Source organism: Cibotium barometz, chromosome 22 (genome assembly GCF_041138505.1).
Source record: "Cibotium barometz isolate CiBa-2024 chromosome 22, ASM4113850v1, whole genome shotgun sequence".
NCBI lineage: Eukaryota > Viridiplantae > Streptophyta > Polypodiopsida > Cyatheales > Cibotiaceae > Cibotium > Cibotium barometz.
Genome location: NC_141067.1, coordinates 20,848,952 through 20,921,040, shown reverse-complemented (window position 1 = coordinate 20,921,040; position 72,089 = coordinate 20,848,952). Strand labels below are relative to the sequence as shown.

The 72,089-nt window shown below is 40.8% G+C and overlaps 1 pseudogene; it reads right to left on the bottom strand.

Moving 5' to 3' along the window:
- Window positions 1–41,567: 41,567 nt before the first annotated feature.
- On the bottom strand, window positions 41,568–54,935 carry LOC147626379 (germin-like protein 8-9 pseudogene; annotated as a pseudogene).
- Window positions 54,936–72,089: the final 17,154 nt, after the last annotated feature.

The following is a 72,089-nucleotide window of genomic DNA, read 5'->3' as shown; positions in this document are numbered from 1 at the left end:
GCCCAGATGGATGTACAATTGTGATGATATAGTAGACGAGAACTTTGATGTTGGATGCATGTTGTGCACCACCCTTGAGATAGAAGACAATTTAGACATTGACTTAGATGAGCTTAATTTAGCAGACGAGAGAGTAAACGGTGAAAGAATTTTGGAGCAAGATACTGACATAGAGGAAGAAGTCACTTCATTAATTTAATAAAAAGTACTTGTACAAATGATCATATTTGGAGAAATTATCAATACAAAAGTAGGATTTGTTTTTCTTAGCTCTCATCTTGAAATAAATTACGAATTGCACTAGGAGTTGCATCTAAAGGTCCTGGTGGTTTATATTTGCTAGCCATGCCGAACACTGTATAAATACCTTGATTTATTGGGACATTGCACAATGCACATGTGGAAGTATTTTGCATTTGCCTCACTAAACATATTAAGTGGTAGTAGTGTCCACATGGTAGTATATACTGGCCGCTCCACCCATCGAATACTTTGTAACATACAGGACATGGGGGGGTGGAGGAACTAGTAGCCTCAGCAGAAACTCCCACAAGATCAGGATGTATCAAAAAATGAGAGATGTGGTTTCCTTGGCGCACAGGAGCAATACGTGAAGAGATGCTCTGCACATCTTGGCTGATCTTTGTTAGCTGCTCTTGAATCCCTCTATTGGCCGGGGGAGGAGTTGACGCTTGAGTTAATCGGTCAGCTTCTTTCTCCTTCTCTGCTAGCTGTGCCCCTAAGCTTTCTTTGACCTTGTTTAACTCCAATCCAGCGCCCTCCACCATGAGAGCAAGTTCTTCTCTTGTGAATGTCACTGTCTCTTCACGTATGTCATGGGTGTTGACAGTGGCCTCTCTGGAGGCGAAGTCCACTGGAGTTTCTAGGATAAATTGAGCATATAGCATCTTAGCAAAATAGAGTGGAGCGTCGGCGTTATGGAGAGGACGACCGTACACCTCCAAGAAAATGCGCTCGGCATTAGTTTTGATATCATTGTGAGTGCAACGTGAAATCTTCCATCTTCCCTTCTTAATCTCGCCATCTGGACATGGCCATATTTCCTTTATCATCTCTGTGGTTACGCATTTGTTTATGTCTTTCCATTGGGCATAAGTTGGATTTGTCCATTTCGACAACCTGCATGCTGTTCTTGTAGCTTCGCGGGCTGTCAGGCCATGTGCAAGGGCCTTCATTCGCTCATATGCCTTCTTGGCTAACTCCTGATGCTTGTTCGCTTGCGCCTCTGCCATATCTGCATGAACGTAAATGACTTTAGGATTTTAATGAACTGTAAAGATCAACGTAAGATAAACTGACCATTACTCTCAAAATCTTAAAGTTAAACACCACGAGAGGAGATATGTATTGCAAAGACTCAATGAAAAATATCCACTTGACTCCAAAAATACTTCAAACAATGCGCGCACATCAAATTTTGAAGAGAAAACATAAACTTAAACACCACAAGAGGAGAGAGATATTTCTGACAACAACACGCAAGTGGAAGAGGCCAATTGAGAGGTAAGGGGAGTCAAATAGGGCATGGAAATTGGCAAAGGCAATATAAGGGGAGTCAAATAGGGCGTGGAAATTGGCAAAGGCAATATAATGATACACGTGGATGCTTTTAATGTGGTAAGCCTGGACATGTGTAGGCAGATTGTTACTGACATGTAAAATGGAAAATTGTAGCAAAACAACTATGCATCCTCGAGCAAAAATAATGAGGATAATGAAAGGTTGTTTGTTATGCAGCATGTTATTAATGCCATGTCTGAAAATGTTAAAGCAACACATAAAGATGATGTATGGTACGTTGATGCAGGTGCTTCGAACCACATGACAAGTCATGAGGAGTGGTTCAAGGAGATGAAAAACCTTGAAAGACTAGGTTTTGTGGAAACAACGGATGACACTGCTCATCCAATTGCCCATGTTGGAGATGTGCCATTGTCTATGCAGGATGGCAAAGTGAAGTACCTTGCAGATGTACTTCATGTTCGGAACATAACAAGAACCTGGTTTCCGTTGGTCAGATGATTGAGCAAGGTTTGCAGGTTTGATTTAATCCTGATTGTTGTTATGTTGAAGACTTTAAAGACAAGTGCAAGTTGGTTGTAAAAGGCAACAGAGTGGGCAGAATGTTTACATTGAATGTAAACATGCGTGAAGTGAGTGCTACGATGTTTGCAAATGGCTCAGGAATTGTTGTAGACATAGACGTTTGGCATAAAAGAATTGGACATGTGAATGTGTAGAGAATGAAGTCTATGCAGACTAAAGGAATATTGTGACAGGGCTGCCAAAGTTTAAAGTTAAAGGTATGTAGAAAATATGTGAAGCATGCCAATTTGGAAAGCAAACAAAGCATGTATTTCCATGTGACAAAAATGTGAGTAGAAATGCACTAGATGTTATGCATTCAGATATATGGGGTCGTACGAAGACCATGTCTATGGGAGGCTACAGGTATTATGTAACATTTATTGATAATCACACAAGGAAAGTGTGGGTATACTTCATGAAGGAGAGGTGTTCACTCATTTTCAGAATTTCAGAGTTATGGTTGAAAAACAAAGAGGGAAATATGTAAAGTGCCTAAGGTCAAATGGAGAGGGAGAGTACTTCTACAATGAGTTCTCTAAATTTTGGAAGAAGAATGGTATTCGGAGACATGTAGATACACTCCGTAGCAAAATGGAGTTGCTGAGCAAAAAAATAGGCACATTGCTGAGATTGCACGAGCATTGATGGGAGAGAAGAATATGCCGCATAGCTATTGGGCTGAGGTTGTTTCTACAACACTTTACAACATGAACATGACTCCAAATGCAGCCATATACTCATTTTTAGAGAACCATCTCACTGAGACATGCTTTATAGAGCATTAGAAGTCCTAAAATTTTGTAGTTTTGACTTTTTTCTGTGCTTCTCTTGCTTGCAGTTCAACCCTTAGCATGAACGAGGCTCTTATACCATGAAAAGATATAGGGGAGAAGAGAGCTTGAGCTCTTGCAAGCAAAACCCTAAAAGATATAGGGGAGAAGAGAGCTTGAGCTCTTGCAAGCAAAACCCTAAAAGAGAACACACAAGGTGAGAGGCTGAAAATCTTCGTCTTCTTCACACAACACCCAACACACCATATACAAAGATAAGAGTACACACAATATGAAAGGTACTCAGCCAAAAACATACTAGGGTTCTCTATAGTGTGAACCAAACTAAATGGGTTGGCGCTATAACTATGCCAGCAGTCTCTAGAATGGCTGTCACAGCCTGTCATCCCACTGGCCGCATATCACCCATGATCTCACCAACCATGCCAGTGGTGTAAGTGTGGGGCCTATTCCTCAGGCGGGTCATCAATGTCCACCGCCTCACTAGGATGAGCTCGATATCTCAACAAGTCTCAGTTGACTTGACTATAAACTGCTCCTAGCTCTTACATAGTACTTATTACCCTATTATGATCGTTTATCTGCGGTGTTCTTACATTTTCACTTATCAGTCTTTTGTATTCATGGCAGTTTGTCTAGAATGAAAACGTTCGGATGGGTGTTTACCTCGAAGTGTTCCTAGAGTGTATGGATCAATAATCAATATCGTTTCAATTCTCAATGGATGATCAATGAATAGGCAAAAATGAAGCATATTGATGATGATCTCTTGGTTGGTTACTAGCTCACGCCAATAACCGTAAGCAGAATGGCCATCTGCAAGGCGGATCATCCTACGTCCCATTTTCTAGGATTGATTCTTACTCTATAATAATCTTTGAATCATTGATGCCCGTTCAACAATTGATTCTTATTTGTAGTTGGTATGCAAGGATAGATTTGTTTCCTCCTCGAAGAACTGTACAAACTATGACGTAGGCTACTGCTCTGCCCTTCAGCATAATCCCAAGAGAGACTCATCTGCCCTTCGAGACTCAACTAACTATCGATGTCTACGTCATTGGAACTGCACTTTGGGGCTCAACCAACTATCGGTGTCTACGGCTAACAAATTCACTTCGTGCCCAAACGAGCACGCAAACACGGGGATTTATTCATACCCTTATCGAATAGGGTGTCATTCACAATGACAGGGAACGTTAGCTGGAAACGCGGTCAACTATCAGGTACAAGTGTGTGCAATATTTTCATGAAGGTGTGACTCTTGATTGGAGAAGGCCTTGGTCTCTTCTCCATAACCCGGACCGCCAACATCTAGGCGAGATCACATTGGTCCAGTCCCTGTTGGCCCTCCAGTGTGAGGTGCATCCACTCGGATAGCATGGGGAGGTCGTATGACTACGGCCACGTCAATCCGCTGGTAGCAATTGTCTAGATTTTGCTACTAAAACTGATACCCCCATCGGTTTTATTGAGCCGGGCCGTATTTTGACTTTACCGACTAGATAATAGATAACTGGGTTTACCTACTACTAGGTAATAGATAAGATGAATGATTTGGACTAGCCACTACCTACAAGCCACTAGAAGAGATCTTTACCTACTAGATAAGCAGCGTCAATTGCTAGATAAATAGTACGATCCGGATAGAGTACTGAAAGATTAGATAAGTCGCGCTAATAGCTAAAGACTAGAGCGGGTTACTACAAACCAAATGATCTGCACCGTTAAATATGGTTAACCCACCACCTGTAACACTAGATAAGTATACGAGAAGCCATTCGACGGTGCCGATAAGTATGTAGCCAGACCGATAAGTGTGTAGTCTCAGGAGGGACTGTCGCGAACCCCACCCCGATATGTAGTTGGTTATGATCTTGCTCCATCAAGAGAAAAGGCTATTCTCACTAATTGTTCCCAGTTAGTTTCCATTCTTAAGCATGGATTATCATATGAGAATCTTCGTTTGCTTTTTTACTGGTAAAGAAAAAAATGTTTCTGGCCGATACCAGATTTGCATTTGAAGGCAATGGCATATACGATTTGAAGGGATCCGGGATGTTGAGGTCTACTTTGTATTGTGGACTATTTTATGAAACTGGGACAAAGATATGTGTACATGGGTACATAGATACTGATTAGGCTGGTAGTATCTCAGATAGAAAATCTACTAGTGGCTTCATGTTTTCTTTGGGGAGTGCTGCTGTGACTTGGAGCAGCAAGAAGCAGCCTACGGTTGCTCTATCTAGTATACAGAGGCCGAGTACAGAGGTGCTGCTACTATGGCACCATGTGAGGTAGCTTGGTTGAGAAAGCTACTTGCAGATTTGGGTCTATCAGTGGATAGACAAGTTGTCATTTTTTGTGACAACATTAGCAGTATTATACAATTGGCCAGGAACCCAGTTTTTCATAATTGCACGAAGCATATAGAGGTCCACTACCATTTTGTCAGAGAAAAGATTTTGGCAGGAGATGTAGACCTTGTTTATGTCAGCACACATGATCAGGTCGCTAACATCTTCACCAAAGCATTGGGTACAGAGAAGCTTTGCAGATTTAGGGCTTCGCTTGGTGTACATGAGATGGAGTTGAGCTTGAGGGGGAGTGTTGAGATATCGAGCTCATCTAAAGAGGCGGGGGGGACACTGATGACCAGCCTGGGGGATAGGGCTAACACTTACACCACTGGCATGGCTGGTGAGATCATGGGTGATATGCGGCCAGTGGGATGAGAGGCTGTGTGACAACCATTCTAAAGACTGGCATAGTTATAACGCCAGCTCATTTAGTTGGGTTCACACTATAGAGAACCCTAGTATGTATTTGGTTGAGTACCTTTCATATTGTGTGCTCTTATCTTTGTATATGGTGTGTTGAGTGTTGTGTGAAGAAGAAAAAAATTTTCAACCTCTCACTTTGTGTGTTCTCTTTTAGGGTTTTGTGAGTGTGTGCTTAAGAATGGGAAGTAACTGGTGTCGATGTTGATTATAGAAGAGAAGAGCTTGGGTGAAGATCAACAGTCTTCACAAAATAAAAACAGTTCAGAGTAACAGGCCTTCTACACAAGTTCAGGAAGAGAACGAGGTAGAGAAGACCGTGGACGCGCCAAGGAGGTGGCCAAACAGGAAATTAGAATTATGACCCAGCAGGGCAGCAGCAACAATAATAGTCCCAGAATTCACAAACAACAACAACACGCAAGTGGAAGAGGCCAATTGAGAGGCAAGGGGAGTCAAATAGAGCGTGGAAATTGGCAAAGGCAATATAATGATACACGTGGATGCTTTTAATGTGGTAAGCCTGGACATGTGTAGGCAGATTGTTACTGACATGTAAAATGAAAAATTGCAGCAAAACAACTATGCATCCTCGAGTAAGAATAATGAGGATAATGAAAGGTTGTTTGTTATGCAGCATGTTATTAATGCCATGTCTGAAAATGTTGAAGCAACACATAAAGATGATGTATGGTACGTTGATGCAGGTGCTTCGAACCACATGACAAGTCATGAGGAGTGGTTCCAGGAGATGAAAAGCCTTGAAAGACTAGGTTTTGTGGAAACAACCGATGACACTGCTCATCCAATTGCCCTTGTTGGAGATGTGCCATTGTCTATGCAGGATGGCAAAGTGAAGTACCTTGCAGATGAACTTCATGTTCGGAACATAACAAAGAATCTGGTTTCCGTTGGTTAGATGATTGAGCAAGGTTTGCAGGTTCAATTTAACCTTGATGGTTGTTATGTTGAAGACTTTAAAGACAAGTGCAGGTTGGTTGTAAAAGGCAACAGAGTGGGCAGAATGTTTACATTGAATGTAAACATGCGTAAAGTGAGTGCTACGATGTTTGCAAATGGTTCAGGAATTGTTGTAGACACAGACGTTTGGCATAAAAGAATTGGACATGTGAATGTGTAGAGAATGAAGTCTATGCAGACTAAAGGAATATTATGACAGGGCTGCCAAAGTTTAAAGTTAAAGGTATGCATAAAATATGTGAAGCATGCCAATTTGGAAAGCAAACAAAGCATGTATTTCCATGTGACAAAAATGTGAGCAGAAATGCACTAGATGTTATGCATTCAGATATATGGGGTCGTACAAAGACCATGTCCATGGGAGGCTACAAGTATTATGTAACATTTATTGATAACCACACAAGGAAAGTGTGGGTATACTTCATGAAGGAGAGGTGTTCACTCATTTTCAGAATTTCAGAGTTATGGTTGAAAAGGAAAGAGGGAAATATGTAAAGTGCCGAAGGTCAGATGGAGAGGGAGAGTACTTCTACAATGAGTTCTCTAAATTTTGGAAGAAGAATGATATTTGGAGACATGTAGATACACTCTGTAGCAAAATGGAGTTGCTGAGTGGAAAAATAGGCACATTGCTGAGATTGCACGAGCATTGATGGGAGAGAAGAATATGCCACATAGCTATTGGACTGAGGTTGTTTCTACAACAGTTTACATCATGAACATGACCTCAACTGCAGCCATATACTCATTTTTAGAGAACCATCTCACTGAGACATGCTTTATAGAGCATTAGAAGTCCTAAAATTTTGTAGTTTTGACTTTCTGTGCTTCTCTTGCTTGCAGTTCAACCCTTAGCATGAACTAGGCTCTTATACCATGAAAAGATATAGGGGAGAAGAGAACTTGAGCTCTTGCAAGCAAAAACCTAAAAGAGAACACACAAGGTGAGAGGCTGAAAATCTTCGTCTTCTTCACACAACACTCAACACACCATATACAAAGATAAGAGTACACACAATATGAAAGGTACTCAACCAAATACATACTAGGGTTCTCTATAGTGTGAACCAAACTAAATGAGTTGGCGCTATAACTATGCCAGCAGTCTCTAGAATGGCTATCACACAGCCTGTCATCCGGCTGGCTGCATATCACCCATGATCTCACCAACCATGCAAGTGGTGTAAGTGTGGGGCCTTCTCCTGAGGCGGGTCATCAATGTCCACCGCCTCACTAGGATGAGCTTGATATCTCAACAAGTCTCAGTTGACCTGACTATAAACTGCTCCTAGCTCTTACATAGTACTTATTACCCTATTATGATCGTTTATCTGCGGTGTTCTTACATTTTCACTTATCGGTCTTTTGTATTCATGGCAGTTTGTCTAGAATGAAAACGTTCGGATGGGTGTTTACCTCGAAGTGTTCCTAGAGTGTATGGATCAATAATCAAAATCATTTCAATTCTCAATGGATGATCAATGAATAGGCAAAAATGAAGCATATTGATGATGATCTCTTGGTTGGTTACTAGCTTACGCCAATAACCGTAAGCAGAATGGCCATCTGCAAGGCGGATCATCCTGCGTCCCATTTTCTAGGATTGATTCTTACTCTACAATAATCTTTGAATCATTGATGCCCGTTCAACAATTGATTCTTATTTGTAGTTGGTATGCAAGGATAGATTTGTTTCCTCCTCGAAGAACTGTACAAACTATGATGTAGGCTATCGCTCTGCCCTTGAGGGTAATCCCGAGAGAGACTCATCTGCAGGGATTTCATTTGTTAACATATTAAAACTTGTGATCACATTGTATATTCACATGACCTGAGCAATGACCTGCCAGAACCCACTAGTCCCGTAACACCTCCGGGCTTTTATCTTTCCCGGCGGGCCCGCCGAGAAAGATAAAAGCCCGGCGGGCCCGCCGGGAAAAACAAAGAACACCGGCGGGGTACTATTCTGTATATAAACACTGCCCGACACCCATCGTACAACTTTTGGGGAGATAGTCCTTGTTTTGGGGGCGTGATATCTCTCCTCAAAGTACTTGTAGAGCTCTCGAGTTGCTAGAAGTGTCCTCTTGGGAAGAACGTCCTTATCTTAGGGGCTATCGTCTTTCCTTGTAGGCACTCCTAAGGCTATTGAGCCACTCGTCCTTAGTTCTTTGAACTGGGGGCAGGGTGTGGTTCGTAGCTAATACTTGCGGAGATTTAGGGACAAATTTGGAGTCATTCAGCTTTGCATTTGAGCCACGTATGTAATCTACCTCATTCTGCTTTATGAATGGTTTGATGGAGCCAAGAGTGCTGTTTAGGGGCTTGTATTGGTTCTTGATACTTGATATAGTTTAGAGTAGACAAGGGTCTATTGTCCTATACTAGAGTATTGGGCAAGCATAGATCTTTGATTTTCTTTGTGAATGTTAGAGAAGGTCTATTGTCCTATACTAGAGTATTGGGCAAGCATAGATCTTTGATTGTGTAAAGTATCCTTAATTGGGTACAAAAGGCATCCTTCATTGGGGGTGCAATGTGCATGATAGTTTCGAAGTAGTTTTGTAGTAAGACCTTGCAAGATAGTTTGAAGTAGTTTTGTGTTATGTGATGATCTTTTGTATTTGTCAAGATAGTTTCGAAGTACTTTGTCTGCTAATGTATGTTTTGTTATACGTGAGTGATTTGTTGTTTTTTCATTTGTGTATTCATTGTTATATGCTTGGTTGAATAGGTTATTTGTTGAGATGGAGGACAATGTTGGATCCAGTGATACCTCCAATAGAGTCCAAATTTCAAATAGCAGGAAAAAAAAGACACCTGGGATAGAGTGGCAATATGCAATTAACGTTGGTGATCGATTCATAGATTGGGAGTGTAAGCTATGCCATGCAGTAAAATCAGGTGGGGCGCCTCGACTAATAGAACACTTTTTAGGCGGACCGAAGAAAAAGTCATGTACCCACCCCTCTACACCTATAGTGGCCAAACGCATAAGAGAAGAAATTCAAAAGAAAGATTCAAGAAAACATGACACTCCTACCGTTAATGTATCAAGGCAGCAAGAACACTGTGGTTCTAATCATCAAACTCCCGCTACATCGCCTACTTGTACCCCGAATGGTAATGTGCAACTAGAAAGTAATCTACCCAGTGCATCTTCTTGCAAGCGAAACTTTGACGTAGGAAATATACCCATGCGTCAAACTTCATTGCAAGAAAGCCTACGTCAAGGTCGACTCGATGATGCACAACTCATCCTTGCTGAAGCGATTTACTTTTCTGGGAGTGCTATGATGATGGTGGACAGTGAGCATTGGAAGAGAGCATGGAAGAAAATTGGTGAGTTTGGACCAGGGTTTTCACCGCCTACGTACCATGCTATGCGAAATGATCTATTAGAGAAATGTTATGCGCAAGTAAAAGAACGTGTACAAAGAATAATTCTTAGCAATATAGAGCTTTTTGGATGTAGTATAGTAAGTGATGGATGGTCTAATGTGCAAAGAAAACCATTAATTAATATAATGGTTATTTCACCTAGAGGTGAGACTTTCATCCGTGCCGTGGATTCAGCTGGTTCAATCAAAACTGGGGCTTACATTGCTCAAGTCATTAGCTCTGTGATAGAGGAAGTGGGTGCCAAAAATGTAGTCCAAGTCGTCATGGACAATGCAAAAAATTGTAAAAATGCATCCAAAATCCTACAGCGACAATATCGACATATTTTTCCGGTAGGCTGTAACACTCATAGTTTGAATCTTGTATTAAAAGATTGGTATAAATCTGATGATACCAAATGGTTTGCCTCAATCGTCGACACTGCTCGCCAGCTTGTGAAATTCATGCTCAAGAGACAGAGAGTTTTAGATATGTTTCGACCTCGCATGTCAGTTATGTTAAAGCTTCCAGCGGAGACTAGGTTTTGCACTCACTTTTACACTTTTGAGTCTCTTCTTAGAAATAAAGATGCAGTTTGCGAAACATTTACATGCATGGCATTTCATGACTGGGAGAACACTCAACTTGAAAAAGTGAAAGAGAAAATCAAAGTCTTGAAGGGAGCGCTTACGAGAAGAAGTTGGTGGAACAGTGTGATGGATGCATACCATGTAATGATGCCTGTTATGTATGCTATACGAAGTCTTGATCAAAGAGCGCCTAATCTCGAAAAAGCATGGATGCAATGGTGGACTGTCCAGCAGAGTTTGGAGTGTCCTGAGAAATTAGAGCATTCAGTGGTGGAAAAGCAATGGCGTGTACCATTCTCCAGTAGACAAAGAAAAGTTCTGTTGAAGTGCTTTCATGCTAGATGGATTGGAGCGCATTCACCACTACAGAGTGCTGCTTACATGTTAGATCCTGAATATTGGAATATGGATTTGATGTCCAACGTTGAGGTGGTGCAAGATTTTTATAAAGTGGTAAACACTTTCTATAATAATGATGATGATCGTGTACAGTGCATAAAGGAGATGACCTCATTTCGATTGAAAGAGGGTTTATTTTCCAACTCCCTTGTTCAACAAATGGCTAAAGAGCAACCTGCATGGAAGTGGTGGATGATGAATGGTGGTGAGCATTATGCTTTATTGCGCAACCTTGCGATGAAGGTTCTAAGTCAGTGCTCTTCAAACTCAGGCTCAGAAAGAAACTGGAGCATGTACAAATATATTCACAGTACTATTCGCAATCGACTTCTTGCAGATCGAGCAGATAAACTTGTTTACATGTACTGCAATGAAAAGATCTTGCGAGACATTGAAAGCGAAGAGTATGAAGAAGATATGCCCAGATGGATGTACAATTGTGATGATGTAGTAGACGAGAACTTTGATGTTGGACGCACGTTGTGCACCACCCTTGAGATAGAAGACAATTTAGACATTGACTTAGATGAGCTTAATTTAGCAGACGAGAGAGTAAACGGTGAAAGAATTTTGGAGCAAGATACTGACATAGAGGAAGAAGTCACTTCATTAATTTAATAAAAGGTACTTGTACAAATGATCATATTTGGAGAAATTATCAATACAAAAGTAGGATTTATTTTTCTTAGCTCTCATCTTGAAATAAATTACGAATTGCACTAGGAGTTGCATCTAAAGGTCCTGGTGGTTTATATTTGCTAGCCATGCCGAACACTGTATAAATACCTTGATTTATTGGGACATTGCACAATGCACATGTGGAAGTATTTTGCATTTGCCTCACTAAACATATTAAGTGGTAGTAGTGTCCACATGGTAGTATATACTGGCCGCTCCACCCATCGAATACTTTGTAACATACAGGACATTGGGGGGTGGAGGGACTAGTAGCCTCAGCAGAAACTCCCACAAGATCAGGATGTATCAAAAAATGAGAGATGTGGTTTCCTCGGCGCACAGGAGCAATACGTGAAGAGATGCTCTGCACATCTTGGCTGATCTTTGTTAGCTGCTCTTGAATCCCTCTATTGGCCGGGGGAGGAGTTGACGCTTGAGTTAATCGGTCAGCTTCTTTCTCCTTCTCTGCTAGCTGTGCCCCTAAGCTTTCTTTGACCTTGTTTAACTCCAATCCAACGCCCTCCACCATGAGAGCAAGTTCTTCTCTTGTGAATGTCACTGTCTCTTCACGTATGTCGTGGGTGTTGACAGTGGCCTCTCTGGAGGCGAAGTCCACTGGAGTTTCTAGGATAAATTGAGCATATAGCATCTTAGCAAAATAGAGTGGAGCGTCGGCGTTATGGAGAGGACGACCGTACACCTCCAAGAAAATGCGCTCGGCATTAGTTTTGATATCATTGTGAGTGCAACGTGAAATCTTCCATCTTCCCTTCTTAATCTCGCCATCTGGACATGGCCATATTTCCTTTATCATCTCTGTGGTTACGCGTTTGTTTATGTCTTTCCATTGGGCATAAGTTGGATTTGTCCATTTCGACAACCTGCATGCTGTTCTTGTAGCTTCGCGGGCTGTCAGGCCATGTGCAAGGGCCTTCATTCGCTCATATGCCTTCTTGGCTAACTCCTGATGCTTGTTCGCCTGCGCCTCTGCCATATCTGCATGAACGTAAATGACTTTAGGATTTTAATGAACTGTAAAGATCAACGTAAGATAAATTGACCATTACTCTCAAAATCTTAAAGTTAAACACCACGAGAGGAGATATGTATTGCAAAGACTCGATGAAAAATATCCACTTGACTCCAAAAATACTTCAAACAATGCGCGCACATCAAATTTTGAAGAGAAAACATAAACTTAAACACCACAAGAGGAGAGAGATATTGCAAAGACTCAATGAGATAATATTTCAAACATTGGACACATCAAATTTTGAAGAGAGAAACAAAATGCCATTCCTGAAACTTAATCTCTTGATACTGTATCATTACAAAGTTGGGGTGAATGACACCGATAGCTCTACAAGAGGACGTTGTGCTCTCGTTGGGTCAGTATTGAGTGATCTAAAAAATTCAACTACTTGCAAAATTGATTTTCGCTCATCGTGATTAGGCAGAAACATCCAATTTTTGACTCTATGAATAATAGTATCCATGGTAACTTTGTCATGGGAACTATTATCCATCCACAACTCTTGCACTTTCTGCCAAAAGTCATATAAAGTTTGTAATAAATATCCCAAGGCAAAAACATCAGATGCAGGAGTGTATGCATCTGCCAAAAATTGATCATAAAGCTCTGGGGCTATCCACAGCCGTTTATTTCGCTCTCTGTCTGCGTAGGAGACTGCCTGTGCCACCTTCTCAGGGTTCTTGTCTGCTTCAAATACAAAATTGAGAGACACCCGTTTTTTGGGCGCTCTCAGCAGTAACCCCCAATCGATAATACCTATGCATGGATTTAGCTCTTTTGTAAAATCCAACACTACATTGAATGGATGTAGATCGGTATGTACAATTCCTGCCATATGTGCTGCCGCTAGGCCTTCCACCAGGGCATGCATAATATGTGGCATGCTTATTACTATTTGTTTTATTTTAGAAAATTCTAGATGACTTAAAGGAATATTATCAGGCGGGGGTTGTCTCCATCCTCGATCCAAACGGAAAATTGCTCTGGTGAACTCACTGAATCTGAAGGGAACCTTCAGAAGAGTATCACCAAGAGCGCCGCCATTATAGTATGGAAAAATAGTGATCCAAGGAGCCTCTTTTGTAAAGGCAATGCACCGGACAATCGATGGATGTAGCACTTGCATACCCTGCTCTACCTGGAAGCTCTCGAACTTGGTGCTGCCTTCTCCTTTGTAGTGCTTTCCGCAAAAAGTAATGTGCTCTGGTAAAAATGATATACCTTTAATTGTATACTCTTTTACTGTGCCAAAAACACCGGAGCCTATTGTTCGCGCTTCGAACAGAGCCTCGTGCGGGATGCCAATGAGATGGGTGCACATAGAACTGTAGATGGTACGATTAATGACACCTGTACCACTTGCATCTGCCTGGCTGGACATTGCAGCGACGTCCTGGGCAATGCGCACTCTTTTGGGGAGGGACTCTGCATCCAACGCCTTCATGCGCTTGCTCTTGGCTCTTTGCTCGCTCCATACAACGTCCCATAACTGTAGACGTTGCATATTGGCTTCAGGCGAGGCAGCATCTCTAAGATCACTGCATGCTACATGCACGCTCCCCAAAATGGTTCGTGTTATGTGTTGATGGTTGAAATCTGCTATCTTCTGTCTATCAAGCAACTCAGCGTTGCCTCCGCTTCGAAGCCGACGCTGTGCATTTTCCCATATTTGGTCTATTAGATCTCGCATGAGTATCTCAGACTCATTGATCTTTTTGACGACATCATCAGCACATTGTGACACTGTGATGACTGCTTCAATGCTAATTACTCGTAGAATGATTTTACGCTCTTCGGGGGAAAGCATGTTGATCGTCTTCGTAAATCTAGCAAATATCACTAAACACAAAAAAACAGAATATCAAACATTACTGAAATCAACATCAAGCAAACGTGAGAGAACAGCAACAAGTATATCATTACTTATCAATGTTCAAACAAAAACGGAATATCAAATAATTTTAATGAACTCAACATCATCCAATACATTATCAAACGTGAGAGAACAGCAACAAGTGTATCATTACTTATCAATGATCAAACAAAAACAGAATATATCAAACAATATTACTGAACTTAACATCATGCAATACATTATCGAACGTGAGACAACCGCAACAAGTGCATTATTACTTACGAAGTGTATACATTATCGAATGAGAGAGAGAGAGAGGGGGGGAGGAAGAGAGAGAGGTGTGACAGATAGAGAGAGGAAAAATTAAATGACATTTTTTATAGTTTTGTGAGTTCCTAAAGAGAGAAAAATAATGTTTTGTAATCCTAAAGCACTCCTCATCTACACACCTATCGTGATAGAGAGAGAGATGTGAAGTGTATCATGAGAGAGAGAGAGAGAGAGAGAGTTGTGAAGTGTATCATTGCGAGAGAGAGAGAGAGAGAATTGTGAAGTGTATCATGAGAGAGAGAGAGAGAGAGAGAGAGGAGAGGAAGAGAGAGTTGTGACAGATAAAGAGAAGAAACATTAGATGACATTTTTAATGTTTTTGTGAGTTCCTAAAGAGGAAAATAATGTACTGTTTTAATTTTTAAGTAAATAGAGGGAGAAAAAAGAAATTATTAGGAATTATGTATATTTTAAGAGAAATAAAAAAAATCATTATCTACACATCTATCGTGTTGTGAAGTGAATCATGAGAGAGATAGAGAAAGAGTTGTGAAGTGTATCATGAGAGAGAGAGAGGGGGGTAAGAAGAGAGAGATATTCATATTTTTCGAGTTACGAATCACGATATTATAAAATAAAACGTTTAGACAATATGATGTAAACTTTGATCCATGAAATACTCATGCCGCGTTAGCAACCAAGTATCGCATGGATCAAACACAATAAAAACAATACAAGTCAAATCAAACAAATTTACGACATTTATTCGACCGCGTTAACGATCATATGCCGTAATATGCAAGCAAATTTATGACACTTTTTTGACCGCGTTAACGATCAAATACCGCAATATGCAAAAAAACAATTTATGCACTAGCGGACGACACTAACTTGCCGCGTTAACGACAAAATGCCGCCCGATTCTATGGGAATACGAATAGGATACGAACATACACTGGCCGCATTACCGACCATATGTCCGCATTTGACAAAGGGAAGGGAAGGGAAGGTGACATCGCCATAACGATACTATGCTTGCCGCGTTACCGACTAGTACCGCTACGGCGTGCCATACTTACCATAGGACACAGACTAGTCGCGTTACCGACTAAGTGCCCCAGGGTAAGCACCAAGAATGGCCTTACACACACACCAGTCGTGTGGCAGGCCACCCACATCCTGCCGCGCATTGCGACAATGGGCGGCTGCCCGCACACGAACACACCCACACACACATCCCTCGTGTGGCGGACCACCCACATCCTGTCGCGCATTGCGACAGTGGGCGGCTGCCCACACGAAACACCCACATACACACACACACACACACAAGTTTCATTACCTGTGTATGCTGTCAGCAATGAACTCCCAAAGGGCCCCCCGGGGCCATATATATAGGAAATTGTACCCCGCCGGGCTAGATGACAACCCCGCCGGGACCCACCGGGTTTTGCTTTATCCCGGCAGGACCGCCGGGTATAGCAAAAGCCTGGCGGGATTTTATCCGGTTACCAGGTCGCTTGCCACCGGCTTTTTTGAGAACATGTTAACATGTGAACATGTTAACACATGTCATTAACAAAAAAAATTTTGTGATCACGTGAATATAAAATCAGAGGCCCTTCCTTCGAGACTCAACCAAATATCGATGTCTATGTCATTGGAACTGCACTTTGGGGCTCAACCAACTATCGGTGTCTACGGTTAACAAATTTACTTCGTGCCCAAACGAGCACGCAAACACGGGGATTTATTCATACCCTTATCGAATAGGGTGTCATTCACAATGACAGGGAACATTAGCTAGAAACACGGTCAACTATCGGGTACAAGTGTGTGTAATATTTTCATGAAGGTGTGACTCTTGGTTGGAGAAGGCCTTGGTCTCTTCTCCATAAGCCGAACCGCCAACATCTAGGCGAGATCACATTGGTCCAGTCCCTGTTGGCCCTCAGTGGAAGGGTGAGGTGCATCCACTCGGATAGCATGGGGAGGTCGGATGACTACGGCCATGTCAATCCGTTGGTAGCAATTGTCTAGATTTTGCTACCAAAACTAATACCCCCATCGGTTTTATTGAGCTGGGCCGTATTTTGACTTTACCTACTAGATAATAGATAACTGGTTTACCTACTAGGTAATAGATAAGATGAATGATTTGGACTAGCCACTACCTACAAGCCACTAGAAGATATCTTTACCTACTAGATAAGCAGCGTCAATCGCTAGATAAATAGTACGATCCGGATAGAGTACTGAAAGATTAGATAAGTCGCGCTAATAGCTAAAGACTAGAGCGGGTTACTACAAACTGCACCGTTAAAGATGGTTAACCCACCACCTGCAACACTAGATAAGTATGCGAGAAGCCATTCGATGGTGCCGATAAGTATGTAGCCAGACCGATAAGTGTGCAGTCCGGACTGTCACGAACCCCACCCCGATAAGTAGTTGGTTATGATCTTGCTCCGTCGTGAGAAAAGGCTATTCTCACTAATTGTTCCCAGTTACTTCCCATTCTTAAGCATGGATTATCATATGAGAATCTTTGTTTGCCTTTTTACTGGTAAAGAAAAAAATGTTTCTGGTCGATACCAGATTTGCATTTGAAGGCAATCGCATATACGATTTGAAGGGATCCGGGATATTGAGGTCTACTTTGTATTGTGGACTATTTTATGAAACTGGGACAAAGATATGTGTACATGGGTACATAGATACTGATTAGGCTGGTAGTATCTCAGATAGAAAATCTACTAGTGGCTTCATGTTTTCTTTAGGGAGTGCTGCTGTGACTTGGAGCGCAAGAAGCAGCCAACGGTTGCTCTATCTAGTATACAGAGGCTGAGTACAGAGGTGCTGCTACTATGGCAGCATGTGAGGTAGCTTGGTTGAGAAAGCTTCTTGCAGATTTGGGTCTATCAGTGGATAGACAAGTTGTCATTTTCTGTGATAACATTAGCAATATACAATTGGCCAGGAACCCAGTTTTTCATAATTGCACGAAGCATATAGAGGTCCACTACCATTTTGTGAGAGAAAAGGTTTTGGCAGGAGACATTGACCTTGTTTATGTAAGCACATAGGATCAGGTCGCTAACATCTTCACCAAAGCATTGGGTACAGAGAAGCTCTGTAGATTTAGGGCTTCGCTTAGTGTACATGAGATGGAGTTGAGTTTGAGGGGGAGTGTTGAGATATCAAGCTCATCTAAAGAGGCGGGGGGACACTGATAACCCGCCTGGGGGATAGGGCCCACACTTACATCACTGGCATGGCTGGTGAGATCATGGGTGATATGCGGCCAGTGGGATGAGAGGTTGTGTGACAGCCATTCTAAAGACTGGCATAGTTATAACGCCAGCTCATTTAGTTGGGTTCACAACCCTAGTATGTATTTAGTTGAGTACCTTTCATATTGTGTGTACTCTTATCTTTGTATATGGTGTGTTGAGTGTTGTGTGAAGAAGAAAAAAAATTTTAGCCTCCCACTTTGTGTGTTCTCTTTTAGGATTTTGTGAGTGTGTGTGTGCTTAAGAATGGGAAGTAACTAGTGTCGATGTTGATTATAGAAGAGAAGAGCTTGGGTGAAGATCAACAGTCTTCACAAAATAAAAACAGTTCAGAGTAACAGGCCTTCTACACAAGTTCAGGAAGAGAACGAGGTAGAGAAGACCGTTGATACGCCAAGGAGGTGGCCGAACAGAAAATTAGAATTATGACCAGCAGGGCAGTAGCAACAACAATAGTCCCAGAATTCACAAACAACAATAACACGCAAGTGAAAACTGCCATGAATACAAAAGACTGATAAGTGAAAATGTAAGAACACCGCAGATAAACGATCATAATAATAATAAGTACTATGCAAGAGCTAGGAGCAGTTTATAGTCAGGTCAACTGAGACTTGTTGAGATATCGAGCTCATCCTAGTGAGGCGGTGGACATTGATGACCCGCCTGAGGAATAGGCCCCACACTTACACCGCTGGCATGGTTGGTGAGATCATGGGTGATATGCCAGTGGGATGACACGCTGTTTGACAACCATTCTAGAGACTGCTAGCATAGTTATAGCGCCAACTCATTTAGTTTAGTTCACACTATAGAGAACCCTAGTATGTATTTGGTTGAGTACCTTTCATATTGTGTGTACTCTTATCTTTGTATATGGTGTGTTGAGTGTTGTGTGAAGAAGACGAAGATTTTCAGCCTCTCACCTTGTGTGTTCTCTTTTAGGGTTTTGCTTGCAAGAGCTCAAGCTCTCTTCTCCCCTATATCTTTTCATGGTATAAGAGCCTAGTTCATGCTAAGGGTCGAACTACAAGCAAGAGAAGCACAGAAAGTCAAAACTATAAAATTTTAGGACTTCTAATGCTCTATAAAGCATGTCTCAGTGAGATGGTTCTCTAAAAATGAGTATATGGCTACAGTTGGAGTCATGTTCATGATGTAAGCTGTTGTAGAAACAACCTCAGCCCAATAGCTATGTGGCATATCCTTCTCTCCCATCAATGCTCGTGCAATCTCAGCAATGTGCCTATTTTTCCACTCAGCACACCATTTTGCTACGGAGTGTATCTACATGTCTCGGAATACCATTCTTCTTCCAAAATTTAGAGAAATCATTGTAGAAGTACTCTCCCTCTCCAAGGCACTTTACATATTTCCCTCTTTGATTTTCAACCATAACTCTGAAATTCTGAAAATGAGTGAACACCTCTCCTTCATGAAGTATACCCACACTTTCCTTGTGTGGTTATCAATAAATGTTACATAATACCTGTAGCCTCTCATAGACATGGTCTTCGTACGACCCCATATATCTGAATGCACAACATCTAGTGCATTTCTGCTCACATTTTTGTCACATGGAAATACATGCTTTGTTTGCTTTCCAAATTGGCATGCTTCACATATTTTCTGCATACCTTTAACTTTAAACTTTGGCAGCCCTGTCACAATATTCCTTTAGTCTGCTGTACATTCACATGTCCAATTCTTTTATGCCAAACGTCTGTGCCTACAAAAATTCATGAACCATTTGCAAACATCGTAGCACTCACTTCACGCATGTTTACATTCAATGTAAACATTCTGCCCACTCTGTTGCCTTTTACAACAAACCCGCACTTATCTTTAAAGTCGTCAACATAACAACCATCAAGGTTAAATCGAACCTGCAAACCTTGCTCAATCATCTGACCAACGAAAACCAGATTCTTTGTTATATTCCGAACATGAAGTACATCTACAAGGTACTTCACTTTTCCATCCTGCATAGACAATGGCACATCTCCAACATGGGCAATTGGATGAGCAGTGTCATCCGCTGTTTCCACAAAACCTAGTCTTTCAAGGTTTTTCATCTCCTTGAACCACTCCTCATGACTTGTCATGTGGTTCGAAGCACCTGCATTAATGTACCATACATCATCTTGATGTGTTACTTCAACATTTACAGATGGCATTTATAACATGCTGCATAACAAACAACCTTTCATTATCCTCATTATTTTTGCTCGAGGATGCATAGTTGTTTTGCTGCAATTTTTCATTTTACATGTCAGTAACAATCTGCCTACACATGTCCAGGCTTACCACATTAAAAGCATCCACGTGTATCATTATATTGCCTTTGCCAATTCCCACGCCCTATTTGACTCCACTTGCCTCTCAATTGGCCTCTTCCACTTGCGTGTTGTTGTTGTTTGTGAATTATGGGACTATTGTTGTTGCTGCTGCCCTGCTGGTCATAATTCTAATTTCCTGCTCGGCCACCTCCTTGGTGCGTACGGTCTTCTCTACCTCGTTCTCTTCCTGAACTTGTGTAGAAGGCCTGTTACTCTGAACTGTTTTTATTTTGTGAAGACTGTTGATCTTCACCCAAGCTCTTCTCTTCTATAATCAACATCGACACCAAATCTATGAAATTGGGAATGTTTTTCCAAGTCTGAATAGACGTCTTGAACGCCTTGTATTGTGGCCCGAGACCACGAAGACAGACTTCCACCTTATCATCATCATCTATTGAAATGCCAATAGATGCAAGGGATTCCACAATAGACGGGACCCCTTGGGCACTATGCAAAAAAGAGCGGGTGGCAACACACTATCATGCCCATCCGACATTTGATGGTGGTGAAATTTTTCCAGTGGGGGGAGGGAGAAACCCCATGGACCCACTCATGAAGTTTCATCCCCATAGGCCTAAAACTCGCTCTTTTTCATATAGGGGACCCCTTGGGCTCTATGTAAAAAAGAGCAGTTTTGGCAACACACCGTCATGCCCATCCAGCATCCGATTGGGGGAGGGAACAACCCAATGGACCCACTCATAAAGTTTCATCCCCATAGGTGTGAAGCCCACTCTTTTCTATATAGGAGACCCCTTGGTGGGCACTATGCAAAAAAGAGCGGTTGGCAACACACCACCACGCCCATCTGGCATCTGATATTGGTGAAAGTTTGGAAGTGGGGGAGTAGCAGCCCTATGGACCCATTCTTGCAAACTTTTACCGCCCATCAAACACCAGATGGGTTTTATGTCCTACCCAAACCCACTTATCTCCACGCCTCCTAAATCTCTTCATACCCTTTATTCTCTCCCAGTAGATACTTCTCACCTTTTCACGAGTTCTCTCACATTTACAAATTCTCTTTTACAGCCTCTTACCAAGGGCTTGTTCCCGCACATACCCTATTCACTTGTATATTTCAACACCTCCCCTCAAGTGAATACTCCTAGTACACCTGGACCCTATACCAAGTTTCCCTTTTACTTGATAGTCTGCGATGACCAGTGCCTCAAGTCCCTAAACTCATAGTCCTTGACACTCTCTCTCTCAATGTGTCCAAGGCTACTACAAGTGCCCCTGACCTTGACTAAAGTGCTCACACATACATCTACCACATGGCCTACATCATCGGTGGCTCAGAGGTGGTTTTACTCTCTTGGGACAGGTTACATTGGGTTGTGGGGTTTCTCTCTCTCTCTCTCTCTCAAAAAAGATGATCCGACTCCACTTCCTTAGGAGCCTCCATGAAGTTTGCCGATGTTGTTCCTTCTCCACTGGGTTTGCTGTAGCAGTCTCTTACCATGTGTCATGGCTTTCCATAGTTGTGCCAAGTGAAGGTCCTTCCTCCTACTCTGCCTCTTCCTCATCCTTGTCCTCGAGAGAATCCTCCTCCACAGTGAAGAATACTTTTTCTTCTCCTGTTGCTGTTGAGTTGCGCCATTTCTTCTCTTTGCCTCTGGTCTCTTGCTCTAGTAGAGCTCCTTCTATCTTGTGTAGCTTCAATTCAGGTACATTCTTTAATGTTGCTACAATATTTTCATATTCACCTTTGTCCACACTCTTTGAAAGCACTGCTAGTGCCTCATCATCTTCTACCTTTTTGCCAATAGCTGCCAGTTATTTCTTAATGCTTTTAAATTTGTTCAAGTGTGTGATTAAAGGTTCACGTTCCTTCATATCCAATTTGTAGAATTGCATTAATAGATTTATCTTTGAATTTTTAGCTTGTGTGCCAATAATTTATTGAGTTCATCCCATGCATCTTTTGCCCATTGTATCCCTGTGATATGATGAATGATCTCATCATTTAAACTGAGTGCAATAAGTCCCAATGCTTTTTCATTCCTGATCTTCCACTCATTTTCTCCTCTCACCTCTGGGCATTCATCTCTTCCCTCCCAAAGATTTTTCCTCATGAGCAAATACATGGTTTTTGTCTGCCATGTGTAAAACTGCTCCCCACCATTAAATTTGGCTATCTCTTGTGCCGTACTCATGATAATGTGAAGGGGTCTTATCTCTTGATCCAATTTCAAGATTCAAGGGCAAATTAATCCTCTTTTTTGTGTGCAAAAAACAGAGTATACGGGGAGCCGAGATCTAAGAGTTCAAATGAGCTCAAATCCTTTCAAGGCCATCAATAGAAATTAATATAGTAGAGGATTAAGCCAAGAAACACAAGATTTGACTAAACATTGAATGCTTAATCTCTGTTTTACTAAAGTCACCTGTAGATTTGATGAAGAAGAGCTTAGATCTCATTGTAGACTTGATCAAATCAAATTCTGTCTTCACTAGCTTGTAGAGAACCCTTGAAAACCCCTGGGCCCAAGAGGAATTAGAGCAATTTGATCTGGAGCAATAGAGATATCAAATCTTCTTCAAAAAAAGACACTAGCGATTTAGCAAAAATTGGCAGCTACGCTTGGCGATTTGCAATTCTGTTTGGATGGGCTGGAGCACAAGGATGTTAGCTATGTTTGGCTAAAGTGGCTTGAGCAAATTTGATATATGATGGGAGATAGAGCTCCTCCACCAGCTGGGGGTACAGAGGGTTTGTTGAAAAAGAGGTAAAAATATTAATTATCTACTAATCCTAATTAGCCAAATGATTAGCAAGATAATGGACTCACAAATTGATAGATTCTAGGCTAGGCTCCGATACCATGTTAAAATTACAGCAATGTGATGAGCTATGGTGGATCAAATGCTAGAATCAACATCATTAACAAAGAGATTAGATGATAATTAACACGTGATTAGTAAGTAATTAGTTGATAGCTTAATGTAGGCATGGATAATCAAAAACTAGCAAATTCTCATTAGGCCAATGCCTCAATTTATAGAGTTTACATCCAAGCATCCAATCCCATTGATTTCTCCTTGATTCACTCCACCTCTTTTGCTTGATTCTCTCCACCTCTCCCAAAATATCTCCACAGCTCCTAAATCTCCTCATGCTACCCTTTATTCTCTCCCAGTAGATACTTCTCACCTTTTCTTAGGTTCTCTCACATTTACGGATTCTCTTTTACAGCCTCTTGCCAAGGGCTTTTTCCCGCACACACCCTATTTACTTGTATATTTCAACAGAAACTGCATGGATGCACTCATAAAGTGTCACCCCCATAGGTGTGAAACCCGCTCTTTTCTATATATGGGTCCCCTTGGGCACTATGCAAAAAAGAACAGCTGGCAACACACCGCCATGTCCATTTGGCATCCGATAGGGGTGAAAGTCTGTAAAGATAATAGGTTGAAACAGAATTACAAAAGTGATTTGATAATAGTGCTCACCTTTTTGGGAGAATAGGTTCTTATATCTGCTGCTGTGTAGCTTCTACACTTATGCTTATGTTTGCTGCGTAGCTTCTACACTTATGCTTCACATCTAAAGGGGTGAAAAGAGCATTGTGAGTTTGTCTTTGATGCACCCATAAGTCTCTATTTGGAGACGTGGGAATTGATTCTTGAATTTTTGGCTCAAATGTTATCGAGGCGGTAGATAAGACTGCTGGTTGGTTACCATTAGGGTTTCTTGAACACACAAGCTCTTGTATAGGTGCTGAATGCACGAGAGTGTTTGAGTGACTTGCTTGGTGTTGCTTGGATCTCCATTCTTGTCAAACTTTAGGTGAAGCTATTGAGGTTGAAGTCTATGATGAAGCTCAAATGTTATCGAGGCGGTAGATAAGACTGTTGGTTGGTTACCATTAGGGTTTCTTGAACACACAAGCTCTTGTATAGGTGCTGAATTAGGAAGTGAATGGGGTCTTCTTGGGCCCTTTAATTTGCCCAAGCCTAATCAAGGTGATTAAGGAATAGCCAAATGGGGGGTTGCCATGTGGACTGAAATGTTGGGTTTGTAAGAGGTGTAAGAGTGGTCAAAGGGTGCACTTTTCCCCCAAAAAAGGGGGGGAGGCAATTTTACAATTTCCGAACCTCCATAACTTCTACATACAAGCTCTGATTTGAGCGGAGATTATAGATCTGTGATCTACGCATCAAGAGCTTTCCATAGATATGTTACATGATATGGTTTTGTCCGCTAGATTTTAAATTCCATTTCCCCCCCAAAATTTAAATTCGAATAAAGTATCCGTTTTGAAGCTTCTAATTAGAAAACGTTTCTTCTTAAGAGAAAAGGTTTGACTCCTTAAACTGCCAAATAAAAGGGCCCAAGAAGCCTTCCATTGAGGTCCTAATGGCTTGGTGTTGCTTGGGTCTCCATTCTTGTCAAACTTTAGGTGAAGCTATTGAGGTTGAAGTCCGTGATGAAGCTTTCTTCACGTTGTTCGATTTTGGCAACCATATGATGGGATTACCATCGTAGTATCCTTGTTGTTGAAGCACATGCACAAGCACCCATCTTTGATGTACATTATAAACTGGTGGTTGATGCCTTTGGTGTTGAGGTTTGTTTCTTTGAATAGGTTAAGGGGACTTTTTGATGTGCTTGGGAATCTAAGATTTTGTATTATCTTGGTAGTATCCTTGTGCTTGCAGTAATCTTTTTGATACACCTACACTTGTTAACTTGGTGGAGTTTGTTGAGGAACTCGCATAGGCTTTTGTGGACGCTGCTGTGGAGTACTTTTATTTTTCCTTGGCTTTTGAGCGCTACATTGAGGAAGAGGCTTTGATGATTGAGGCACCCAAATTCGATTGGCACCTTCATAGTAGCCTTGAGCTACAAGTAGCTACTTCTCCACCCACATTTTGATACCATTAAGATATCTTGATTTTTGTTGTCTTGGTGGATTTTTCTTTTTGGTTGAAGTGGAAGTTGTGAGCCCTCCTTCACATTAGTTGGTGCTGAGGCTGTAGGTTTGAGACTCATGGGCGTTGTTGATGAGGTTCGAGTATCTTGCAGAGTGGCATTTGATGATGAGGCTTTTGAGCATATTGCCATCTCCTTTGGTGAGGTTTGTTATTAATAAAGAGGCATTGGCTCCGGGGATTTTCCTTTGAGTTCCTTGTTAAATATAGCGCATGGGAAACTTTTTGAAGAATAGCTGCTGGACTGAGAGGTTTTGGCATCGAACTTTGTTGGTGACGATGGGGTTGTAGGAGTAGATGCTTTATTTTAGAGCTGGTCGTACGACGACGCAGATGGTAGGTCATTGTGTAGAGGAGTTTTTGTGGAAGAGGCTTGTAACTTTTTGCATTCAACATCATAGAAATCCATTAAGGTTGGATCCTCTTCCTTGTAGTATGGTATAGTCAACTTTGTGCTATTGACCATCATGATGACCCTATTATTGGCAAAGCACAGTGATGCTTGGGTAGCAATAGTCCATTTATGTCCCAAGATCAGATCTTCTTCTAACACATACTCTCGGGGGGGTCACTCGTATAAATATGTAAGTATCACGTGGGTTCAACAGAAGGACATTTTAAATATTTAAAACTTACAGAAATATATTTACAGAGGGTATTTATTTATTGTATTTTTTAAAAAAAATACAGATTTGAATAGGAAAGGATACATTATATTCACTAAAAAATTCACAGATAAGGGACTTTTTAAATAGGCCTTGAACGCACGTGATATAGAGGATTTACATATAGTGACCCCCCCGAGCACATACTAAAAACTTGCAAGTAAGGGGATTTGTTTCAATATACATTTTATGTTCAAAGTATCCCAAACATGGCATGTTCAAGTCTTGTGTAAGAAATTCTTCCAGGATGAGCCATGAGTGTTGGTTGACCTAACAAATCCCATAAATCGAAGGTCATGAGATTGTGTTCTCATGTTTGATAAAGCTGTGCTTGAGCTGAGGTGATGTTATTGGGAAGTTCCAATCCAACCAGAATCCTAGGGATCTTTTCAATAAGATATGTTGGAAGTTACAACTCCTCCAAGGTCTCTTCCTCCCATAATAGCAATTCTACAATGCCTGCAGGAGTGTTCAAGGTGACTATTTGCAAGGAGTCATCAATTGAATACAACGAGTCATGTATCCAAGTTCCACCAAGGATGACATCATACTCAAGGGAATCTATGGTAACATGGAATGTAAATTCCATATCTCCACCGATTGTTTGAGTAGCATAGCTAAAGTAACCCGAAACCTCAATGCTTTGTCCATTGGCTCCTCTTGTAAGACCATTGTCTATAGGGATGAGTTTGCGTTGTCCCAATGACATCCAAGTGTCTTTTGTCATGATGTTATGACTAGCTCAAGGGCTAATTAATGTTATGACTAGCTCGAGGGCTAATTAATGTGTGTTTGCACTTAACATCACTACTTGTAAGAAAATCCAACCATATCATGATAGAATCTTCAAGAGGAACCATGGATGTTTCAGTTTGTGTTTTAGCTTCAGATCTCGTTTCTATTTCATATTCCGTGCAAGTGTTGATGTTATGTTGGCTTCACTATGAGAGAAGAGCATTCCTCCAAATGAGGTTTTGAGAGACGAAGGGAATTATCAAATTCCTCACATGCTTTCTCAACTGCATAATTCATGCAATCTATCTCTAATGACTCTTCTGTAGAGAGTATGTCTTCCTCTTGAAAGGGAAAGCGATACTCCTTTTGTTTTTGTATTTTGGTTACTTTTTTAAGATTGTCATTATGAGGTTCAATCACAACAGGTGATCCCGTAAGACACTCAACCATGCTAAGGATGCTCTCTTGAGCTTGCTTTTTGTATTCCACATATGTCATATGATCATGATTTTCAATTTGGGGTGGTTGGGTGGATTCTAGTTTCTTGATAGGTCTATTAACTGTACTGAGTGACAAATCAGAGCCTATTTCATCCTCACTAAGTGACGTACTAGAACTTGTTTCATCTTCTGACTTTCTTTGGATCGTCGGGTTTTCTTTATGTTTGCCCATGCAACGAGATCAAAGTTTCTTTTGGGCTTTGATATCCTGTGTTGCATATATGGGTCTTGTGGCTTGTGTGGTGGCTTTTGAGGTGGATGCTTCTGCGTCATGTGAGCTTTTGGCTCTTTTGGGTTTATGCCCTCCACATGCTCCTTTACCCTGTCCTTTAATTCAACCTTGGTTTAGATAGTTTGTTGTCCCTCGTTTTTCTTGGGTGTGTTAAGAAGGTTTTGTTTTCTCTTTTGGTTTCTACTTTAAGGCATGTTCTTCTACCCATTTTGAAGTGTTATTTTGCAGTCTTTTTTACTATTTCTCGTGCCTTGGCTTGTAAGTGTGTAAGCTGTTCTTCATGATTAGTTGAGATGATTGAGATCTAGATTGAGATTCAAATCAAGACTGAGTGAGATCAAGGTCAAGATTGAGGTTGAGACAAATATTGCTCTTGGTTATATTGTTTGGGAAATTTAATTTTAAGTCCCTACAGAGGCTAGAATGTGCAAAATTGTTATATTTGAGTCTATTCAAGATGAGAGTGAAAAGTGAGAGTGTGAGTGTGTTATATTAATTTTCTAAGATTAAAATTTGATAAGCCCAAAAGAATCTCTACAAAGATGTGAGTGCAATGCGAGTGATGGATCGCGGGTGGTCGGATGGATCAAGCTTCTTTTAGAGTAATACATGTCATTAATGAAGAAAACATAAGTTGTTGATAATGCACAAACTGTGAATGGGAGGTATAATTGGATATCTTACCCTTATAATGACATGCCTCGTTTGTGGGATACTCCCCAATGGGATAATCCAACCACCAAGGGCAATATTCCTTCTCCCAATCACTAAGCCCATGATCTTGCATCCAATATTCCTTCTCCCAATCACTAAGCCCATGATCTTGCATCCAAGAGGGAAAAATGCATCCCTTCCTAGAAGAATGCATCCAAGAGGGGAAAATGCATCCCTTCCTAGAAGAATCTATCCACTCCTCCACAAAATTTGGCATATCCTCAATAGAGTGCTCATCATGTAGCTTCACTAGCCATGAATCACAAGAGAGTATAAGAAATTATCATGCCATATAAATTACAAAGAGACATGAACAAGAGCTAGGGATAGAGAAGAACACGCATACCTATAGAAAACTCTTTTTTTGAAGACTCCATGAGCTCGAAAATTTTCTCATCCGACTCCTTTGTGTTGAGGGGACCCCATAACTCACAAAAAGAATTATCTATATGGTATATTCTTTGGTTAGAGAACCATTTGTCAAAGGGAAACTCCTCCACCACATTCAATCTTAATTTGTGACATTGTTTGAGAATATTCCCCCAATACCACTCCTTCCTTAGATGCATTCTAAATTTTTGAGTGCTGCTATACTGCTAAAAATAGGGTCATCCTAAAATGGTGTGAAACAAATCCTTCTTATGGTTGCATGTAAGAACAAGAAGCCTATGACCACTCAAGCTTTACCAACATAAACAAAAAGAAATATTTGATTTCAATACCACCTTTCAGGAGTAATCTTGGCCACAACCAATGACTGAATGTTGTTCTTGGTCAACCCCACCATGTCTTTGTCTTTAGCCCAACTATGATTAAATAGCAACGAGAAAAACCCTTGACCATTTGCCATATTTGTAATGGACAACATCTTTAAAAGAAAATAGCTCATCAACACCCACTTCATAATATCATCACAAGCCACATACCTTATATGGTTGTTCTTTGTACACCTTCTTGGCTCTGCTACTACAAGCCAAGCGCTCCCTGTCTTTTGCTGTGAGAGTAGGGTCCTTTATTTCCATAAGCTCTTTAGCTAGGGAGGCATCAAATTCACCCTACATATCAAAATGGTGAACCACAAAGACCATATAAAAAGTGAAAGCACATTTGCAAGAATCTTCCAATAATGTTTTAAATACACAATTCTCCTTACAATCCATACAAGTAGTGTGAGTAAAATAGTTGGAGCATTATACCAAGAGTCCTTGTTTGCTTTTCTCTCGTATGATAGCTCTAGCTCTTTCCATTGCATCCACTCTAGTTGAAACCCTTTCATTAAAGAGACCTTGTTTGCCATTCCAAGTTTTTCAAAAAGGAATATTTTCTGACCATAATTTGTGGTCACAGTTGTTCTTCCAACTCTACACAAGGCAAAAAAACAACAAAAACATAAAGCAAGCATTCTTATTAACATAATGTACACATAAAGCAGACCTCATAGGAGACAAAGAGCTATCGTAAAGCCTATACTTCACAACATCCCAAAAAACTAAGAGAGTAGTCTCTCACTCATTTTGAGCTTTCAAGGCTAACATTAACTCGCCCTCTGTTCTCCAACCCACATTCACAAATTGGCACTTCACCTTGCAATACCTCCATTTGACCATGAATTACTCTAATAATTGAAAAGAGGTCACAAAAATAGTAAAGAGACAATCCTCAAGATTATGGGCACAATTAAGAGTATAGTACTAGCTTTGAACAACTTACGAGTATTGATCATTGTGAGCCAAGTTATGAGTCTACGGTTCCCATACCAAATAACAAACTTCTTGCCTCGAAGATCTTCCCACTCGGGTGGAAGATTTTTCTCAAACTCCTCATTCACCTCTCTCCACAATGGCCCCCATTCGTTCAAATCATTTTCAAACATGATTTCTTGATCATGGCCAGGTTTCTTGAAGGACACTACAAATGGACATCCCAACACACTATAACTTGATTTCTCAAAGATGTTTACAAGACTGTCAATCCTCTCGGGACCAACAACCCTTATGGAAAATTCTCCATGAGCCTACAAAGAGGTATGCAAGGCGGATCACTATATCTCTTTATGACAAAACTCTCAATCACCTCCTCCAAAATTCTCTCTGGAACATCATTACCGAAGGTAGGTAGGTGGTTAGGTGGCCTATCCACCACAGTGGCTGTATTATCAGAGATGAGAATCATGTTGTCACCTTGCCCGGTTTGAGATGGGACTTTTGGATCCACCTCCTCATTTTGAGTGCTATAAATCTATGAGGGAACCGGGTCTTTGTTTGATCTCTCCCTTCTTCCAACAATGTTGGAAGAAATCATAGACTCACAGGAACCCCTTCTATGGCCAGTATTGTATGACTGAAGGGCATATGAAATCTCTACAAAAACATTGAGTGATGAAGAAGAAAAAGAATGAAACCCACACCCTCCACTTGCCAACTTGAAAAGCAAACTTACTTTTTGTTGTAGTCATAAAAGGTCTGCCACGAATCACATCGTATGAATCTATGTGCCCAATAAAAATCATGGACTACAAACATATCGCAATATTGGAACAAGAAGGCTTTCATCTCTAGGTTGTGCAAAACTCCCATTGGCCATGACATGGTACCATTAGCCATTTTTACAAAATGAGGTTTTTATACTCTAAGGCCAGTTTTTCCATTTTCCCAACATTGATTCGTGACGATACTTACTTCGACACCAACATCAAGGATTGAAAGAGCTTAATATCCCTTATGCACCACTGGAAGGGTTGCATTCGATTGTCACTCTCATAATACTTTCCCATCTAATTAACAAGAATTTCAGCTAGTTCGGGCAAGTCATCCCTTCCTCCTTGACTTTGTCCAACAAATTCTAAATCCTCCTTGAGAGAGGCAAAGGTAATTCCTCATTGATTGTGGCATTGGCTTGCATTCTGCCTCCACCCAATCTTTTAAATCAATCCTGAGTCCGGGAGGTTTCCTCTCAGCCAGATTCCAATTAGCATAATTTTTATCTTTGTAGAGAGAAATGTTGTTAGCCCTGCCACATCATCTCAACCAACATCATTATTGGGTGGTTGCAAGATAAGGTTATCTAGTTTCGTTTAGTGGGCACATTTAGCTTGCAAACAAGCATTTTTTCAACAAGAATAGCGAATCTCTCCTAGTTTTAGCGAAGGAGTTTCACTTCAAGGTCTTCTAATGAAACATCATATGCAAAGTTGGGCAACTAAAATTATAATTTGATCGAATATTCAATAATTGCAAATCCCCTTTTCTTTGGGAACCAAAATTATATACAGGCCCTGTCGGAGGTTTGGATAGGTATAGTGAATGTGAGTAAATTGCCTATAACTTTTACATTATTACTCATATGATGTTCCCAATTTGCATATCACAAATTCAAATAACATAGAGCTTAACTTGATTTATTGAGTAATTTTTGATGTATTCTACTATTTTGTATATTATTTAAAAGGCATTAGAATTGTTATTAAAAAACATACTATTTTGTCCTCCCACCATATCTACCCTTAGTTTTTATGGATCTAGTGATGATTAGGTTGGGGAAGATTAGAAGAATGTGGATCTAAGGTAAAATTATAAATCTAACGGTTGGATTTTTGTAGATTTACTTTGGAAAATTTATTATGATTGTTAGAGGCCCATTAAATCAATTGTAATTTAATTCTAGAAAATTAAATATTGAATCTTTCAATCTAAAAACTCTAGGGATCAATATACTTATTACCATGAATTTATTTAAAAAAATGACTTAATTTGAGTATGGGAAGGTTCATTTTCAATCCTCCCAGTGAAAATTTCCATATTGTGTTCCTCTTTTCAAGTCTAAAACCAATCCTATTAAAGTTTGGAAATCTAGGCTTGGTAAACTTCAAAGCCTAGATATCATGCCATGTGTGAGGCTTGGACAACTTCCCCCCCACTATCCCTTAGTTTAGATAATCCATATGAACCCACCCTTCTTGAGCCCCCTTCTCTTCCACCAGAACCCACCCCCTCCTTTGGGCGCCCTTCTCTTCCACCAGAACCCACCCTCCTCCTTTCATGGGTGCCCATAGTGTGGATAGGAAATAACTATCAAAGTCAAGGGTGCATCGTCATGTTCACGCAATCTTCCAATCCTATTTCAAAGACCTCACGCCTTCATCACAAGCATGCATGCTTGGTGCTTTGATCCATCTGCCTAACATGGCCGCCAACTGCAGGGTGCTTTCTGACATTGGAGGTCAAAAAGAGAGGAGAGCTAGCATGGCGGTGCTATAAAGTGTTCATCGTTCCTATACAGTTAACAAGAAGAGAACTCTGCGGCGGCGGACGCTTTGGCTTTGGCTACTCGACGGGCTATTGTGGTAGCCAAAGCAGCTCCCAAATGAAGGGTAAGGTGAGTACCACATCTCACATCCTTTCCATAGCACCACATGCACTTAGAATTGGGTCTATTAGACAGCAAAGTTTCAAAGCCAATGAGGTTGGTGCTTCGTGGGTGAGTAGTGGTCGTGTAGCTAGGCATGATCACCTACTAGATGAAACCAATAGAGCCTTGATCAAAAGTTTTTGGGAGGAAAATTATCGTGCCTTGCCAGTTTTCAAGAAAGCTTTGCGTAAGAGAGTGACAAGAGGAGTGTTCATTGAGCACGGTGCTTGCTTTCTTAAAACGACCCAAACAGAGTTATATTCTCAGTTTGTGGCATCATATCCAGATCTTAAAATCGGGCAAAGGTCATTTGAAGTGTGTAAGCCTTGGTTTGTGAGGTTCTCACGACATCGTGTGCCAAATGTTGTTGTCACTACCATGTTGAGTTTCAAATTTTTTATGATATGTTTCGTTCTCTTAGTGGGCATAAAGAGTTGCCTCGTAGTCCTCATGATTTCATCCACTCTCTTTTGTGTGCACGCACAGAGGATGCCCATTTCCATATGATGCCTTGTGTGGAGAGCACTTGCACATCATTTGGTTCACTTGCACTTCTACAGATGGTAGATCTTGATGCAAGTGACAAAGAGATAGTGCCATGGCTACATTATGAGTATGTGACACACTAGCTCCACAGTGGTGGGCAGTCCAAGAAGTTGCATCTCGTGGAAAAACATACATCACATTTGTCACTTCACAGCCACATTTAGGGAGAAGATATACCCCTATATACGGCACAATCATTGTGCCAAGCGGTACGATCGTCAATTCCGAGCATGCTTGGTAGAATTTCCTATTGGTGTGGTCATCTTAGTGGTTGATTTTGTAGAGAACTACACCTTTACACGTTTTTCAGGAGATACAATGTGAGTATTACTTCTCGAAGTAGGTGATGGTTATATTTCATAATATTTGTTTCGTGTTTGAGCTATATTACTTATTTGATTTTTTGTGTCCTAATCGTCTCTCTTGCTTACCTCACCAGGTTGCTATTTATGGTCCACATTAGCTATTGACATGTAGAGGCCCATGTAGATGGGATAGAAAGTACCCCGGTCGAGCCGTGTCATTATTCGATAGTATCTTTTCTATATCAGTTTGATGATCATTCACATGATGCACATTTTGTGCAACATTGTTTTCATCTCCATGATGTTTTTTATGAGATTGTGGGATCACACGTGGCCAATGATGGGTTTGGTCAGATGGTTGTGACGCACAGTTCAAGTCATCACAAAAGTTCTATTGGCTCTACATGTAGTACTTATAGTTCTCTTAGATTTGTAATTAAACTAAATTCACCAAAAAATCTTAAAGAAAACAATAACGAAGACTTTGTTTTATGGGTTTATAGGTGGCATGTGCAATCTAGTATCCGAGTGATTTGGTCATTCTTTGAGATTGGTCACAGGAAGGGAGAGCATGATGGTGCAGGTGCATGTGTGAAACGTACTTTGAGACGTCATCAACTGTGATAGGATGCTGAGCGGTTCAGAGATGCAGGCCATGTGATCGAGTGGTGCTCCCAACATTTGTGTGGGAGTGCAGTATCATCGTATCCTAAATGTGATGCTCGGATTGTCAAGAGATTTTTTTGGCATGTGGATGATGGCATGATTGATCGTAGAGGCTCCCATGATTGTGACACAGTATCTCGCACCCTTGGGCTTACATTCCATCAGGAGCACGTGCATGGCGGTCCCCCACAATCTACACACGACAATTTGCATGCTTCTATGGAGCATGTATAGATGGTGATTGGTCACATTGTGCCTTGAGAGGATGGGCAGATGCATGTATACAAACAGTCCTCTCCCTTGAGCATCCTTTACATCCAGTGTTATCCGATGAGCACACATGTCTTGTATTCATGGCCAGCTATGATGACCTGACAGGAGGGTGATGTATTTGCTATTATTGCCGGTGAGGGCAATAGTGAGGGAGTAGATGACTATTTGATGAGTTGCACTGGGCTTACATTCCATCAGGAGCACGTGTATGACAGCCCCCACAATACTTTGGCTATCATATTCTGTATTGAAAATCCCCATGCCATCATACCCAAACATGCTCCGATATGGTGACCAAACTTTGCAAGCATGTGGGGGGGAACAAGAGCCTCTCAAGCACTAAGAGACTTGAAAAATTTGCATTGGGTGCCAATTGCTAATCCAAACATGCTCTGATGGTAACCAAACTTTTCCACCATGTGGGGGCGGGTCTCCCCCACATGCTCGAAAAGTTTGGTCACCATTGGAGCATGTTTGGGTACACGATGGCATGGAGAAGAGCGAGATTTTCCATGGCCTCTCAAGCAGCAAGAGACTTGAAAAATTCACACTAGACGCTAATTGCTAATCCAAACATGGTCTGATTGGTGACCAAACTTTGAGACCGTGTGGGGGCGGTATCTCCCACATGCTTGCAAAATTTGGTCACCATCGAAGTATGTTTGGGTATGATAGCATGGAGGAGAGCAGGATTTTCCATGGCCTCTCAAGCACCAAGAGACTTGAAAAATCTGCATTGGGCGCTAATTGCTAATCCAAACATGCTCTGATAGTGACCAAACATGCTTTGATAGTGACCAAACTTTGCGATCATGTGTGGGGGAGCCTTCCCCACACATGATCGCAAAGTTTGGTCACTATCGGAGCATGTTTGCGTACGATGGCATGGATAAGAGAGAGATTTTCTATGGCCTCTCAAGCACCAAGATACTTGAAAAATCCGCACTGTGTGCGCTGATTCCTAATCCAAAAATGCTTTGATGGTGACCAAACTTTGCAAGCAAGCATGTGGGGATGGGTCCCCCCCACATGCTTGCAAAGTTTGGTCACCATCGGAGCATGTTTAGGTACGATGGCATAAAGAAGAGCGGGATTTTCCATGGCCTCTCAAGCACCAAGAGACTTGAAGAATCCGCACTAGGAGCTAAATGCTAATCCAAACATGCTCCGATTAAACTTTATGAGCATGTGGGGGCTAGTCCCCCCCATATGCTCGCAAAGTTTGGTCACCATTGGAGCATGTTCACACAAAAAACAAATTTTATAAAAATGGTTCACGCGTGAACCATTTTCTACTCACGCCTTAAGGTCTCATGGCTTAAGGGTTCACACATAAAAAAAAAGGTTCATGCGTGAACCATTTTCTGCACTCATGTCTTAAGGTCTCATGGCCTCAAAGGTTCACGCCCAAAAAAAAATTTCGAAAATCGGTTCACATCCTAAATGGTTCACACCATGAACAAGTAAGTGTTTCATGTCCTGAAACAGTCCCCATGCGTACAAAAAAAAAAATCAAACTTAAATTTTCAGTGAAGTTCGGAGTTCACGGCATGCAACCCTAAGCATTTCACGGCATGAAACACTAAATATCTCATGGTGTGAAACAATCCCCAAAAAAAAATCAAATTTGATAAAATCTGTGGTCTGCTTCACGCGGTGAACTATACCCTACTGGTCCACGACGTGAAAGGGGGTCTATCGGCCAAAAAAAACATCCTTGTTTAGAGGCTCGCATCTTCTATACCGTGAATTCGATGAAGGCGCTCTAAGGCTCATCGGAAAGGCAAAATCGAGCTCTTTAAATTTGGTCTTAGGTGTCTGAAGTCCAAATCGATCATTTTGGCCTCTGACCATCAACCTCAAAATTTGACCTGGAAATCGAGGCAAAAAACCCCCTGAAAAGCATGAAAAATCGTAAAAAAAATAGAGCAAAAACGATGTTAAACTATATTCGAGCTACTTTTTGAGAGACTAAACAACAAGATCACGAATGACCCAGAGAGATAAAGTTGTAGTACTCTAAAAATACTACAACTCTCTCGTATAGAGTTTTTCCAAATTCCTTTTGGAACACCCTCAAAAACGTGCTACGAAATAGGAAAAAAAATATCAGAAAAATTTTCATCTTGAGATTGTGATGGAAAAGAGGTTTTAGGACCTCCTCTTCCATCTGGGAAGTTACTAGCATGCTCTTTTTTTGAAAAAGTATCCTTAAGGTCATTCATGTGCGTATAGCGTCAAAGCTAATTAGGCAAATGGACACTTGTTTGACCCAACAACGGAGAGTACGCCAAACCTCTTAAGGCTATAACGGGCTGTGAGAAAATATAAAAAGAAAAAAAAACAAGTGTGTTGTCTCATTAAGGAGCAATTGACAAAGTTAGACATGGCAATAAATAGAGGGACTATGTGGGCCGACCCCTCATTGAACCCAGTGACTGACATCTTCGAGCCATTGAGATCTATGCCCCAAATGCACCTCCCAATAGCATTGGCCATGGCTACAACAAGTGTGTCATCGGGTTTTACACCCCCTATCACTTCAATCCCACCGTGCTTTGGTTCTTTACCTAACATTACCACCAATCTTATAGGTACCAACCCTTATCAACCCTTGGACGCCCACACCTTAGATATGCTTACTAGTCTAGGAAGGGGGGTTGCCCAAGGACTGAGTAAGTCCCTACCCACAAGAGCACTCACATAGGAAGGGGGGTTGCCCAAGGACTGAGTAAGTCCCTACCCACAAGAGCACTCACATATGGCCACATTGACTCATACAACAATACGACCGTACAGATTTCCAAAATTATGGATAAATACGATGGAACAACTAATCCTATTCAATTCATTCAATGTTTGAACAAAGATGTGAAGCCTTTGGAAATCCAAACTACCCTACCAAGGTACATGCGTTGAACCTATGCTTAGAAGGAAAAGCTAGTCAATGGTTTATCACATTGATGCCGGTGAGACCAAGACCAACTTTCAAGACAAGGTGATCGGTGGAGTGCAGCAAAAGAACTCTATTCGATTGAGCGTAAACCAAACGAAACCATTAGAGACTTTATCCTTCGAATAAAACTCTTGGACTCATGATGTGAGTCATGGGAGAACTTCAATGATTCTTAATTGAAGAGATGTTTCATGATGGCTTAAAGAATAACAACTTACACAACTTGATCATTGTATCCAACCTGAAAACATTCGATCAATGTTGTAAAGAAGCAGTACGTTTAGATGACAACATACTGGAAGATCATCATGCTACGAGATGTTCCTAAAAAACAAAACCAAGTGAAGCAATGGTGGCAAAAGAAAGATCGATCTTAGAATTGTCATTCCCTGAATTCTATGTAACCTTGCTTAAAAGCTTTCAATCGACATCTCTAAGAGAGGTGAAATCCTTCAAAGCCAAACATCCTTAATGCCTCTACAAGTGAGGAGTGATATGCCTTGTGTTTGTCTCTTTCTCTCTCTCTCTCTCTCTCTCTCTCAATATCTATCTCTCGTTTTCATAAACTTATGAGTGTGTATAAGTTTTAAAGGTATAGTTATATTCTAAAAATGTGATAATCAAGTTTTTAAAACCTAGCTACACAATGGTGAAGCTACATGATGAGCACTCTATTGAGGATATGCCAGATTTTGTGGAGGAGTGGATAGATTCTTCTAGGAAGGGATGCATTTTCCCCTCTTGGATGCAAGATCATGGGCTTAGTGATTGGGAGAAGGAATATAGCCCTTGGTGGTTGGATTATCTCATTGGGGAGTATCCCAAAAATGAGGCATGTCATTATAAGGGTAAGATATCCAATTATACCTCCCATTCACAGTTTGTGCATTATCAACAACTTACGTTTTCTTCATTAATGACATGTATTACTCTAAAAGAAGCTTGATCCATCCGACCACCCACGATCCATCACTCGCATTGCACTCGCATCTCTATAGAGACTCTTTTAACCTCTGTAGTAGAGGGCTTATTCACAATTTTAATCTTAGAAAATTATTATAACTCACTCACACTCACACTTTCACTCTCGTCTTGCAGAGACTCAAATATAATGTTTTTACACATTCTAGCCTTTGTAGGGACTTAAAATGAAATTTCCCAATATAACCAAGCCTCTGTATAGGGACTTAAAATGAAATTTCCCAAACAATATAACCAAGCACAATATTTGTCTCAACCTCAATCTTGACCTTGATCTCACTCAGAGTCTTGATTTGAATCTCAATCTAGATCTCAATCATCTTGATTGATTATGAAGAACACATGTTCTCTCTCTCTCTCTCTCTCTCTCTCAATGTCTATCTCTATTTTTCATAAACCTATCAGTGTGTATAAGTTGTAAAGGTATAGTTATATTCTAAAAACATGATAATCAAGTTTTTAAAACCTAGCTACACAGGAAGGAGATTTTCACAAAACTTCTACATTCTGAGGGAGATCAGGAAGGCGCAGAATTGTGTAGAGTTATGTGTTCCCAAGCTCCCTTTCCAGAGGGTGTGCAGGTAGTCACTCACACTCACACTCACACTCACACGAGTTCACACTCACACTCACACTCACACACTCACACTTTCACTCTCCTCTGGCAGAGAGTCAAATATAACAATTTTTCACATTCTAGCCTCTGTAGAGACTTAAAATGAAATTTCCCAACAATATAACCAAGCATAATATTTGTCTCAACCGCAATCTTGACCTTGATCTCACTCTGAGTCTTGATTTGAATCTCAATCTAGATCTCAATCATCTCGATTGATTATGAAGAACACATGCTCTCTCTCTCTCTCTCTCTCTCTCTCAATATCTCTCTCTCTTTTTCATAAACCTATAAGTGTGTATAAGTTGTAAAGGTATAGTTATATTCTAAAAACATGTGTAAACATGTTGTACCACGGGCACTAGTTTTCCATTGCTTGCCTTCTTGAAGCCTTGTAAACGACCTTTCCTATGGTGCTCGAGTACATTTTGTCGTCGGGGTCGGTGAGGCCCGATTGCAGCAGCAGGCCATAGATAAACACAAGCGATCTTATGAAATGCCTCTCCCACCCAAGCACCATCATCGTCCTTCTTGTTGTGCAGGAATATCTCCTCGATCTCGTCTTTTAGTCTTCTTGGTGCAGCAATATCTTCTTGGAAGCTAGAGTAGAAAGGTTAGGGTTACAATAAAAAGGAAAGAGATCAAAGATGATGTGCGGCCATATCTTCTTGGAAGCTAGAGTAGAAAGGTTAGGGTTACAGTAAAAAGGAAAGAGATCAAAGATGATCTGCAAACTAGGGTTTTCTTACGAAATACCTCTCCGACCCAAACACCATCATCGTCCTTCTTGTTGTGTAGGGATATCTCCTCAATCTCGTCTTTTAGTCTTCTTGGTGCGGCAATATCTTCTTGGAAGCTAGAGTAGAAAGGTTAGGGTTACAGTAAAAAAGAAAGAGATCAAAGATGATGTGCGGCCATATCTTCTTGGAAGCTAGAGTAGGAAGGTTAGGGTTACAGTAAAAATGAAAGAGATCAAAGATGATGTGCGGCCATATCTTCTTGGAAGCTAGAGTAGGAAGGTTAGGGTTACAGTAAAAATGAAAGAGATCAAAGATGATGTGCAAACTAGGGTTTTACGGGAGCCTTGAAGATGAAAGAGATGGAGCTCTAAGAAGGGAGAGAGATTAAGATGGAGGAGAAAGTTTAGGGTTTCGGGCTTTAATGGTTTCATTAGGGTTGGGCAAATGAGATAGAGATGGAAAAGGAAGGGAGGAAGAGTTTGATTTGGACGTTCAAGAGGGAAAGCGGACTTGAAAATGAAATTTTTGACTACAATGAAATTTGAGATGGGTTTTTGGGGGGGAAAGTGAGTTTTGGGGGGATCTCAGAAATTTCAAAATTTTAAGGATTTTTTGAGCCACGAAAATGGTAGGACCATACCTACCCTAAACCCTCTACTTTTTTAAAGGGACAAGTGCAATTATTAGTACTGAAAGCCTAGTCCCCCTCCCTAAAGCCTAGTCTCCCTCGCTATATTCAAAGGAGACCAAATGTGCACAATCCTCTATTCTTATTGGTCCGTTGCTAATTACTTTCATTAGTAAAAGTCACAAAATATGTTCAAATGTCCCCTAATAAGTGAAGCAACATGATGAGCACTCTATTGATGAGGATATGCCAGATTTTCTAGAGGAGTGGATAGATTCTTCTAGGAAGGGATGCATTTTCCCCTCTTGGATGCAAGATCATGGGCTTAGTGATTTTGGGAGAAGGAATATTGCCCTTGGTGGTTGGATTATCCCATTGGGGAGTATCCCAAAAATGAGGCATGTCATTATAAGGGTAAGATATCCAGTTATATCTCCCATTCACAGTTTGTGCATTATCAACAACTTATGTTTTCTTCATTAATGACATGTATTACTCTAAAAGAAGCTTGATCCATCCGACCACCTGCGATCCATCACTCGCATTGCACTCGCATCTCTGTAGAGACTCTTTTAACCTTTGTAGTAGAGAGCTTATCTCACAATTTTAATCTTAGAAAATTATTTTAACACACTTACACTCACACTTTCACTCTCGTCTTGTAGAGACTCAAATATAACAATTTTGCACATTCTAGCCTCTGTAGGGACTTAAAATGAAATTTCCCAAACAATATAACCAAGCACAGTATTTGTCTCAACCTCAATCTTAACCTTGATCTCACTCAGAGTCTTGATTTGAATCTCAATCTAGATCTCAATCATCTCGATTGATTATGAAGAACACATTCTTTCTCTCTCTCTCTCTCTCTCTCTCTCTCTCTCAATATCTATCTCTCTTTTTCATAAACCAGTGAGTGTGTATAAGTTGTAAAGGTATAGTTATATTCTAAAAACGTGATAATCAAGTTTTTAAAACCTAGTTACACAATGGGCAATATTCATAAAATTTTGTGAGGCCATGGCCCATGTAGTTTTTTTTTTTTTTTGTCAATCACGTGAGATAAGAAAACAGTGTCATTATTTCAAAAGAAATATTCACGAGAGAGAACTTGGCGGCGTGTGACGGTACGAGAGTGTGCGTGTATAAGTTCGCGGCGTCTACTCAAGCTAAGAAAGGGTTTTGGCGACGCTGGCAATGAGGCTTTCCGCCTCATCCTTGCCGATGCCGAAGGCTATCTCTAGCACCTCCTCGGGGAGGGGTGGGTAGGCGTCGAAGAGAGCGGCGGCGAGTTGCGAGGTGCCCGGGTTCTGGCTATTGAGGGCGGAGATGGCGAGGGCGGATTGGTGCTCGTCGGGGTTGAGCTGGAAGTGCACAAGGCCGCGAGGGAAGACAAAGAGATCGCCGGGGGAGAGGGTCTGCTCAAAGAGGGTATTGTTGGGCGTGGCGGTGACGAAGCCCACCTTGAGCGTGCCCTCGGCCAGGAAGAGCACCTCGGTGGCGCGGGGATGAACGTGGGGCGGGTTTAATCCCTTGGGGTCGAAGGCGATGCGGGTGATGGACAGGCCCTGCGTGTTGAGAGCAAAGAAGTTGGCTGCACAAATATAGTATCAGAGCCTTGATCCATGATACTCCCATTAATCACCTTTCATTAGTAAGAACCCTTTTTTCCTCTTTGCCTAGGCACCCCCTGGCAATGTTTTTCCTTGTTCTCCCTCTATAGAGAATCATTCTTTTAGATTTTTAGTGTGTTTTGAAGATAATACAGAGCTACCTGACCTCGAGGGGCTTATTTCAACTCAAAGAAAATGTGGTGAAAACACATCATAAACTCATGGAAAAACATAATTTATAGCATTGAGGGCTACATGTAAAATGAACAATTTCTCTTAGGGTCTTCTAATTGGTGATACAAGCTAACTGAGTTTCAAGTTTAAAGGCAAACCATCAAGTGGGTGATGAAAACCAAGCAATCATCAATTTCCTTTACTAATCGAGTGATTAACCCTAATCACCTTCAGTTTTTTGAAGTTCTCAAGTTCCAAATCATTGATTTGTGAGTTAATATTCCCATATATATCCACCCCCTTCATTTGTTGCGTTAATCGCTTCCTCCAAACTACACTACATTTTTGCATATGCTTTTAGGGAGGTGGGGGAGCATTGCATAATCATCAAATCAGAGGCATTGCCTTGAAAAAAAATTTGATGCTTTTCTCAAGTATGGAAAAAACCAACAAATTTAAGCTCTTGAAGCCACAAGAAATTGCGGCTTTTCAAAAATTAGGGTAAAGTTGGCCTAAGTATAGCCTCTACACAATCAAGAATTTGGTGCTTTTCTCAAATCTTGGCCCAATTACAGCTTTTACCCTATCAAGAATTTGGGTCTTATCTCAAATGTTGAGAAAATCATCAAATTGAAGACCTTGCACACCGATAAGTTTTTGGAGCTTTTCCACAAGAAATCCTTCTGCATTAAAGCGACCATGCCACATCAACAACAAATCCTTCATTATAGCTTCTAAATCGAGCATTAAGAGGTACTCTCCCTTGGCCCTTGAGCCGCAAAATGATAGTCCAAGTGTCAATCACTTGGTAATGACATCAAAGGATGATCTTCATAGATATTACACCAACGTGGTGAGTTTTTCAAACTTCCAACATTATCTTCTAATTATGTATGATTTATGGGTTATATGCTAGGGATGTCTCCCAACATCTCAATATTTGCTAGGGATGTCTCCCAACATCTCAATATTTGGATTTGGATATCTTTTTTATAAGCCTTCTATAGAAGGCTTGGCTTCTTTTTATCTTACTTCCAACATTATCTTCTAATTATGTATGATTTATGGGTTATATGCTAGGGATGTCTCCCAACATCTCAATATTTGGATATCTTTTTTATAAGCCTTCTATAGAAGGCTTGGCTTCTTTTTATCTTACTTTCCCTACTTAGAGAGAGATGGTTGTCTATAAACAGACTAATGTATGCAATTGGACCTAACATGAGAATTTCATGTGTTGGCATCATTGTGTGCTTTTGTATTACATGATTGCGATCTAAGAGCCCAAATCATCATATTGAACGTTATGTATCACTCTTAGCTGACACTTCACTTTGAAGAGGGGTTTGTTGGATATTTCGGAGTCTAGTAATTGTCAAGTGGTGTGTGAACAACCCCTTAATAAAAGAATATAAGATACGGCCCTCATGCCTATATAATCATTGTATATGGTGGAATTATTATCATAATACAATCATTATTGTTATATATGGTGGAACTATTATCATAGTACAAACATTATTGTGATGTGTAATCTCTCTCAATTGTTGGGCTACTATCACATCTCCCTATGTCTCTTATACATGGTGGAATTATTCTCATAGTACAGACATCATTGTGATGTGCAATCTCTCTCAATTGTTGGCTATCACATCTCGCTTTGTCTCTTAATCTCTCTCTCTCTCTCTCTCACAAAGGGGCACCATGTCCATGGCTTGAACCTGAATTTCCATTTGTTTTTACACAAGTTCTTCTCCTACACTCACATCATGGACATGTTCCACCCACCATACATGAGCTTTAATCATGTGGATACTAGCAGTTTTTTGGGGAGGATCTCCCCTTCTACTGTAATTTATGGAGAGAACCCAAAGGAACTAGAAGAGTATGGCGAACACCGTTAAGGTATAAACGAAAGCCGAATTCACTGGAATTTCCAAAGTCATTAGAATGGAAAGATACATTGTAAAAGACTTATGTGTGATACTACACAAAGCATGAAGGGTGTATATATGCACATTGGAAAGAGGAATCTCAAACACTGGTTTAAAGTTCTCATCCAAAATTTGTATGTTCGGTGGTCGTCTCCACCACTTAGAGTCCATCACCCTTGCGGAATCCATGTAGTAAAGTCATGGAGACTTTGCATTGGCCCCTTTGCTGCAATTAAATAAGCACTTGAGAGTCTTCAAGTCACCCGCAAGATGCCATTTGACTTGAAATTTCCCCCTTTTCTCTACATGGAGCATCCTAGTTGCATTCATCTATTCTTTGATGAGATTGGGGATATGTATATGATCAAATACCAAAAACAAGGATTCATGGTCCTCTTTCTTGACTTCAAATGAACCTAGCCACCAGATGTTCGTCTCGGACTACACACTAAAATACTTCGGTTCATCCCTCCCTACTGCAATTACAAAGAGCCCTATTCATAAGTGTTATTGTGACCCTTTCCATTTTTTTCTCCTTGATAATCTTGCACTCATCAAGCTTGATGGACAAACTGAACTACACCTCCTATCTCCTCAAATGTAATATCATAGAACTCCACCATTATCTTTTGTAAGAGCTCCAAGTCCATGAATATATTGTTGTGTTCATTGTAGAATATGCTGCCACCTTCTCCCTTAAACTCTCCTACAATGTGGTATGAGTGACCAACATAGTGAATCCGTTCTGTGTTTATTTCCTCCCTATGTCTCCAAACTTTTGTAGGTGTTGGAAGTAGCTTTACTTTAATGCCTTTAGCCTCAAGGAGGGATGACACTGACTTCTGGTTCATCCCTACTACAATTACAAAGACCCCTATTCATAAGTGTTATTGTGACCCTTTCCATTTTTTTCTCCTTGATAATCTTGCACTCATCAAGCTTGATGACAAACTAAACTACACCTATCTCCTCAAATGTAATATCATAGAACTCCACCTCCTATCTCCTCAAATGTAGGTGTTGGAAGTAGCTTTACTTTAATGCCTTTAGCCTCAAGGAGGGATGACACTGACTTCTGGTTCATCCCTACTACAATTACAAAGACCCCTATTCATAAGTGTTATTGTGACCCTTTCCATTTTTTTCTCCTTGATAATCTTGCACTCATCAAGCTTGATAACAAACTAAACTACACCTATCTCCTCAAATGTAATATCATAGAACTCCACCTCCTATCTCCTCAAATGTAATATCATATAACTCCACCATTCTCTTTTGCAAGAGCTCCAAGTCCATGAATATATTGTTGTGTTCATTGTAGAATATGCTGCCACCTTCTTCCTTAAACTCTCCTACAATGTGGTATGAGTGACCAACATAGTGAAGCCGTTGTAACTTTTCTTTAATGCCCTTAGTCTCAAGCAGGGATGACAGTGACTTCTACATGGCACTATAACTCTTATGACTCACTCCACTTGAATCCATGGCGAATTGAATATCCGCCGCCGCAGCTGAAACTGTATTGTTGGTTATAAATTCATCCACTATATCTCGTTGAACCACCTTCAACTTCTTCTCTTTTTATCATTTCTCTTGCCGTTCTTGTAGGTGTTGGAAGTAACTTTTCTTTAATGCCTTTAGTCTCAAGCAGGGATGACAGTGACTTCTACATGGCACTATAACTCTTATGACTCACTCCACTTGAATCCATGGCGAATTGAATATCCGCCGCCGTAGCTGAAACTGTATTGTTGGTTATAAATTCATCCACTATATCTCGTTGAACCACATTCAACTTCTTCTCTTTTTATCATTTCTCTTGCCGTTCTTGATGTCACAAATGGTTTTAGTTGCTTTTCTAGATTAAGATTGGGATTGATATTCTCTTTGTCAGGATATATGACAACCCTACAAATATAGCACTACTCATTACTAACATAGAGAACATGTAAATCACAAAGAGGCCCAGCAAATAAAATAAGATTAACTGCTAACATAAAAGACATGTGAATGGGAATGCATTTAGTGCAATATTACCTTATGGCTTGGATTCTCTTCTTTAGGCCTCCAGAACTGAGCCTCAAGTTCTCGACGTTTTTGAGCTTTCTTTTTCGTATGCATGTCCAATGATTGTGTCTTTTTCTCTATATTTGCGGAGGTCACTTCTTAGTTTATTGATTTGACATTCTTGTTCTTCCAATCTAACTTTTTGTGTCTTGCATTCACCAAACAAGCCAAGAAGCTCATTTGCTAAGTGTTGTGAATAATGCCTTTCTCTCTCTTACATGTAAGAAATTGACTTGCAATATCCTAGTAAGCCTGTGGCACCATCACCTGCAAAACGTAAGAGAGTTGTGGGATTTGAAAAGGTGAAGCAGTATGGGGGTCAATAGGATAGATGGAGCCATCACACCAAAGGTCTATGTGTTGCTTCCTCAACAACCTCATATGATCTTTAACATCTAATGAGAGCAATAGTTGTCCACTTCTGCATTTTTGAATGGATGCATACGCACTATCTAGATCAATGTGAAAGTGGTACTTCCTCTTAATGCTTTCATGATTAGACTCTTCAATAGAATGAGTGTGTACATGGTTGTTCTCCATTGGAGTGTTCTAGGAATGAGTAAGTATACTATATGATGCAGAGTGAAAGAATATGACTGGCTATCGTGAGAGAAGGCTTGTATTTGTCTTTTGAAATTAGAGATGAAGGTTCTAATTCCCTCCAAATTGTCTTCCCTCTTGAACTAGCTTTATTCTTGCAGTTTCAAATGTATCATTTCAAAGAAGGTTCTCATGAACTTTAAGACAACCGCCTGGGAGAAAATTTACCTCTCTGGCTCAGAGACTACACTTTTATGACTTTTACATTCTCTTTATTTTAATATTTCAAGATTTTTTCTAGAGAGAGAAAATAAGAATCGACCATTTTCTTACAAGGCCCTACAAATGACCTCCAAAATGTCCTAATGCTTCACTTTTCTTACATGGTTAAAGAAATATAGGAGATAGAGCCCACTTGTTTTGAGCAGACAGTTTGAAAATGGGAAGATGCCATGGATGCAAATATGATATGAGAATTAGTGTGATATGGAAATTAGTGCATTTGACCAAGGATAAGAAGGGAATTGGATGTAAGTGGGTTTACAAGGTCAAGCATAATTCAGATGGATCTGTATATGAATAGGTATAAGGTAAGACTAGTTGATGCACAAACATCTAGCATTGACTATGAGAGGAGATCTTCAGTCTGATTATGAGAGCTATCAAATGGTTGGTCTTTACATTAGATGGGTATAAAGAATGCATTCTTGCATGCTAATTTGCAAGTTTACATGATGATGTAGCCACTAGGTTATGAGAGCAATGCACATTCAAATTTTGTGTGCAGTTTATGCAAAGCCTTGTATGGCTTGAAGCAGGCACCCAAAGCATGGTCAAACAACATCGGGAAATATCTTGTTACCATATAAAGGAAGCCAAATTGATGGATTTTTCCTCTTGTATAATCTTCTTTAGGCTACTAATGATAAAATATATAGGTTACCTTAAGTTCGCTTACCATGTCAAAGTCGAGAGAAGAAGCAGTGGATCATTTATGAGCCTTCACCTTCTCTTATTTTTCTACTTCACTACATTTTCCATATACAATTAATCTATTAGGATAACCCCTATTTTATGTAAGGACCTTTCCTAAATCGCTCTACACCTATATTTCTAGATTTGATGAAGCTAAGTTCATAAATTCCATCTACATGGTCCTATTAATGGTTCCACTTTCAAACACAAATACATTTTAGGCATCATCTTTTATTTTTTCATTAAAAACATATTTTTAATAAAAAAATATATTTTTAATTACTTCATCTTTGAAAAACATATTAACCTTTCCATATTACATGAAGTAATTATTTTTTGTATGCATCAAATTTTTTTAAAACATAAACCGGTTATTCATACCTTAACAAGTGTACTCTTTAAAACTATTACAACTATTTATACTTAGTTTTAAATTTTTGATTATATGCTTATCCAACCTAAGTTTATTCTGCATTGATAAATTTCCATAAACTAAATTTAATCCTTGTTTGTATACTTATGTATATAGTTTAGAAAAGAAAATTGGATACTGGTAGAATTTTAGATCTTATTTTTGAACAAAAGTTAATTTAGTAATGTTAGTTTAAAACATCAAATACTTGAACAAATTATAGACTTTAATATTTATATAGTTACTTTTTTTAAAAATTAGTGTAATATATAATAAGAAACAAACCTGATGGAGGATATAGAGATAAACTATAATTTAAAAATATAACTAGGACATGGGTTTCTCCTTATTTTGTGTAATGCAATGAGTTTCTGATCCACTGCATAACAATTAGGCTTGAATTGTGGCTACAAATGCGAATGCAACGCATGAAGCTTTGGCATGGATTAGTCCCCAATAATATGCATACCAAATTTTGATCATGCCTAGTGACAATGCTACTGCAGCATATGTATGAAAGTAACCCCTTAACCAGGGCAACATCCAAAAATTTCTAAGACAGTAGACTTCTGTATCAAAATAATCTTCTCATAACTTTTAGGAATAATCATTGCATCTAGGAACATGGACAATGTCTTGAATAAAAACTTTGCAACTATCATGACATTGTGGTAGATTATAATCTTTGCCTTAGACAATTTGCTTAGGCAGTGAGAGAGAGCTACATCTCAGCTGCTGCCACAATACTCCCTTTTATGCCGTTCTAAGAATTCATCATTGACTTCAAATGTACTCTGCAAAACAAAATAATTAAGGAAATATAAGTCTACATATCACATTCACACACACACACACACACACAACACACACATACACAAAGAGAGAGAGAGAGAGAGAGAGAGAGAGAGAGAACCTGAGTCTCATCTGTCTCACAAATTGTTGGTCTTGCCAAAGGTTAATAGAACTTTTACTATCTTCTCCTACTCTGTTCATCTACTCCTTTGTGGAATCATTCAACTTATCAAAGCCATATTTGGCCTGCAGCTTCATGAAGGTTTTATCATCTGGCACAAATCCATCATCTTTGAGCTTTTGTGCTTTGCCTAAACATATACTGAGACACTCTTTACTATTGTAATTTTCCTCCAATATACTAAGTCATCACTATCATCTTCCGAGACAAAACCACTACCCTCTTCCTAAAAATTGGTAATAGCACATAAAGAAAAATATTCCCTAAGACTGAAAATATTCTAAATGTCAGACAACAGTACATAACATTTGTTATCCACCACAACGAATTTTGGCAGCATTGGTAATACTAGACCACACTGGTCCACTTTGAAGAGATCTACATCCAGAGGTCTCTATATTGTTGACGGCTTAAGAGCAACAATATAGCGAGCAACAATATCCATACTAGACCATACTGGTAATACTAGACCACACTGGTCCACTTTGAAGAGATCTACATCCAGAGGTCTCTATATTGTTGATGGCTTAAGAGCAACAATATCCATGGACTTTGCCTCCTCTTCCTCCTGTACTAACTGTATCTCTTCCTCAAGTTCTGCCTCCTCAGAAGGTAACTTATCTTCTTGGGGAATTTCATCTTGAATAGTATCTTCATACAATAGTTCTTCACCCCTTTAGGAAGCTCTTTATAGAGGCAGTGCAAGTAGCAAAGGAATCCAAATGGCTCATACAACAGCCTGCACAACAACTTAAGTGCAAGGTACACCAAGTAGGCTTGTAGGAAGATGGGAGTTCCTTGTACTTCTTGTATAGAAAATTGTTTGCCTTCTTTCTTCATGCACAATCTAGCAAGTGCACATAAGCTTGTTTGTTTAGCAGCAGCACCGTTCCTTCGGATACTAATTTTTTGAAACCATCCATGTGTTTCGATAGGTACTCTCATGCTAGTCCAAAATTGACTCTACTTGCAAAGGCTTGTTAAACATCTCATCGATAATGTGAAAGTCATCAGTAGCTCTTGCATTACAAACAAAATCGAAAAGTACTCTGCATGCTGGTCCAAAATTGACTCTACTTGTGCAGAGGCTTGTTAAACATCTCAGCAATAATGTGAAAGTCGTCCAATAGCTACCGCGTTACAAAAAAATTGAAAAGTTTCTCATCAATTAGAAGCAAGATCATTGCTCTCAAAAATTTCCTCCTTCTTTTCTTTCATGTCAGTGCTAAGACGTTGCTTCTTCTTCTTCTGCTTCTTCCTCTTCGGAATCTCTTCCTTAGCCTCTGTTGAAAAATCAAAATCCCTCTTAACAGAGAGACTCTGGCGAGTAGGTCGCTTAGAAATAGACACCAGACTAAGAACACCTGCTTTCTCTTGTTCATCTGCCTCCATATCATCCTGGTCTCTTGAATGGGGTTCCTTATCATTATGATCCTTTACAAAGTAAAGGGGGTAACTTAATTCTCCCGGCTCCACAGTTGGAAACCCTTGATCTTTTGTTTGTTCTCTCACAAGCTATGGCTCATCTATCCTTGCCATAACCAATAGCTGCCAGTTGTTGCTTAATGCTTTTATATCTGTTCAAGTGTGTGATTAAAGGTTCAATTTCCTTCATATCCAATTTGTAGAATTGCATTAACATATTTATCTTTGAATTTTTAGCTTGTGTGCCAAATAATTTATTGAGTTCATCCCATGCATCTTTTGCCCATTGTATCCCTATGATGTGATAAATGATTTCATCATTTAAACTGAGTGCTATAAGTCCCAATGCTTTTTCATGTGCCTGCTCTTCCACTCATTTTTCCCTCTCTCTGGACATTCATCTCTTCTCTCAACTAGCCCCCACAGATTTTTCCTGAGCAAATACATGGTTTTTGTCTGCCATGTGTAAAATTGTTCCCCATTAAATTTGGCTATTTCCTGTGCTGTACTCATGATGATGTGAAGGGTCTCTTACCTCTTGATCCAATTTCAAGATTCAAGGGCAGTGTCTACCCTTTTACAACTCAATCTGGTGTTTAATAGATGATTACAATAAATTTATCAGCATAAAATCACCAAAAATTACATTAAATCAAGGGTAACCAATTTGTACGGAATGGTTGGAGTATCAAACCAACTCCAAATTGCAATCTCAAGTTATAAGGATCTGTATATCAGATACCTAATGGTTAATTTGAACCCTCAATTGTACCAAAATATAGTGATTAGCAAATTAATCTACTATTTTGTGTGCAGAAAACAGAGTATGCGGGGAGTCCAGATCTGGGGCCTTAGACTTCAAATGAGCTCAAATGCTTTCAAAGCCATCAATAGCGATGAGTCTAGTAGAGTATTATGCCAAGAAACACAAGATTTGACCAAATATTGAAAGCTTAATCTTTGTTTTACCAAAGTCACCTTGCAGATTTGATGAAGAGCTTGGATCTCACTGTCGATCAAATTAAATTTTGACTGTTTTGTTTGTAGCTAGAAGGGATTGGCCTAATATTGAGTGTGCAAGGAGCTAGAGCTTCTCCACCAGTTGAGGGTACAGAGGTGAGTTGAAAAATAACTAAAAAATTGATTAATTTCTAATTAATCCTGATTAATTAGATAATGGGCTCATAAACCTGATGGATTCTAGGCATGGCTCTGATACCATGTTGAAATTAGAGGAATGTGATGAGCTATGGTGGATCAAATACTAGAATCAACATCATTAACATCATTAACAAAGTGATTAATAAATAATTAAGATGTGATTAGTGAGTAATTAATAAATAGCTTAATGTAGGCATGGATAATCAAAAACCAACAAATTCTCATTAGGCCAATGCCTCAATTTATAGTGTTTACATCAAAGCATCTAATCCCACTGATTTCTCCTCTCTCTCCCAGAATATCTCCACCTCTTTTGCATGATTCTCTCCACCTCTTCACTTTTCCCAGAATATCTCCACTTCCTAAATCTTCTCATCCCTTTATTCTCTCCCAGTAGATTCTTCTCACCTTTTCACAGGTTCTTTCACATTTACGTCTCTTTTACAGCCTCTAACGAAGGGCTTGTTCTCGCACACCCTATTCACTTGTATTTTCAATAGTAGGTTGTCTCACACGTCGAGTTTCATCATAAAGTGGCCATAGATTGGGCTTTGAGTTTTGATCCTTTAAGTCATTTCTTGTTGTCGCTGTGTCTTTCAAGCCAACGAGGTGTTGCCATAACGAATGACCAACGTTCTTGAATATGTGCATAGGATCAAGAAGATGACATATCCTCAAATCCTTCCAATATTCCAAAGTATACCATATCGAAGGACTTTGAGCTAGAGCACGTTTTCCTCTCGCTCGCTTCTTTACAGCATCATCATCATCGCCGCTTATGATATTCGACTCCGGATTGATAGCGGGTCCAACAATCCACTTTAGATACCAATCCTTCAGTGTCAGTGGTATTGGACATCTCCCTTCTTCTACCTTTCCATTAAAATGTATGGCTTGCCTTCTGTCTCATAGATAATGACCTTCAGATAAAAATCGTCTATGTCGAAGGTATATATTTTTGTTGAGGTTTTTGCTATAAGTCGATCTCAACCAATCATTACAAATTGGACAAGCTTTATAACCCTTGGTACATATCCCTGCATGGAAAACATAACAAAGATGATTAGCACAATGAACATCGTATAAACGTATGAGACAATATATATATTTAAACCATTTACCTGAGCAAAAACCATATCCTGGAAAGTCGTGGATAGTCCATGCTAAAATTCCACGAACAAGGAACTGTCTTTGACCGATGCTTCTGGACATATCCATGACATCAATCCCTCTCCACAAATCTTGAAGAGCATCGATGAGAGGGGCCAAATAAACATTCAGATCTTTAACTTGTCGTTTTCTCAGAATTAAGAGTGAGAGCATTAAATGCTCTTTCTTAATGCTAAGATACGGGGGTAGATTATAGTAACTACCACTGGCCATGTAGACCATTTACTTGATCTCATTGAAAATGGATTCACGCCATCTAATGCTACACCCATCTTTAAATTGCGTGGTTCTTTTGCAAAATCTGGCCACCGTCGCAAATCAATATGCTCAAATGTAGGACTATCTGATGGAATTCGCATTACTCCATCTTTGCTCTTGTGCTCCACTCCCCATGTCATAAGCTTAGCTAATTTGGGACTTTGGAACATATGTTTTATACGTGGAGCCAGGGAAAAATGTCTCAATAACTTTCTAGGGACCTTACCTTTCTCCTCTTTATAACGAGGCATTTGACATTTTGGACACGTCACACCGTCCTCGTATTGACCTCTATATAAAATACAATCGTTGAGACATGCATGTATAGAAGAATAGTCAAAAGTCCAAGACTACTTATCATCTTCTTCACCTCATCATGTGATGTAGGAAGGGAATTGCTTGTCGGCAAGAACATCTAAGAGAGTAGCCTCCAAGTTCATTAAAAATATGATCAATAAGAAGCAACCATGTTTAGAATGTAACAAAAAAATATGTTAGATTGTTACATACTTCAAAAGTGCTGAAATGGATAGATTACTCCATCCAAAAACATTAAGAATAAGTAAGCTTGCACTCAGTCGTGTCAGTTGGCTTCCTGTGTAGATACGCTTTAGAGCTTCTTCTCGAAGATACTTCTCGTTATTAGGAATATCGCTTGCCACTATTATTTTGATACCAATCCTTAATAAAATCAGACATGCCATCGTCGTTATCAAAGATATCATCACGCCCATTAAAGTCCTGAGAATATTGTTTCTTTAGTCTTGCATACGCATTAGGATTACTCCTGCGTAGGATCCTCATGCACTCTATTGACATGTGAGATATGTCATGTGAACGTTGATTTGTGATATTGTCGATGTCATAATTCGGAATCTACATATTTGAAGGCAAAGAAGATTGTATCAATAGCATGCTTCTATATAAAAGAAAAGAGAGATGTGCATGGAATTCAATAACTATCACAGCAGATACAAAATAGTTAGAGACAATAAAAGACATTATCAAATTAAATTAGAGACAGTAGAGAACGTGGTGCAAATTAAAGTATAGAATTAGGGTACAAGAGGTCAAAATAACATTAGGAATTGTATACAATGAAGCTCTCAACCCTCATCTGTTAAGGGTGCTCGTGGAGGTCTACGCCATCCATAATTGATCACACCAGCATGTAATGATCTAATAGCATTGACAACTATGTATCTTTCTACATCCCTACTCATATGTCCTAGTTCATGACTATTCTCACACTCCACAAATGTGCAATTGGTTCTTGAACTCATCCCTCGACTACTATTGATTAAACCTGCTATGTTTCCTTGAGAGTAAGGTCTTCCATCAACATAGAGTCTTTTTCCTTCTGCATGTGTAATCCCTTTATCAGAAAGAGAGGCTGCATTGAGACATAACCCATAAGTACTCATGCTCTGAATGTAGCGAGTAAGTTGATGCCATGGACCCCATCTATATATAGGTCCACAAAAAGACATAAGGGTGACCTCTGAATAAGGGGGCACATGCAAATCCTGTGCAATAAAGAGGCCTCGTCCTGCTCCACTGATGGTAGACGGAGCAATCATGAAGCAATTACCCCACAAGCTAAAAACCACTCTATCTAAAGGAAGTGATCCTCTCTGCCATCCTCCATAGTATCGTCTTTGATCATACGTCTGTATTAGAGAATGCAAACGAGTAGGCAACGGATGATCTCCACCCGTCTCAGCCTCCAAGCAGGAGGTAGAGGATGTCGAGAAACCTCGAGCTGCAACAAATGACCTACCCGTGCCATGTGCGAGGGACATGTGCACCACTGATAGTATAGTCATCCTCGTCATCAAGTGAATATACCTACATATATAATATGGTTGCATTATATATGAGCCTTTGCTTTATATAATAACCAATAATAAAACTAAGGGAGAACAGTCACATACCATAGGTTGATGTCACTCCTCAAGTGGTGGTGCTCGCTCAAAAATACCATGAGTCATCTCATGTGAAAAGCAGTCTTGTCGTGGCCTCCGATATGTGCCACGACAACGAGCGCACCAGCATATAATAGACTCATTGTAGTAGAAATCATCATAAATGAGTTCATGTATAGTATTGGAACTCTGTGCACCCCAACCACCACCAGTAGGAGGTGGCGGTGTACCCTCTGATTGGTTCGAATCTGATTTTCAAGTACCATAAAAACATGAGTCATTTATCAAATGATCGAAGTTAAAAAATCAATAAAAGAAACAAAACATTGAAATCTAACAAGTTCTATGGTATATTCTAACGCTTATTGTAATATGAAAAATAAACAGACGCTACTGTATGGTGGAGACAAACAAGAGGAGGGCTGATATGTGCATGGAGACATGGCAATACTTCTGCAAGGAGAGATGCGTACGCATAACTTTTCCTCAGAAGCACAGTAGAAGGTGTGTGCCTTTGCTAAAGTATATTAGAATTAATATGAACTTTGCTAGATTGATTCTAACTATTCTCTAATCTATGTTATTTTGTTTAATCAAATTTACATAGACGGCAGTACGAAAGAGACTGTAAGCTGGTCACACATCTAGACTAGGCCAGATGGATTTGTGGCCACATTTGTGAGTATAGACCGCTCAAATTTTAACTTTCAAAGGTAATATTATTGAATGAAGAAATCAATAAGTCTTTGGTTCTGTCTTGATGCGGACCAAAGACTATGGTCATGCACCTACGGCGCAGGAGATGGAGTACGCCACATACTATGGCTATCACGCTTTGCAGGCGACACTTGTTGTTGCTGACAGACCAAATCCACTTGTGGGTATCACTATTTTGTTTTGTAGTTTATTTTCATGTTAACTGTAATATGTTCTTATTTGATTTCACTAACTAATGCAGAAGCAATATGGCGAGGACGACATGACAGAGGTGGCTCGATAGGAGGCCGAGGGGCGACACCGAGAGGCTGAGAGGAGCGGCGCCGTGATCGCGGGTGGGGGCACGGGTGGTGGCACTGGTGATGGTGGTGTTGCGGGTGGGGGCACGGGTGGTGGCAGTGGTGATGGTGATGGTGATCACGAGTTCGATACTAGCGACTCGTATAGTGATGTCTCATGTAGTGATCATACTTAGGGATCTGTTTTGTACTAGACACATGTATATATATTTGTTGATGATATATATTGACATATGTTTGTTGCATCACTGAATTTGTCTATTGTCAAACAATTAATTATTTGTCGGCGGTAAGTTAATTAGCCTAAGTATCTGCGAGAACGTTATTTATTTATCTTTACGTTAAAAAAAAACAAACCCTAAACAAGGAAAGAGGCGAGGCCATGTTGTAACACATCAAAAGAAGCAAAAGATTGGCAAGCATCAACAATTTCTCAAAAGCTCTTGGAAAGCTAGATAGAGACAAATTAGAATCTTTATCGCAGTTCCAGTGACTGTTTTTCTATGTTAGGCTCTAATATTAACAAGCTTTTGATTTTCATACTTTTTGCAGAGGTCCCAGATTCTACGCTACGTATCAACTCAAGCTAACTTTCAAGCTTAAAGATCTGAACTATGAAGTTTCAAAGCACGTGATTTCAAAGTATCACGCTCAACATAAGCTATTACGATTACAATACCATGTACCATGTATCAATTTATGTACCATGTACCAATTGCAAGTACGAGGTTTCAACATGATACCAAATCAAGTACCAAGTACCAAATCTAACCCTCTCTCCTTGTTGATACCCATGGGCTTCAAGCTCTACCTGCCGGCTATCACCTAGCAGCTAGCTATGGAGTTTAATGGCCCTCCTTATATATAGGAAAGCTTGCATGCAGGCCGACCAGCCAGACAATCGTGTGGAGAGGAAAAATGTGATAAGAAAAAGGTGTGTGCATATGTGGTACAATGGGCAGTGCCCAGGACTGTAACTCTAACAGGAAATAGTACTGCTTGAGTCTAGAAGGGCTTCATGAGAACTAGACGCTATTTGAACAGGCAACAGACTCTGGAGCTCATGGTAGGCTACCTTCAAAATTTCCAAGGGGGTCCCTCCTCTCATGAGCTCCTAATAACGAAGAGAGAGAGTGTGCACTGTGCGTGTGTGTATGATATATATATATATATATATATATATATATATAATATGTCTATATGTGTGTCGGGGAGAGAGAGTGTGAGTGACAGGTATATAGAGTCTAATTTTCATTTAATTTAAAGTTTCAATTTTAAAAATTAACAACAATAAAAGAGAGCTTGATAGTGCTGTTTACCATAATTCATGTTCGTTTATGCATTAATCTGACTAATCTCTGCAACAAAAACAATGAGAGCACTGAGTATAATCACAATTGCAAGGAAGCAAGCAGCAAAGAGAGAGAGCAATACTAGATAGAGCTAGAGAAAGAGAGAGAGAGGTGCTAATATGAAAGAGAGAGAGAGGTGCTAATAAGAACAGTATGTATATATATAATCCCGTCGATATAAATTTATCGGCTAGCCATTTTTTCTCGTTGCACAGGCATCGCGTCGCTTATGCGACGCAATCGTCATCGCTTAAGTGACGTTTTCGTTGCTTATGCGACGGTTAAGAATTTTTTTTAAAAATTGACGCTTATGCGATGTGAAGCATCGCTACAATATTCGCTAACAATGTCGTATAAACGACGTATCGCAGATCCAGTAGCGACTCTAAATAGCATCGCTTATACGACAAAAAAGAGTCGCTACAAGAGTCGTTGTACACCCAATGGCTAGTAGTGCAAAAATTTCCTCCTTTTCCTTCATGTCAGTGCTAAGACGTTGCTCCTTCTTTGTTTGCTTCTTTCTCTTCGGCATCTCTTCCTTAGCCTCTGTTGAGAAATCAAAATCCCTCTTAATAGAGAGACTCTAGCGAGTAGGTCACTTAGAAAGGGACACCAGGCTAAGAACACCTGCTTTCTCCTGTTTATCTGCCTCCATATCTTGGTCTTCTGAATGGGGTTCCTCATCAGTATGATCCTTTACAAAGTAAAGGGGGTAACTTGATTATCTCGCCTCCACAGTTGGAAACCCTTGATCTTCTGTCTGTTCTCTCACAAGTTGTGGCTCATCTATCCTTGCCAATAACCTCAGGGTCGGTAGTGAAGTCAATAGATCTTTTCTTTGTGCTCATCATAGCTTTGTAGACTTCATATGCATGTCGCTCCTACCCGCAGCACTAAACTCAGGATCCAGCGTAGTGACTCCCCGCGCTTAAGCTTTCTCTGTTCTGATAAGTAAGACACTGGCATGAGTTAGAAAAGGAGAGAAACCCCTTCTTATATTTGTGCAATTTGGCACAATAAAGCAACTCCATTACCCTTACAAGAGCCAGGATGTGATATAAGTGTATATGTATGTGTGTGCAATTTGGCACGATATAGCACCTCCATTGCCCTTACAAGAGCCATATCGTGCCAAACTGCATAAACTTCTCTCTCTCTCTCTCTCTCTCTCTCTCTCTCTCTCTCGTTGTGGGTGTATTGTATGTGTGTGTGTGTGTGTTGTATATGGTTCTGTGTGTGTGTGTGTGTGTGTGTGTGTGTTTGTGGATGTGATATAAGTGTATATGTATATGTGTGCAATTTGGCGCGATAAAGCACCTCCATTACCCTTGTAAGTGTAACGTACCCATCTTCACTAATAAAGAAATGTCCATGTAATTATGAGTTTTTATGGTATGAATATCAATGATTTTATTATTTGAGTCATTTCTACTTAGAATCTTCAAATCTTGAGCCCAGATTTGGAATCTGCGCGCGATTTTACCCTAATATAGGATTTTACAGCATCCAAAACGGACACCGGATCAAGCCTATACACTAATTTCAATCATTTTAGTTAAAAAACGGCGACCTTTAAACCTTAATAAATGCACGACCGCACGTCCGATTGACGAACGGTCTTGACCCCTGCGACCAAGAGAACCTCCCGGACAAAAAAAATTTTCGCCCCCCGGGGCGGTCCGGCACGCAAATCGAGGCGGACGCCCCAAATTTGGGTGCCCCGCCCCAAAATTTGGTCCGTACACACTTACTAGGGCACCCGTACAATGGCCGCCCAAGAACCAAAGGACGGCCACCCACTGTTTGGTCCACGCGTACCCTTACGTGGACACCCACCAGACCGGATAAGGTACATGCGTACCACTCCTTTCCCAGACAACCGGCACCGTACCTTTCCCGTAGACCATTGCAGGCCACTGATCCATAGCCTTTGAAGGTACACCGTCCTTTCGTCCCTGCTTTGCGCAGCGCCCGCACCCTCACCCATCAGCTATATAAACCCCCGGGGTGCTCCTCAGTCGGCACGCATTTTTGTGTAGCGTATGCCCTGTTGTGCTGCCGTCCGTACCGCCGTAGCGTACTTGCTGCAAGTACAGCCGCCCTTGCAGCCACCCCTCTGACACCCCCTCATTTGGCTCTTTTTAGATAAGCCAATTTTCCTCCACCCTCCTCTTGCTAGAGGCCAGTGTCCTTAACTCTTCTCCCCCCCGTGTGAATAGACTTACAGAGAGGCTTGCAGCAACCCCTCCCAGCCCTCTCCACGTTTTTGCCTTTGGCCTTAAGGACATCTCACAATTCCCCCCCCCATTTGCGTAGACTTTAGTAAGGGATTTTTGGCTCAAGCGAGGGTTCGTGCGCCATATTCTTTTGCTCATACGGTGAGCAAACGAGCTCGGAATTCAGATCCGACTGAAGCGTTTCGATCGCAGCAGCGAGCTCTACAAGGCGACGCCTAAGATGGCCTCATCCCAGAGACGGCAAAATATTGCCTCAAGAGGTGCACGTAACAACGAGATGGAGGGAGATGCGCCCAATGCAGCTCCAGTCCTCCCTTTTCAAGTCCCTCAAGGAAACGGTGGCCAGGTTAGCTTGGTTAATTTTCAAAAGAAGAGATTTTTCCTTAAATTAGTATTAATGAATGGTGTCTTTTTCTTTTAAAATGAGGACATAAAAATTATATGAAATTACGAATTATGTGATGTTGTTTTCGATAAATTGCGTTGAAATTGCTATCTTCATGAATTGTGAATGCTATACTTAGAAAATTGCATTGAAGTTGTTATCTTTGGAATTCAAGATTTTTTTTGGCTTCAACGCTAACCCCGTTCCGTGCTTGTGTAGCCGGGCGGCGTCATTAGCAAAGCCCGGGAATGGCCCAAGGTATCCCTTATACCTTTGGGAGAATAAGGATCGCCGATTGAGACGAGAGATTATGAGGCTGCCTAGTTCTGAGGGCCCAGGCTAGTGCGGTAAATAAGCCCACTCTAGTGTACAGACATCCATCTGAGGGGCGGGAGGATCGAGCGATGGAGCCTAAGAGGGCGACAGGCCGGCTTGAGTCCTCGCCAGCGGCCGACGATGAGGTGTATGGTCCCGTAGGGTTTTGCCCAGCATGTAGAGGCTGGAAGGCCGAATTCTAGATCATCGGCAGAATAAGAATAAGAGAGCCGGATTGGCTTGTATGGAAATGGATTCATGTATAAACTTTTTATATAATTGCATCTTGTCTTTGGTATGATTGTATTGTGTAAGAAGGCTATTTTAACGAACCTTGTGAAGAAGGGCCCTAATTAAGGAATATGTTTATCTATGTCAAACAGTGTGGTAGTATTAATTAGAAAACAAATTGATGCGTGAGTAGGGTGGAAAGTGGGAGGATGGAATGCCCTGACGGCACCATCCTACGGATGGGTGGACCCGATTAGTCGAGTAGCTTTCCAATAGATTAAGTGAAAGCCCTACGTTAGATAGTTAGATTCTTGGGCAACTCTATTCTAGAAAACTAGGTCAGCGGCTGTGCCTTGCATAAGAGGAGAAAAAAAGCGTTGTCTCTAGACATCAAGTCTAGTAGTTGCCCAATTTTTGATCAATTGCCCTATGGGTGATTTGATGTTTAGGAAATCACGCTCCCCCTGCGGGATAGAGCTAGGTCATACCTATGAATCGTATCCTTGAATCTCTACAGGGTCAAGGTGTCAATGAATAGGAAATTTTTCCCAAGATAAGACTTAGCGGACTATCTTAAGTGTTTCTCCCATTTTTAAAGCGAGGAACCTTATAATTGGTATCAGAGCCTGTTTGGCTCCTAGGAATTGCTGTTTAAGGACTGTTTTGTAATAAATGTTTTACCTAACATAATGCTCATTAGTAAAGACATCCTACTAAAACAAATAAATTAAATCGATGTTTGAATGATTGTAGGAAGAGGAAGATGCCTACTCCAAATTTCTAGTTTTCCAATGCATCTTCGAGACTGCTAGTCACTCCTCGAGTTTTGAGTTCCGCGACACCATGGTGCAGATATTAGAGAAGATATCCCTCCCTCATTTCTCTCGTATTCAGAGAGGATGGGGTAGAGATTTCTGGAGTCGTGAGTCGAGATACTTCATCATCCGAGCAAATCAGATTGGGAACCTTACCACCGACCTTAAGCGGATTCGTTGGATTGAGAAGCTGAAGATGATCCGCTTATTTTGGTTCGTCGGTACCCCCAGGGCCGACACCTCGGTGACTATAGATGGGGTTCGCATACCTCAGGATCGTTGGGTGTATGACAAAGTGATGCAGGTCTTGCCTGCTGATAGAGTAGCAGTGTTGGGACCTACCCCAATCCAGAGTTTACCACCCTTACCATCAGTTTTTAGAGTCTTAGAAACTACAGCGGAACCCCCATATTTCACATATGTGGACCGCTCTACCCTTATGTCACAGTGAAGCCTAGGAATTTCCCTTGATGTCAAATAAGACTAATTATATTAGTCTCAGATCTTTGTAATAAAACTTGTCCTTGTAAATATTTGGAAATAAAATAATTTCAATGGTTTTACTCTCCAGCGTTGTGCAAATATGAATCTTGTAATCTTAAAAATTATTTTTACGATGATGGCCAGGATGACCACCCTCCACTTCCCAATGCGCTTTATACCGATACCCAGAAGAAGAAGCTCCTGCTCAAGCAAATGCAACCTCCCTCCTTTAAAGGAGAAGGTTCAAAGGTTGAGAAGGATGCTGAAGTCTGGATCGAGGCGATGGACGATTATTTCTCTGCTGCCGGTACTGGAGTAGCAAATCAGTCTATGCTCGCACGGTTTCGCCTCACTGGAGATGCTAAACTCTGGTGGAAACAGTGGTGCCGTGACAAGGAAGTCACCGAGCATTCTCAAACGTGGGAAGACATCAAGCAGGCAGTGAAGGAAAGATATCTTCCTCCATCCCATGAATCCATAAAGATGAATGAGTTTTTTAGTCTTAGACAGTGCAGCTTAACTCTTGAGGATTACTATTCCAAATTTATTACCCTTCGGAAGTATGCCCCAGCTATGACTACTTCCCAGCAAGTGGCTCGTTTCTGCCAAGGGCTAAATGAACCCCTAGATTCCCGCCTTGAAGCAATGAGGCCAAGCACATTACAGGATGCTCTCATACGAGCTAAGCCCCTTGTGAAAGAAATGAAGGCTAACAAACCGAAGAATCAAAAGAGATCTTACCCTGAGGCAAACCTTAGAGATCAACCCTACAAGAAACCTCAACAGAATTTTCCCTACTACAACAGAGGGCGACAAGGCAACTCTTTTGCCCCCCGCTCATATGCTGCTTCTTCCAGAGAAGGCCCTCTGTGTTTTGAGTGCAATGAGCCGGGACACTTTAGAGCCAACTGTCCCAAGATGGCAACATCATTTCCCCAAGGTAACAGAGGAAATCAAGGCCGTGGAACCCCTACCCACCAAGGTGCAAGAGGCAGTGGTCGTGGTAGAGGCCGCGGAGGAACAGTTGCTAGAACTGCCTGTGTTATAAGTGAAGAACCAACCTTGGAAGAGGCTGAAGAAGAGCGCGCCACCGTCCATGTGGCAGTAGAACACCAAGGTCCGAATAAACAATTTGGTGTAATCCAAGCCCCCGCCACTCATCACGGTAAGCCATTTCAGCTTTTGATTGATTGTGGCAGTACCCATTCATTCCTTTCTCCTAGGTGCTTGCAAAAATTAAACTTGAGTCAAAAAACAGCTAGAAAAATGATTGTAGAGTTAGCCAGTGGGAAAGAAGTAGTATCTCGCCACTCTATAGGAAACCTTGATTTTGAGCTAGGTAATGAGCAAACTCATGGTCACTTTAGAGTCTTGCCACTAGGAATTTATGATGGAATCCTTGGGATGGATTGGTTAATTGCAAACAAAGCTAGCATTCATTGTAACCAGGGGAGTATCACTTTTGAAAATGAGCATGGCCAAGTAATATCTGTTCAGGGAATCACAGGAAAACCTAAGTCTAGGGTAGTCAAGGCAAAACATCTTCTCAAGGGGACACGTAAGGGTCAGCAAGTTTTCTTAGTCAAACTCAACAAAGTCATTGAACCTAGTATGGAGATAGAACCCTCTTGGCTCCAAGAATTCTCTGACATCTTCCCTGACGAGCTTACAGGGTTACCGCCTCCTCGAGAAGTCGACCATGAAATCGAGGTGATCCCTGGAGCCCAACCCGTCTCAAAAACTCCCTATAAAATGTCCCTTCCTGAAGCCATTGAACTTAAGGAGCAACTTTCCCAACTCATTGAACAAGGATTTGTACGCCCCAGTAGCTCTCCTTGGGGAGCACCTGTTCTTTTCCAAAAAAAGAAGGACGGGACTCTCCGCCTCTGCATAGATTATCGAGGGCTAAATCAAGTCACTGTCAAGAATAAGTATCCTATCCCTCGCATCGATGAACTTCTTGACAGGCTTCATGGGGCCAAAGTCTTCTCAAAAATAGATTTGAGGTCTGGTTACTATCAGATCAAAGTCAAGGAAGCAGATATACCCAAAACAGCCTTCAATACCCGTTATGGCCACTATGAGTTTACTGTAATGTCATTCGGGTTAACCAATGCTCCTGCAACCTTCAACCGCCTAATGCAAGATATATTCCGTCCTTATCTGGATGAATTTGTGCTTGTTTTCTTTGATGACATCTTAATCTACTCCAAATCAATGGAAGAGCATGAGGAGCATGTGCGTAGAGTTCTGCAATTGCTGCGCAGACACAAACTCTATGCCAAGAAGAGCAAATGTACCTTCTTTACTCATCAAATTGAGTATCTTGGATTCATCGTCTCCAAAGATGGCATCTCAGTAGACCCCGCCAAGGTCAAGGATATTCTAGAATGGCCACCCCCTAAATCAGTTCGTGAAGTTCGTGGATTCTTGGGAATCACGGGTTGGTATAGGATTTTTATCAAAGATTATGCCTTGGTAGCTGCACCCTTGACAGATCTTCTTAAGAAGGATTGCAAAATAGTGTGGCTGCCAATCCATCAAAACAGCTTTGATCAGCTGAAAGTCATTATTACTTCTGCCCCAGTCTTAAAGCTTCCTGATTTCTCCAAGGAATTTGAAGTGGTTACCGATGCTAGTAGCCTAGCACTTGGTGGTGTCTTAGGCCAAGAAGGAAGACCAGTCGCTTATACTTCCCGCAAGCTGAAGCAATATGAAGCAAACTATGCCACCCATGATTTGGAACTCTTAGCAGTTGTTCATTGCCTCAAACTATGGAGACATTATCTCTTGGGAGGCAAATTCCAGCTTGTAACTGACCACAAAAGTCTAAAGTGGATCTTCACCCAGCCTAACCTCAACATGCGGCAAAGGAGATGGATTGAAATTCTACAAGAATATGATTTCGACATCAAATTCCGCCCTGGGAAAGATAATGTGGTAGCTGATGCACTTAGCCGCAAATCTTTCTTGAATGCAATTTCAATGCCAAATAATCCCATACTGGTCAAGGTGGAAGAAGTCTCACCTCATGACCCAGATTATCAAAGGATGATAAAGTTAGTAGAAGAAGGGGGACATTCAGAGAAAGAGAAAAATCTAATCAAGGGATACTCCACTCATGAAGGAAGCCTCTACTTCAATCACAGGATATGTATCCCTAAGGATCCTACTTTAAAGAAACTAATCCTCCATGAAGCTCATGATAGCCCTGCTGCAGGACACCCAGGTTATGCAAAAACATTAAATGCGATAAGAAGGAGCTTTCATTGGTCAGGCTTGAAAAATGATGTGCTTCGGTACTTGAAACAATGTCTCTCATGCCAAAGGATCAAGGCTGAAAGGGTCAAGATGCCTGGAAAGCTTCAACCCTTAGATATTCCCCAAATGAAGTGGGAGTGCATTAGTATGGATTTTGTCACAAGTCTCCCCACTGTTCAAGGAGGATATGACTCCATTCTAGTAGTAGTGGACTTACTTACCAAAGTAGCTCACCTTATACCAGCAAAAAAGACCTTCAAAGCTTCTGATGTTGCTCGAATATTCATCAAGGAAGTCCTCAAACTTCATGGTCTCCCAAAAAGGATAGTAAGTGATCGGGATTCTGACTTCACCTCAAAATTCTGGCAGTCTCTATTTCAAGCTCTGGGGACTCAACTTTGCTTTAGCACAGCTTATCATCCAGAGACCGGTGGCCAGACTGAGAGAGTCAATCAAGTAATTGAAGACATTCTCAGAGCATACTGTGGACGGGAACCCAGAAGGTGGATTCAGTACCTTCCTCTGGTAGAATTTGCCTACAATGCGTCTTATCATCAAAGCATAGGAATGTCACCATTCAAAGCACTCTATGGGCAAGAATGCTTGTCTCCTCTAAATTTCTCTGATCCAACCATAAGAGTTGAGGCATCCAGGAAAATGCTCGAAGAGATGGAGGAACAAACCAAGGCTATCCAAAAGGATATTAAAGCTGCCCAAGATCGACAAAAGCATTATGCTGACAACAAGAGGTCTGAAAGGATCTTCAAAGAAGGAGACAAAATTCTTCTACGAGTGCGACCCAAACGAAGTTCTCTATCACTTGGGAAATATAAGAAGCTCAGCCCTAGGTATTGTGGTCCTTATACAGTTATCAAGTGTCTAGGTAAAAGTGCCTATAAACTCCAACTCCCAGCCCATATCAAAGTCCATAATGTATTTCATGTAAGTTTGTTAAAGCCATATGTCCCCAGTCTCGATCATATTCTTGATGATGAACAAGTTGTAATCCCTACTCAAGGAGTCCTTGAATTACAGCCCAGTAGCATCATAGATTCTAGGGAAAGGCAACTCCGAAATAGAACTCTTGTAGAACATCTAGTTCAGTGGAAAGATTACCCTGAAGAGGATGCAACTTGGGAAGATGAAGCTACACTCTTAAAGGATTATCCCCAATTCATGACGAGATGAGGACATCTCGATTTCTTTAAGGGGGGAAGGATGTAACGTACCCATCTTCACTAATAAAGAAATGTCCATGTAATTATGAGTTTTTATGGTATGAATATCAATGATTTTATTATTTGAGTCATTTCTACTTAGAATCTTCAAATTCTGAGCCCAAATTTGGAATCTACGTGCGATTTTACCCTAATATAGGATTTTACAGCATCCAAAACGGACACCGGATCAAGCCTATACGCTAATTTCAATCATTTTAGTTAAAAAACGGCGACCTTTAAACCTTAATAAATGCACGACCGCACGTCCGATTGACGAACGGTCTGAACCCCTGCGACCAAGAGAACCTCCCGGACAAAAAAAAATTTCGCCCCCCCGGGGCGGTCCGGCACGCAAATCGAGGCGGGCGCCCCAAATTTGGGTACCTCGCCCCAAAATTTGGTCCGTACACACTTACTAGGGCACTCGTACAATGGCCGCCCAAGAACCAAAGGACGGCCGCCCACTGTTTGGTCCACGCGTACCCTTAGGTGGACACCCAGACCGAATAAGGTACATGCGTACCACTCCTTTCCCAGACAACCGGCACCGTACCTTTCTCGTAGACCCATGCAGGCCACTGATCCATAGCCTTTGAAGGTACACCGTCCTTTCGTCCCTGCTTTGCGCAGCGCCCGCACCCTCACCCATCAGCTATATAAACCCCCGGGGTGCTCCTCAGTCGGCACGCATTTCTGTGTAGCGTATGCCCTGTTGTGCTGCCGTCCGTACCGCCGTAGCGTACTTGCTGCAAGTACAGCCGCCCTTGCAGCCACCCCTCTCACACCCCCTCATTTGGCTCTTTTCAGATAAGCCAATTTTCCTCCACCCTCCTCTTGCTAGAGGCCAGTGTCCTTAACTCTTCCCCCCCCCCGGTGTGAATAGACTTACAGAGAGGCTTGCAGCAACCCCTCCCAGCCCTCTCCACGTTTTTGCCTTTGGCCTTAAGGACATCTCACAATCCCCCCCCTATTTGCGTAGACTTTAGTAAGGGATTTTTGGCTCAAGCGAGGGTTCGTGCGCCATATTCTTTTGCTCATACGGTGAGCAAACGAGCTCGGAATTCAGATCCTACTGAAGCGTTTCGATCGCAGCAGCGAGCTCTACAAGGCGACGCCTAAGATGGCCTCATCCCGGAGACGGCAAAATATTGCCTCAAGAGGCGCACGTAACAACGAGATGGAGGGAGATGCACCCAATGCGGCTCCAGTCCTCTCTTTTCAAGTCCCTCAAGGAAACGGTGGCCAGGTTAGCTTGGTTAATTTTCAAAAGAAGAGATTTTTCCTTAAATTAGTATTAATGAATGGTGTCTTTTTCTTTTAAAATGAGGACATAAAAATTATATGAAATTACGAATTATGTGATGTTGTTTTCGATAAATTGCGTTGAAATTGCTATCTTCATGAATTGTGAATGCTATACTTAGAAAATTGCATTGAAGTTGTTATCTTTGGAATTCAAGATTTTTTTTGGCTTCAACGCTAACCCCGTTCCGTGCTTGTGTAGCCGGGCGGCGTCATTAGCAAAGCCCGGGAATGGCCCAAGGTATCCCTCATACCTTTGGGAGAATAAGGATCGCCGATTGAGGCGAGAGATTATGAGGCTGCCTAGTTCTGAGGGCCCAGGCTAGTGCGGTAAATAAGCCCACCCTAGTCTGCAGACATCCCTCTGAGGGGCGGGAGGATCGAGCGATGGAGCCTGAGAGGGCGACAGGCCGGCTTGAGTCCTCGCCAGCGGCCGACGATGAGGTGTATGGTCCCGTAGGGTTTTGCCCAGCATGTAGAGGCTGGAAGGCCGAATTCTAGATCATCGGCAGAATAAGAATAAGAGAGCCGGATTGGCTTGTATGGAAATGGATTCATGTATAAACTTTTTATATAATTGCATCTTGTCTTTGGTATGATTGTATTGTGTAAGAAGGCTATTTTAACGAACCTTGTGAAGAAGGACCCTAATTAAGGAATATGTTTATCTATGTCAAAAGTGTGGTAGTATTAATTAGAAAACAAATTGATGCGTGAGTAGGGTGGAAAGTGGGAGGATGGAATGCTCGATGGAACCATCCTACGGATGGGTGGACCCGATTAGTCGGGTAGCTTTCCAATAGATTAAGTGAAAGCCCTACGTTAGATAGTTAGGTTCTTGGGCAACTCTATTCTAGAAAACTAGGTCAGCGGCTGTGCCCTTGCATAAGATGAGGAAAAAAGCATTGTCTCTAGACATCAAGTCTAGTAGTTGCCCAATTTTTGATCAATTGCCCTATGGGTGATTTGATGTTTAGGAAATCACGCTCCCCCTGCGGGATAGAGCTAGGTCATACCTATGAATCGTATCCTTGAATCTCTACAGGGTCAAGGTGTCAATGAATAGGAAATTTTTCCCAAGATAAGACTTAGCGGACTATCTTAAGTGTTTCTCCCATTTTTAAAGGGAGGAACCTTACAGTAAGAGCCATATCGTGCCAAACTGCACAAACTTCTCTCTCTCTCTCTCTCTCTCTCTCTCTCTTTCTTTGTGAGTGTACTATATGTGTGTGTCTATGTTGTATATGGCTCTCTCTATGTGTGTGTGTGGGTGATTTGTGTGTGTGTGTGTGTGTGTATATGGTTCTCTCTATGTGTGTGTTGTATATGGTTCTCTCTAAATGTTTTAAATACACAATTCTCCTTATAATCCATACAAGTAGTATGAGTAAAATAGTTGGAGCATTATACCAAGAGTCCTTGTTTGCTTTTCTCTCGTATGATAGCTCTAGCTCTTTCCATTGCATCCACTCTGGTTGAAACCCTTTCATTAAAGAGACCTTGTTTGCCATTCCAAGTTTTTCAAAAAGGAATATTTTCTGACCATAATTTGTGCTCACAGTTGTTCTTCCAACTCTACACAAGGCAAAAACACAACAAAAACATAAAGCAAGCATTCTTATTAACATAATGTACACATAAAGCAAACCTCATATAAGACAAAGAGCTATCGTAAAGCCTATACTTCACAACATCCCAAAAAACAAAGAGAGTAGTCTCTCACTCATTTTGAGCTTTCAAGGCTGATATTAACTCACCCTCTGTTCTCTAACCCACATTCGCAAATTGGCACTTCACCTTACAATACCTCCATTTGACCATGGATTACTCTAATAATCCATTTGACCATGGATTACTCTTATAATTGAAAAGAGGTCACAAAAATAGTAAAGAGACAATCCTCAAGATTATGGGCACAATTAAGAGTATAGTACTAGCTTTGAACAACTTACCAGTATTGATCATTGTGAGCCAAGTTATGAGTCTATGGTTCCCATCTCAAATAACAAACTTCTTGCCTCGAAGATCTTCCCACTCGGGTGGAAGATTTTTTTCAAACTCCTCGTTCACCTCTCTCCACAATGGCCCCCATTCGTTCAAATCATTTTCAAACATGATTTCTTGATCATGGCCAGGTTTCTTGAAGGAGACTACAAATCGACATCCCAACACACTATAACCTTATTTCTCAAAGATGTTTACAAGTCCGTCAGTCCTCCCCGGGACCAACAACCCTTATGGAAAATTCTCCATGAGCCTACAAAGAGGTATGCGAGGCGGATCACTTTATCTCTTTATGACAAAACTCTCAATCACCTCCTCCAAAATGCTCTCTGGAACATCATTACCGAAGGTAGGTAGTAGGTGGTTAGGTGGCCTATCCACCACAGTGGCTGTATCAGAGATGAGAATCATGTTGTCACCTTGCTCGGTTTGAGATGGGACTTTTGGATCCACCTCCTCATGAGTGCTATAAATCTATGAGGGAACCGGGTCTTTGTTTGATCTCTCCCTTCTTCCAACAATGTTGGAAGAAATCATAGACTTACAAGAACCCCTTCTATGGCCAGTATTGTATGGCTGAAGGGTATATGAAATCTTTGCAAAAACATTGAGTGATGAAGAAGAAAAAGGATGAAACCCAGACCCTCCACTTGCCAACTTGAAAAGCAAACTTACTTTTTGTTGCAGTCAGAAAAGGTCTACCAAGAATCACATCGAATGAATATATGTGCCCAATAAAACTCATGACTGCAAACATATCGCAATATTGGAACAACAAGGCTTTCATCCCCAGGTTGTGCAAAACTCCCATTGGCCATGACATGGTACCATTAGCCATTTTTACAATGAGGTTTTATACTCTAAGGCGAGTTTTTTCCATTTTTCCAACATTGATTCGTGATACTTACTTCGACACCAACATCAAGGATTGAAAGAGCTTAATATCCCTTATGCACCATTGGAAGGGTTGCATTCGATCGTCACTCTCATAATACTTTCCCATTTAATTAACAAGAATTTCACCTAGTTCGGGCAAGTCATCCCTTCCTCCTTGCCTTCGTCCAACCAATTCTAGATCCTCCTTGAGAGGCAAAGGTAATTCCTCATTGATTGTGGCATTGGCTTGCATTCTGCCTCCACCCAATCTTTTAAATCAGTCCTGAGTCGGGGGTTTCCTCTCAGCCAGATTCCAATTAGCATAATTTTTATCTTTGTAGAGAGAAATGTTGTTAGCCCTTCCACAACTCGAGAGCTCATTCTCAACCAACATCATTATAGGGTGGTTGCAAGATGAGGTTATCTAGTTTCGTTTAGTGGGCACCCTTGGGTTTAGCCTGAAAACAAGCATTTTTTCAACAAGAATTGCGAATCTCTCCTAGTTAGCCAAGGAGTTTCACTTCAAGGTCTTCTAAAATGAAACATCATATGCAAAGTTGGGCAACCAAAACTATAATTTGATCGAATATCCAATAATTGCAAATCCCCTTTTCTTTGGGAAAGAACCAAAATTGTATACAGGCCCTGTGTGTCGGAGGTTTGGACAAGTACACTGAATGTGAGTAAATTGTGTATAACTTTTACATTATTACTCATATGATGTTCCTAATTTGCATATCATAAATTCAAATAACATAGAGCTTAACTTGATTTATTGAGTAATTTTTGATGTATTCTACTATTTTGTATATTATTTAAAAGGCATTAGAATTGTTAAAAAAACATACTATTTTGTCCTCCCACCACATCTACCCTTAGTTTTTATGGATCTAGTGATGATTAGGTTGGGGAAGATTAGTAGAATGTGGATCTAAAGTAAAATTATAAATCTAACAGTTGGATTTTTGTAGATTTACTTTGGAAATTTTGTTATGACTGTTAGAGGCCCATTAAATCAATTGTAATTTAGTTCTAGAAAATTAAATATTGAATCTTTTAATCTAAAAACTCTAGGGATCAATATGCTTATTACCATGAATTTATTAAAAAAAATTTGCCTTAATTTGAGTATGGAAAGGTTCATTTTCAATCCTCCCTAGTGAAAATTCCCATATTGTGTCCACTCTCCTTTTTTTAAGTCTAAAACCAGTCCTAGTAAGGTTTGGAAATCTAGGCTTGGTAAACTTCAAATCCTAGATATCATGCCATGTGTGAGGATTGGGTAAACAAAAATCTTATATATGCATGCCAGTTTATATATATGCATGCCAGTTTATGTGCACATCAGCTTCAAGAGGATCCACATAAGCACCTTGTCACCTTCACTCTCCATGTCAACATGGTCAACCTAGTTGACTTTCCACCTCATCATCCTAGTCATCATTAATGCCACATCTTCTTTCCACCTTTGCATGCCACCTCGCACTTGATGACATGGCATGATGCCACATCAGCCATAATAGTGCCACATGTCAAGAAAAGCAAGCATGGCATGCAC